Raw genomic sequence first — 72,089 nt, forward strand, 5'->3', positions numbered from 1 at the left:
CACTCTGGCAAAGCCATGCCTCTCTTAACTGGGAAAATGAGTCGTGGGTCTTCTGAGCTGGCACAGAAAGGCCAGCTTGTTTTGAGGTGTCAGGTCTGAGACTGCTTAGGAAGCCTGAGGACAAAATATCTGAACCTGGCTGGAGACAGTCTAATGAGGCTGATAAACTGTCACGATTTACAATCCCAGATCCAGTAGAAGAGAGGCCATTAAAGTTATATTACAAATATTATTTTAACATCTAACCTGGTAGTGTTGTTTACACTAGGCGAGAGATTTGGCTGAGGTAGCTGCAGCATGTTTAATTAAATGCCAAATTGTCAACAAATGTTTTTCCTTTTGATTCTGCAACACAAACACACACAACATAATAATTTTGCTTTTTCAACCTTCCAGCAAGATACCCTGTAAGTGGAGAGTTTTTCGTAACAGCAAGTCATATGTTAATAGAGAAAACACATCAGAATAGCTAATGAAAAAATATTAATATTTTTAGTTAAAAAAATATATGTTAAAACCCAAACTATATACATCATACATGTTCAGTGTGAGACTGCAGACAGAAAAATCCTGCAATACTTTGTAACTTGTTCAAACAAGCAGTAGAAGAAAGCCACCTTTTGAGTAAACCACCTAAAGAAAGCAATCAGCAGAGCTTTGCTAAGAGTGATTCTTGTTGCAGATATGTCATATCTGTCAGATATCACTAGCTGATACCTCAGTTAAAATAAATCCACTTTGTTTCCACTGCTGGAGAGTTTTTGTTATACCAAAACCTTTCCATAAACTGCATGATATTGTATACAAGGTATAGAAAGCATTCGTGTTGGGGTTACTGGATTCCCAAACAATAGATTGTTTCTTTTTCTTAGATATAGCTGGTTTGCTTTGAAAAAAAGAACTTAAACATTGATTATAAGGGAGTGATTATCAAGCCTCCTGGGGCAGACCTGATCAAAAATCATTTAGGAATTGCAAAACCAGAAAGCCTCCTAGTGCTCTGGGAGAGGTGAGAGGTTGAGGTTCAAATCCTTATTCTAAAATCAGGAAAAAGAGGGATGTAAGCCTGGTGTTAAATGTCCTGGGCATGCACTCAGGCTATACAACTGACAAATCCCTCTTCTTTGTTTGTTTTCCTGATAGGACCGATCTCAGAGAATGCCCACCAGGTAGGATGGACTCCAGGAAAAGGAACACAACCTCAGCTCCTGCAAAGTTCAGCCTGCACGTATGAAATTGGGCATTTAGCCATATGGGCAATTCAGAAGTCTCAAGGGTTAGATTGCAGCTGTAGAAGGCATGGCAGGTTTAAATTTTGGATGTAGGCACCTGAAAATGAAACGATTTTCTAACACTTATCCAGCCTGTGCAGTGATGACAGATGGAGTAATGGTTTTCAAATATATTCCCCACTAATTGTAATCCCACTACCTGGCTGAAGAAAGGTGTTTGAATACTGTGTTCTTACACATTTCTGCCCACGAGACTAACATAACCTTTTCTGCAAACTACCACCTCTCTTCCTTCTGGTTTCTTTATTAGTAACTATTGTTGAAACAAAAAATTATAAAACACCATTCTCTCAGTTTTAGAAGATCTGAGTAAAGACTGCAGGAAACCTGTCACAGACTTGGTGCCAGATGTAGAAGTACAGATAGCTGTGGTGTTCACCTGAAAGCAAGACAATTTTGGGAACACACAGTGTGCCTAAGGCAATACTGCTGTAGGAATATAGCACTTCCTTACTTTCTGATATTTACGGGGCAATCCCAATATTGCTATAGTTTGGGGGATTTTTAACACACAGATTAAGTCTTTCCTGAAAGTGAAACTCCAAGGGTAAGCTAGCAGAGGGGTGCTAGCAGAGCACCAGTGGTTTGGGATTCACCATGGGCTGTGCACACCTACTGGGAGCACCCAGGCCTTCCTGGGATTCTTCATCTGCACCAAGTCCTGTGACATAGCATCCTCATTGCTACTTATATCTTTATGAGGTAGCTTGAGGCTATTTACTAAAACTTTTAGGGGCAGATTAGGAGAATGTAAAGAATAGGCTTAAGGCCCTAATTTTTCAGTGAACTTTATACCTTTTCCATTTATAAGTTTGACAGATACATCTGGAAGCACCATGTGGGAGGATCTTGAAAGCAGGTCTGTGTTTGGAAGCTCCTGACTAAGACAACAGCCACATTTCTAGTTCCATATTCCAGGCCATTTGACAGCATCAAGACACACAAGCCACCTATAGTGCTTGGAACAACTATGCACTGGAAATTGTTATCCTCATTTTAGATCAGTCTAGCAATAATAAATTGATTCTTAAGGTCCCTGGCAGGCTGCCCCAACATGAGAAGCCTTCTATCCCTTGTTGAAACACAGGATCATTCAGCCAGACTTCTCTAGCTCGGGGAGATTTGGACTGCAGTGACTTCTTGCTCTCAGCCATCTCCACATTATGTTATTTATTTGTAGCATTTTGTATAAGATCTCCTGTGCAAATTAGAGCTTGGAAGCTTTGTCCAGCGCATAGCAAGAGCTGCAGTGTGCTGTTCCCCCAGTGGCAAATCTTCTTCCCTGTCACTTAATAAATCACCATTCCAAACACAAGAGAAAAAATATAAATATGTTGGAAATTTAAAATTGGATCTTTTCTGTCATTCTTCTCTCATCACAAATAAACCAAAAAGAAAAGAAATATGCTTGTGGTACTAGAAGCCTTTGGATTGTCATAAATACTAACCAAAACCTCCAATAAGCTGCCAACCAGACTACTTCCCTCAAGTTTATTATTCCATTTCTGTTTCTGCCATGTAACTCCTCAACTGTAATATTTCCATGCAAACAGCATGGTGTGTCCAAAATATCTTATCTTACATTAGAGAGAAAACAAATTTTTTTCAGGGAGAACGCTATCTTTTCCCCATATGGCAACAGCTATGCAAATCCAAAATGGTTTCTCTCTTGGCAGGCAGACGGGATACCTAATGAGCCAATACACAGAAAACAGATAAAATTAAGAGACAAACAGCAGAGCATGTTTCATCCTCTTTCTTTTCCCATCATGTTTTGTCCAGGTTTTATGTTCCAGTTATTACCACTAATACCAACAATTCAAAAATTACATTTCAACCAATGTCATTGGCCAGTGTGCCCCATGCACTGATGCAACTCTAATACTTCCCCCCCAATATTTGTGGCTATCTGGAATTTTTATCTTGTCTATATCTTTGTTCTAATTTCTTCCTAACTTTGTCTGGTATTCTTTGCCTAGTTTTTGATTCTTTTTATTTTTGATTCTTCTTATCTGACAGCTTCTTTTCTCTCTTTTTCATAACATGCTCTTTGTTGTTTCACACTGCCCCTTGTACTTTGCTCAGGCTCCTCCTCCCTTTGCCTTCTCCCGTTTCTTTAGAAATCCCTTTCAAACACTCTTCTGGATAGAGGCTTCTCCCCTGACTTCCCTTCACATCCTTATCTTTACTCCCTTATATGGGTCCATAATAATTCCTCAGTTTGAGAACAATACAGACGGAAAGACCCACAGGAGGAAAACACTGCATCTCAAATTCCCTGCTGCTCCAGCAGCAGTGACGTTGAGTTGATGGCTCCTGCATCACGGATATTTAACTAATGGATGGATGCCACTCACCTAGATGGAGCCTGCCAGCTGATGGATATCCCCTTATATCCTCTTTTCTTTTCTCACAAGTGCAGCACCAACAGAGAGAGGGAAAGGGAGGGCTGTGTTTTCTCTCTCCGTGGGACCAACTCAGAAGCTGTAGGGGAAGTGAAGATAAAGAGAACATGGTGGGGTACTGGAATATGTGGCCTTAAACTAACACCACATATATCTCTTTGTGGCTCCCTCTGCCTACACATACACTCAGTCCTGCTGAGTCTGGCTCTATTCAAGAGCAAAGCATATACACCATAGCTTATTAATAATGTTTAATATCTAATTTTTCCCTTTTTTTCACCCCAGGAAAACACTTAGTATTTTATCAGCTTTCAGTTCTGTTGACTTCTAACAAGATTTTTAGGGGGATTTTTTTTCCTTGAGCTGGTTTTGGTGGCAAGTAGGAGTGAAGAAAGAAATTCAATAAGCCTGCAGGCAATTGCTGCATTGGCAGTGTGTATTGCTTTTCATTTTGGAATTGGCATGAAGGCCCTCCAAGTAACATAAGCTCTCTTTTTTGAGAGAATTGACAGATAAATTATATACACAAGATGCAGTTGGATAATTTTTGGGGGGATGAGGATTGAGTGAAGTCAAAATGGAAAGTTCATTTCACATGAGGGGTGTTCCTTCACTGTACTATTGACACAAAGCACCTTGGATCCAAAAGGCTCCTGTAGCACTCCACTAAACATAGCCAAAATTTGAAATGATGTTGCTGTCTAAATTAAGTTCCTCAATCTAGAGTTGGCTATACCAGTAACAACTCAATAATCACAAGTGTTTGACCTCTCATAAATTCTGTTTACTTGGCAGGGACACTGCAAATTATTAGTGCCTTTAAGGCTTGTAATTATAGTTTAAACTCTACATTTGTTGAAAACACTCACTGAATTTGTCCAGGAAACTAATATCTAACCTTGTTGAAAGCCAAAATAGATGAGTGTTCTTGTTACTTTTAACCTAATATGAACCTCCTGGAGACTCACAGAAATTATCTGACATTTCCCATTCTGGGTAACATTTGCTTTATGTTCAAATTATACAAAATATTGGATTATATTTTTCCTACTAATAATTTCCAATAAGTGTTTTCAAAGCTTTGGAAGCTGACTGCCTTGAGTGAGTTTCAGATCTTTCATGGAGATTTATAAGGCAATATGAAGTGTGGAATGGGGAAGAAATGAAGTTGAAATAAGCGTCTCCCAACGTATGCAGTAAGAAAGGCACAGCACCAAAAAATAGTATTAGTTAGGTCAAAAATAAACCTATGGAAAAGAAATAAACAGGTTGTTCTCTGTTCCTTACACTGAGCAAACTATAAAATTTTCTGTATTGCAAACAAAATTTCTTCATTTAAATTCATTAGGAAAAGGGGTTTTTACATCAAGGAAATCATACAACACAAGGTTTGTATAAGTGAGAAGGAGGAACTGCAGCTTGATGCAGGAAAAACTATCTAAATGTTATCACCTTTTGTCTCTTCAAAAATACATCAATCTGACATTATGGGAGGAAAAATGCACCTTAAAGCAGAAGAAATAGGGAAAAAAGCACCCAAATTATGAGTTATGCAAACAATTATTATCAAATATCACAATGTGTTTCTGTGTGCCTTACTGTAAAATATGAAAACATACAGAAATAATTAACACCTCAAAACTCCAAAGAAGTACTTTGACTTCTAATTCCTAAGAGGGGACATAAAGCATACATTTCTTTGCCATGAGATTAAACAAGAAATCTCTGTCCATATGTAGAATCTTGATCCTTCTACAGGCAGCCTCACTGTTCAGTCACAAGGTGAATACTTCTACATGTTCAGTGAATGGCTCTTTGGCACAGCACAGTATTTCCATAAATACCATCACTCCTGATCTCTGCAGGAACACAATTTAGTCTTCTCAATATGGGTGTAAAAAATAATTGCTGTAAACAATTGCTTCTACATGCCCTGCCCTGGGTCCTTATAAGAGAAATACCATCTGCATGTTCCCAACTCTTACAAACTCACACAATGCAGCTTCCAGCCTGTGGCCACTTCAGCCAAGGCAGCTGGAGCTGAGCAGCATGGCCAGCACCTTTCCAGATGCTACTGCAGTGTGTGCAAGCTCTCACAAGCACCTCATTTTTTTAAGGCAAATTTTTGCATTCACAGTAGACGTCCACTGCAACAAGAAGTTCAACCTACTGAAACAAGCTTAAACTTTTATGTTCTTTGCATTAAAATTTCTCCTAATTGCCAATTTAGCATATTCAGGGTTGGTTTACCAGGAAGATGAGATCCAACATGACAATAATCTAATTCATACACCTTTAAATGCCTTAAGCTGTGGAATGAATATACTGCATTATGATTTCACCTCTTGCTAAAGCTCAGCTTTGCTCAGTGGCCACAGTGCACATATGAACACAAATCCTCACACTGAAGATACTTTGGGACACAGGGGATGGAGAGGTTTAGACTTTTCTACTGGCACAGGGCAGATGGGTGAGGCCTGCCATGCCTGGTCTAGTCTGCTACCATGCAAAGTACTTTTTTACAAGAGGAGATATGGATTATTCATACCCTCCATTCAAAATATCCTCCTATCACTGAGGATGCACTGAGCAAGAAACAAATAGACTACTTCTGAAGTTGTGTGTGCTGTGAAGTCAAGGAAGATGTGGTTATGTGGCCTATTCCTTTGCCCAGGCTGCTCAGAAACCATAGGCATCCTCTGTGTGAACAATTAATGGAGAGCTGTATTTTTGGACAGCTGTACATCAGTGGTGGTTTTGCTCTTGGCAAAACATTACTCATTCTCACACAAAATGAAAGTATTAATTAAGAGGGTTGCAGATTTGCATGTTCACATTTTTAAATTACACTTTATTTAGCCAGGGTTGCATGACACAAGTAACCAGCCGGCTACTCATACATGGCAAGGAACTTATTTCACAATTTGGCTTCCATCACCAGTTGCCATCCTTTCTAAGGACACTCCTGTTCATGAATCCAGCTGCAGGGAGCTCACATGCACCTCACATAGTTCCTGGGTAGCCAGTTCTTGGTACTAATCACCTTACTGTGCTGTTACCCACAGGCCTCAGAAGTCTTGCTCTACAGAGCAAGGCACCTACTTGTTGCTATCCTGTTTATTTACAAAGATAGCTCGTACACCAAATCCTCTGCTGAGTTACAAAATGATCAAGGAAAGCCAAGTCCACTTTTCAGCCCCTCTGTGCTCTTGGCATTTTCTGTTGATCTCCTACATTTGCTCATTCCCCATTCTGACTCACAACAATTCCTGCAGTCAGTGCTCTTTGTTGGCACAACAGAGTCTTAGGCTATAAAACCTAGTGACAACTTGGAGTAGAAAATATGTCTGCCTTTCCAAGCCACAGGTGGGATTTAGTTAAAACTTTTATTTTAATGTACAGCTTACAGTCATCTGATTTTGCTTCCCTCCTGGACATCACAGGTTACATAAACAATTGCAGGGAAGAGTGGAAGTCCCTCACACAGTTCTTGCACTCTCACATGCTATAAAAGGAACTCTACCAGAAGCAGCACTGTTGCCTTACTACAACCCTCCTGTTAAAGATCCTTGAATGGCTTTTGCAGGCTTAATTTCTGATGGTATTTCTACAATGGGAATTGAGAAGACATTTATTGAAACTATTAAAATTTTATTAAAATAATTGCAAACATGACAACACATCTTCTCTAAATAGGACAGATTAAATATTTTAGCCCCCAGACAATCATAGTTTTTACATGTTACAGTTGCTTAAAGGGAAAACAACAATCTTTATATTCTCCAAAAGAGGGAAAATTTGATATTATAACATTGTATCTGCTGAACAAGTTTATGGAAAAAATAAAAAAAACCCTTAATTTTAAAACAATCCTTGGAGCAGAAGTACAATATTTCTCTATCTTTCACCCTTCATCATTCCAAAAACTAAAGGAAAGAGAAGGAAGTCTTAAAACAGTCTTTCTCTCCCCTTTCCAAGTTTTCTTTTAGCAGTTACTACAAATATTTTTTTGTAAAAGCAAAGCCAAAACAAGAGACACAAAGTAGACCTTATCTTCATGTAATTTAGATAACAACTATTCTTGGATGTTTATAAAATATTGCTACTAATGAGATTGCTAAAGCTTAGTCAATGGAAAGTTATGACAGAATTTACAATTGTCATGCTTGAAGAAAGCTTCATCTACCGCCAACCTACTGCAAACTCACACTCTGGCCAGCATCACCCTCTGCCTGAGAATAAACTTTGCCTTCCCCCTTCTGCTCTCCCCTGCCTGTGTAATTCAATCATAACTCCGTTATTTGTGAAGGTGTCGCAATCTGCGACAGGGAAGGCAGCACATGCCCCACAACCACGGGGACAGTCCCAGCCAAGCACACGTTCAGCCACACGGAAAAGCCCTTGGGTGACTGCTGGCAGAGCCAAGGGCTGTTGCAGCACCAGCAGGAGAGCCCATGACAGGGCTTGTTCTTGGGGATTGAGATTCAACCAAGCTTTCCTCTCTGAACAGCAGCATTGGGACATAGGAATTCAGACTGCTGGGTTTTTTCTCTACGGGGCTGCCGAAAGCACAGCAGATTTACTTCACCAAGAGGTAGCTGGAACTAAAGTCCTTCATAACAACATTTTGAATGAAGCATTTCCCTTTCAGTCATTGAAATCAGGTGATATCTATCAATTTACAAGAATTATTTTTATAAACATTATTTCATATGTGCAGCAGCAGGTGTGCTTCAGAACACATGCACCACTCTCCAACTATACAACCACCCTTCTGTTTCTTTGTTTTAAACAGCGACAAGAACATTTTTTAAACTTCTAAGCAGAGATGAGGGGTACTGACAGAAGTACTAAAAATAAATCATTTGCTTAAAACCTTTCATCTAAAATTACAATTTCAGAAAATGAGAAGCATTACATACAATACAATTACATCTACCTGAGATGCCACCAGTGAATATAGTTTGCTCTGAATCTTACATCCACTACATGATTTCTATTTTAGTAAACTGACTAGCAAATGTCTCTTCTGGAAATCAGTATGAATTATTTTGAATTCCTGTCCTGAAACCCATCTGTATTCATATAATCATCAGTGATGACAGCACCAGGATTTAAATGCCAGTGCAAAACCAAGAAAATCCTAGCCTGCCACCCCCCTTAAAAAAAAACAAAACATAGAATCAACTCACAAAGCAGTGGTTTTACATCCACCTGTATTCATATAATCATCAGTGATGACAGCACCAGGATTTAAATGCCAGTGCAAAACCAAGAAAATCCTAGCCTGCCACCCTCCTTAAAAAAAACCCAAAACATAGAATCAACCCACAAAGCAGTGGTTTTACATCCAGAAGCTGAATAAACTCCACCCTTTGAGCTTCCTAAGGACCAAATAAAAGAGTAACAATTGTTTCTTTAGTGAATACGAGTCATAAAAGTGTTGGGGTTTGTGAGCTGGACTGAAATCTTTAATGGGAGACCCTCTGACAGATACAGAATCATGGTGGTGCAAGAATTAAGGGTAGAGATGACAGAAAGACATTTTGTTGCTCAATACTTTTACAGAAGGTACTGTTATCATTTTGAATGGAAGATTTCCTTTAAGGCTTTCACAGTTACAGAACATTCTCAAGCCTAAAGACTTCATGGAACTGGCATGACACAAAGTTACCAAGTATTTCAGTAGCGCTACAATCTGCATGCACCTTTTCTGTGCCGGAAGGTCCAAAACACAGAGAACCAAAAACTATGATAACATAATATCTCATTCCTGGGATGAGATTGTTGTAAATCTGTACTTTTAAGTAAATTCTTCCAGTCCAAGGGAAAAGCTGCATGTGAGCCCTTTCCCTGCTGTTTACAAAGAAACATTCCTATTTTATCTCATTTAAAAATTCTTTAATTATTACACAACTGCACTTCTATGATTGTGTTAACAGGGAACATGGCTATTACACAATCTGGATTGTTCTAAAGTGACTGCTTTGGGGCTGTAACAATATAGAGTGAATCTACAGATTGCAATTTAATCAATCCCTTGATAGAAAACTTGGGGAATAAGGAACTTGGCATACAGTATGCTCAGCCTTATGAAACTGCTCTCCCAACAACAACTTGTTAACTTCAGCTGTGTTTCACTCTTCATCGCCATCCTAGGAACTAATCCTATACATAAAGTGAATCCTTGTGCTGTAGACCAGGAAACTGCTCTCCCAACAAGCAACTTGTTAACTTCAGCTGTGTTTCACTCTTCATCCCCATCCTAGGATGAATCCTTGTGCTGTAGACCATCTTTCTTGAACCATGGTTACAGACCAGCAGCAATTTACTTTTAACTGCTTATTGCTACCACTTTTTAAATTCCAGTTGCTCAGCCAAGGAAGGGACCTTTGAAGGCCAGAGTTCAACTCCCTCCTCAAAGCAGGTTTAGGTCTATCAGGGTGCTGAGGTACTTAGTAAATCCAAAGGTGGAGATTGCATATCCTTTCTGGGTGGCTGCTTCTAGTGCCTAATGATCTTTTAGGTAATAAAACAAAATATTGTTATTCCCAGTTACATCTAACTGGATTTTTCCCATGTTTTGTGTCCACTTCCAATGATCCTGTCTCCTTGCTGCTTGAAGACTTGTCTTGTTGTGAATCTTCCCAGTAACACAACAGTAAAACTCGTCTTAGCCTTAAGACTGAACATCACTAAACTGTTTCTCCTTTCCCAGGTAACATATAATTCCAGACAGTAAGCAGGAGTGTTGGCAAGCTGAAACAATTTTACACACATAGATGAATCCCAGAACTTGAGTTAAGAGGGAAGAAGGCAGACAGTTGGAACAAGCTAAAAGTGAGCCACTGGCATTTCCCTCAACCTTAAACACAAAACTGTATGTAGTGATAATGCCTCTTCCTTTCCAACATCCACACTCACCTCAGTGACCAGCCACTATACCTGAGAGAACTCAGAAAAAGGATCTGTGATTTTCTCTTAAAGATACTAAGGCGTATTCTGCAGTGCAAAGGTGCTAAGGAAATCCAAGCAAGTGTGAAACATTAGTTGAAAACCCCAGAAACTTACAAACCCTCTCCAAAATCCAACAGCTGAACTAGTTTTGTTCCTTGATGTTGAATGTTTGCATCATTCATCTTAAGAACTTGAAATTTCAGAATGAAAGTTTTAAACCATATGCAGCTCACTTGTCAGGCCTTTTGTAATCCTCCCTCCCAACCAAAAATACTCCAGAAAGCTTACAACACAGGGCAAGATTAAAAATTATTTCAAACAGGAGAAATTCTGAAGCATGAACACAAGAAGTCTAGTCAAATTATTCTACATGTAGACTATGTTGGGTTTCACAGAAGATACTGGCTGCAAGTGCCTTCACTCTTCCATGCTTCCTCATGGAAGCACAGAAGGTGATTTTGGCTGACCACATGTTCAAACGTAGTCTATTTGTTTGTTCCACACACTTCTAATTTTTTTAACATGCAACATTTGCAATAGGTACTAAAAACCTATAAATCCCTGCTTCCAAACTCAGACAGCCCTGTGAGCAAAAGCATCCCCTGGTACAAACAGACCTAACACACTGACATCCTAAATTTTGCAAAATGTGATCAAAAATGCTGTAGAATACTATGATGTTAAAAAGTCCTTATAAGAATCTATTTAAATCAAACACACACAGACCAATAAAAGTAGCCAATTTTATTTGAATAACATAAGCCCTAACACATAATTACTTTTCTCAAAAAGATTACGTATTTATGTGCTTTTTAGTCAAATAAATTTGTCCCCATGGTAGAAGTGTTTCAATAGAATCCAGAGTCTTGAGTAGCCCAGTTGGGTGCCTAGAAAATGAATAAAGATTAGAAGAAATTACTATATACCTAACACTTAATGAAATTTATAACACATTAATTTAAACAGTGGGAATGCTGTTAATAATAAAGGATACCCAATAAGAATAAAGATTAAAGACACACATACTACAATCGAGTTGTACAGCTAGAGTCCTCCAAGCTAGTAGTTTCAAAAAGAAGTTCTAGAAGATGCCAGTATAAATATAGGAATAATTTTTCAGCTGTATTTTTAAAAGAAAGTAACGACACACAAGTTTCATACAACTTCCCATTAACAGAATAGTGCACTGCCTGTCCAAGTTCCACCAGTATTTCAGCCAAGCACTGAGGAAGCACAATAAAACTTATAATGCTTAAGCTCTTTTACTGTGTGGCTTGTTCAGATTTTTTTTGTTAGTTTTAAAGAGGTATGGCTGAGCCTGAGAACCATCCCTATTACAGTGCTGTTCTGCCTCACAGAGCTTCTCACACTGTAATGTGGAGGAAAGCAAAACCAGATCATCTAGCCAACTTTCTCATTTTCACTGGCTCTACTTAAACCTTTCAATGACTTAACTAAATTTTCTAGAATTTCACTTAAAAGATTTAACAGGGTTTTGCACAATTCCTCCTCCATATTCTAATCTTAAGCACCACTCATTCTCCTTTCAATACCACATAAGCACCTACAATACTTTTGAGTACAACTCACTTGGAAAAGTATTATAACTACTTTCGTGTCACACTTCATAATCTGCCCTTTCCTGGTGGTGAAGGAGACCATTTAAAAGAAGCAGAGCAGCAAATGACAGAAATAGTTATGCAACAGCATAAAATGTAATGATGAAGAGAAAGGCCAAAAGAAAGCAAGAACCACTGTCTTAATTCTCCCCATGACAAAGTCTTTTCCAACATAATTCCTAGTATTAGAACTAGGAGTAAGCACATCTGGTGAATTAAGGCATAGGTTAAGAATTATACTTAAATTTATCTCTCTATAAAAGACAGCAAGAATTCAGAAAAACAAAACTTATACCGACCTCAGATCTACCACTCTGATTCAGTTTCTTCTCAATGTTCATAGCCAACATTTGACTACGAAAAGACAGGCTTTTGGTCTTCTCAATCACTTGTTGATAAGGTGAGACTGCATTGTTGCCCATCACTACATGTCCCTAGAACCCAGCAAAAACAGAACAAATATAACAATTGCTCAGCATGCAAGGATCTTTAATGTAATACTCTGCTTTCAGAACTTTCACAGGACTTACAGACAAGCACAAAACACAAAAAATGAAATCTACCACAGTTTATCCAGGAACAGAAAGTTTTGATTTCTATTGTTTTTCTTTGCCCATGAAGTAAAATAAATTTAATGAAAAAGTCAACAAATTCACTTGGATCCATCTGGCTTTAAAATGAAAGAGAGCGGGTTTAGACTAGATTACTATGAGGATAGAACAGGCTGTCCAGAAAAAAAAAACTGTGGGTGCTGCATCCCTGGAAGTGCTCAAGGCCAGGCTGCATGAGGCTCTGAGCAACCTGGTATAGTGGGAGGCGTCCCTGCAGGGGGGTTGTAACTAGACAGTCTTTAGGGTCCTTCAACAAAAGCCACTCCATGATTCTATGTACAGTCTTACCAGCTTGGAATCCAATTTGGCATCCAATCGCGCATTTCGGATCAGATTGACAATCCATCTTTCCGCTTCTTCAGGAGTCATATTCAGTTTATCTGCCAACATACTGAAAGATAAACAACTTATTAAATGGCAAAACAATCTCTCTGATGCTGATAAACGTAACAAGGGACTATGGAACACAAGTTCATATTCCAACACAAAATATGGCACAGTCCAAGATTCAATAAATGCTGCATAGCTGGGAAGCTTACTGTAATTGGACTGAAATGGTTTTACATGCTCTCCTACACATCTCCTACCCCCACTGCAAATAAGGAATCCGTATCCCAAAGCATATACCTATTCATTCTGAACTACACCATACTGCTTTTAAATCTTGACCTGCACCATTTTCCTATGTTTCTATTAAACCTTGTCTACACAAACATTCTTGGAAAAACTGTCATATAAGTAATTTCACTATTAACATAAAACCAGCACCACTATCATAAAACAAACAAAAAAAACCCCAAAAAAAAAACCAAACAAACAAACAAACAAACAAAAAAAAAAAAAAAAAACCAACCAAACTGCTTTTATTCTTACTTAAATGGAATCAGCAGTCAAGAAAGTATGGATTACCTAGTCAAAAAAAATGTCTAGCAAGAAAACTTCATTCCAAAGTTCAGAACAAGACCCTTGAGACAGAGCTTGGTATAGAAGATATGACAGATGCACTATGTTAAAACTTGTGCAACTTCAAGGAAGGAAGGTGGGGGAGAACAGAGAAAGGAAAATTCTTAATCAAACAAGCACTCTTGTCCAGGAATAATTCCTCCTAATAGTACTTCCTGTGGTTTTCCAGCTAACTCCCTCAGCTTCCTGCTGGCAGTTGGCTCATACAGGGCATTAGTAACGCTCATTCTTCCATCAGCTTGCAGACTAAGGTAACAAACATGAGGTAAAGGCCACAGGCATGACTAAAAAGCCAGCTGGCTACACTGAGTTGCACAAGGGTCAATTTCTCACCATTTTACAGAATCTTGCCTAAACATCTTTTTCTCCACCTGAAAAAGTGATTTTCTTCTTTATTTGCATCAAGTAAATACTTCATGGACTATCAAGTGTTAGCTCATCTACCTGACTGGACTTCTACATACACCTCTTTATACAGCTGTCTCTCCTATATGGTCTTGAGCTCTTACCTTTCTCCCAACTATAAAGACAAATTCCATTTTTTTCCACAGATAAACATGAAGTGAATAGAAAAAACCCCAAAATAACTTAAAATATGGGATTTACACTGACTAATTTAAGCAAAATAACACAGCAAATGGGTAAGAAGTGTTTGAATGAGCAATTGTAAAGGCAGAAGAGAGCAGAAGACACTAGGGATGGAAATTTTTGTGGAATTATCAGTCACCTGGACAGAATATGAGATACTTTAATACAAAAAAAGTACAATAATTTTATTACCCCCAACCAGTGATGTTAAGCATTGGACTTGAAACTAAAGACATTTTAAACTGGAAGTACATGGGGGTGCGTATAATTCTCACATTTCTCTTTTAGAAACCTTAGTAAGACTTAAATAAAGTAAATTCCCTTCCAGATGACCACAAGAAAGGCTATTGCCACTACACTGGGGATTAAGCAACCCAGAGCTTTGGGATTACTGTGTGGAACCTCCATGGAGATAGGAGGATTTACTTGTGGATTCCTGAGTAAGCAGCATAATAGAATACTGCTGTGGGACCTGCTCAGAGCTGGAATTGGGTTCACAGGATTAAACAGACGAGTTCCAATCTACAGCACCTACACTTCCCTTTTTCCTTAACAAAGTCCTCATGTAGTAAGAGGGCACAGATTTCTAGAGAATCATTCAAAGCCAGAAACTATGAAGTATTTTGCATTTGTTACTAGCAAATAATTTTACCTTTTTCTATTATATCTACATTTTACTACTAGCTCAGCTGCTTCAGAAGTGGCTTTTTTTAACTAAAAAGTGTTTTTTCAACAAACAAAATATTTATCTAGCAACATAACAGAAGTAACCCAAGTATTATTTTCCTGCACATATGTCTCGAAAACTTAAAAATCAACGAATGAAAATGACAGAGTAAAAAGTATGTAAAATCTGTTTTATCTCACCTTGTAGCTTTGAGACTTAAACAATTTTAAAATTTTAGTACATAACTGATGTTATCAGGTACCAACTATCTTTCAGTAAATAAAGAGTAAATCTGTTAAAAAATCTAGAACTTGAACACATCTTTGACACAAGTGATGACCTTCCTCCAGCACTTGTGGCAACTGGATTCCCTCTTCAGAGTCTCCTTGCAGCCTCCCCTGAAGCAACCAGGACCGCCCAAAGTGAATGGATGCATAACATAGAGGTATTTTCCTGGCAAAGTAACACACATGGCCAAAAAAGCATACTCTGTCTTTCCAGAGCAAATACACAGATGATCTATCCAGGTTATAATTCTGTAACAAACACCACTATTCTCCTATCACAGTAAGGACGTATTTAAAACTATTGAGGTAGAAAACGCAGCTTAGCATCACTGAAGTTTGACAGCTGAAGTAACAGTGCCACGTTTAGATTTACAAACACATATTAACATCATTAACATTAAGGAAAGAATGCAACAGAATTTGTATTATAGGCTACCACTGTTTATAAAGATTCCTGATACAATTCAATAAAAATTAAGTCAATTATAATGAAATACTATTAAAATTTAAAGAATTCACCATTAGTTACAGTTAATTTCAAATGGCAGATTTTAAAATCATTTCTGTCCCCTAGTTTTATAAGGAAATTCACTTATTTGGGTGAATAACTGCTAGTGTTATTTAAGTTTTCATTTATTTAAAAGGCAAACTAACTGAATTCCTCACATGCTCATATATGAACAAGCCTATCTTATATAAAGTTTTCTTGTATGTCCAGCACAAAAGAAGAATGAATCCTATCCAGCTCTCCAGTTAAATATAGGCATATCAAACTAATTAAAATAGAATTAGTTTCATCTATCACTCCCATTAAACACGAAATTTCAAACAGCAAACCAATCACAGGATGATCTGGGATGTGCAAACTTGTAAGTTACAACTGATAAAGCAAATATAAGGAATGGCAAGTTTCCTACTGTTTTCCAATTCATTCTGAATAGCTAAGCAGTTCTCATCAAGCACTGTGTTACAACCATCTAGGTTTTTGCTCCAAGATTAGTAGTGGAAATCACTTGCAAACAAAGAAATGCATGAACTATGTCTCAGCCAAACATTCATTTCAACTCGCTAATTTCTTCAAAAGCAACTCTGAAATACACTAAAGAATACTTATGTAACTAAATTAATCAGCCCAAATATAATGATTGTTCCAAGTTGCAAAGAAATTTAAGGCTGATATCCATCATTAAAAACACAATGACCTACTGAGAACCACCTCATTACTAATGACTGACTCCATGTACAATTAACTTAGGGGTACATGGTAGAAATATCCATGTCACTCTGAGATAAACATCTCAACTCCACATCTATCACTTCCCTCAGAACACACTATAATGCTTACAAAGAAAGGACACTTTACCTATATTTAGGAACCACTCACACATAACAAGGACAGCCAACTACAACATTTTATCATACCTAAAGCTGAAATACCAAACACAGCACAAAAAATATGAACTATTACTCTAAGTAATAAAAACCAAATAAATGGCAATTACCTGACACAAAATTTGATAAAGCTTGCTATTTTTGCCATAATGAATCATTGGTATGTTGACCACAACTTATCAATATCTTTTGATGCAAGACTTGAAAAATCTTAATGTACACATTGTGGAGTCTTTGCCCATTGACTGGAGTCAGGTAAGAGGAGACTTCTTAGAAAGACATCTAGTCTCTAGTTAAAAAAGCTTAAACATCTAGTTTCATTGACAGCTTGTGCTTGAATATGTGCAGTATCCACAAAAAGAATTTGTAAGAAAGAGCAAGACACTATTGGGCTTTACATTCCACAGAAACTCATCCTTAAGAGCACTGTATGTACAGGGTTTCTTTTTTCCCAAATACTTCCTCAAACCTCCTTTATGCCTAAGCATCCAGTACTTCTGCTTAAAGTGATTTTAAACAAAGAATTAGCCCTCTTATAAAAACAAACATTAAGTACGGAAAAGCTTTGCTCACAGTATGTAGTTCCATTTCCTATTAGGACTATATGCTTAAAGCCAATACACCACAGCTGACTAAAATGCTCAAATTCACTGTTTCCCTTTTACATCAAAGCCACTGACTATTTTAAGCTGTTACAGAGGATTAAAAAATTTCCAAACGCAATGAAGACAAATGTCACCCAGCGACGAAAGATTAAAAGTAGTAAGAATCAGTCCTTTTTCCAACCTTAACTATCCATAAAAAAAGCAATCCTTCCAAGAAGTTTGCAATATTAAGACAATTTTCTCTCAAATACTTTCCTTTGAAATTGGGCAGCATTAAATCCTTTCCTCAGAGGACCAGATGCACTTATTTGCTCTGGATACAAGCTAGTAACAAGACTCCATTGAACTTGATCGATTCAACAGCCTTCATTTCTCTTATCTCAAGGATCTCTGCACTGCTCTCTGTCAGTGAGATTTTTATAGCATTCAGAGTTTTCACTTCTTTTTAATTTAAGGATGTGGAAGTATGGGAAATGTGGGCAAATGGAAAGAGATCTCAAGAATACATAATATCTTCCCATTTAGTTTTCTTAAAAATATATATACAAGAGGCATCAGAGCTCATCCATTTGAAAAGCCTGCATTTATAAAATAAATCTGAACCAACAAACATATTTGCTAATAACAATTCCTACAGCTGAATCACTTTGTGTCACAGGAAATAAAATCCACCATTTTCTATTTAATTAATGAAAAAGGCAATGTGACTCAATAAATTTCAAAGAACATACCTATAAGAGAGATATGGGTATCTGTATCTACCAAATAAAAATAAATTTAAGTAATTATTGTATTTGCAGTTTGCATTGACTTAATATTAACACTCTACCTCAACATGTGAATTGAGGCCCAAATGAGGCCCAACTGAGGTACTGTCACCAGGATTTTTGTTACACTAGGTATGAAAGTTCCTATTAAATCCAGCAGAAATCCCTCTTAAAACCGTAGCAGTTTTAGCTTGAAAGTACTGCTTGTTTTGGGGGGGGGGAGGGAGGCCTAGGGTTGGTAGAGAGATGTTGTTTTGAAGTTACACACAATAAATAAATTCTGAAATATAATTCAAGTAAATCACATCAGAGTTATAAAACTAGAAAGAATACAATGCAAATGAGATTTCAGTTAGGATTTTACCTAACAACTGAATATTTCCTGAAGTTTGCACTGTTTGTCAAACTGCCTTCCATGACTGATTTTCTGAACTGAGGAACAAAGATATTCTCTTACCCAATGCTGATGCACTGATGGATGCGACAGAAAGTCTCAAATATAAAGAGACGGGCATTCTCAATGAAGTCCTCAAGGCACGCCACTAAGAAGAAATCATTCACAAGCACCTGCAAGCATCAGCAGAAAGGGAACATGAGAGCAAACGTGTCAGTAGAAACCTACTGGGAGACACTGCCAGTAAATAACGCCAATAACTTAGAGGAGGCTACAGTATACCTACAAACATTATTGCTATGTTCAAAGATATGGCAAAAAAGCTACAGATGAACAACATTTTTCATGGTTCAGCATCTTACTAAATTTAAATTGCATGCTAACATGATCACTGAGGTCTGACTCCAGAAGGCTGTAGCAACTCTACTGAAGGTCAAACTCTACTGCTGCCCTAACCACTGAAGATCCCTTCAACACAAAATTTGACCCCCCACTCGTCTTTCACAACAAAAGGCAAATCTGAGCTTTTCTTCAAGCATTTCTCAGACTTTAATGGAACACCTGAAGCTCAGCCAAATGCACGATTACCTATTTGCTGCTTTTTCTAGAACTCCCTAATTATAACATTAAAGCTATATCCTTAACAGTAAGTCATGTGTTAAGTGTTACAAAATGAGTTGCCATAAAACTCAACACCACCCAACCATGAATTTATCAGAAAACACCGGCAATGTAATCAAACATCACTTCAAACAAATTAGCAGTCCATTGTGAATTTTAGAATTCTTTAGCTAAAGGAAAAGGAGTCTTATAAATATTTTAAGTCTTACTGTTTCACACTCTCTCAGCTTCTTCTGCGCTCCATCAAAATCAAAGTTAACATACAAGCATTCCACAAACTCTGTGATAGGGTCCCTGTATGTGTAGGACTCCTATAAAAAAAAATTAGGAACAACATCAGAAATCAAGGCCACATGGTCACTCAAGTACTCCTTATAGTCTTAAAAAAATTAATAGTGGAAACAAGTCAATATACCACCTTAAAAAAGCTGAACTTCCAAATTCCTCTTATAAAAGTTACAAAAATGTGCTTCCTCCCAGCAGTCTGGTAAAACAACCAGAGGTGCAGTTTCACCTTCAGCGTTTATTGCTGCAATCCTTGGGCTAGGAAACTGTCAAGAGACTAGAGCTGTCTCTGTATCAAACCTCCAAATTTCATAAAATAAGATAGAACAGTCTTCCTAAATTCTCATTTCAAAGACGACTTCAACACGAAATCCTTCATACTTGAAACTGAATGATTAATTGATTTTCATAGAAAACACAGCTAACAAAAATGCTACTTTCTATACACAAACTACTTCAGTTTATGTTGGCATTACAGAAGTTACTCAACTTTCTCAATTACCAGGCAGAGACAACACTACATCTATATACAATTGTGTAAATTCAGGTGTAACAAACATGTCTTTAAGTGTTCCTAATGCATATTACAAGACAGCTTAAATCAGTATGAATCAGTATCTGCTTTAGCATACAGTAAAAATCAACAGACTAAGGGAATTCCTAGGAGATATTTTTATTTATGGACCAGTTATTTCCTTCTCCAAAGAACTGTACTTACAATCTCATTATTTAGGTTTAAAATTCAGTTCTATACATCTTTTTCACATCAGAATTGCACTTGTTAACCATTATTTGCAAAATGGTCTTAAGAATGAGCATCTTTCAATTTCAATAAACAGACTGCCTACCTATCAGTTCAATACTTGCAAAGATGTTGCAAGTATAAACAATCTTTTACTGCTACTAAAGCAGAACTACAAGTTATTTCAAATCTATAAAACCTCTACCACATCATTTAATATCATGAATCATACATAGTTAGAAGAGTACTAAGAAATCCGATAGGTGATTTCAAAACCAAAGCCCAAGCTGGTATTTTCAAAATGAATACCCTAATGGTGTGCATGATTAAACAAAAGCAAGAAGTTCTAACATGTTACTTACTTCAAGTATTAGAAATTCATATTATATTAGAAGCTCAATGTAACAATCAGATTTTAGATAAAAGCTGAGTCACAACACCACTGATTTATTGCTTATGATACTTTTTGTGAACACTAATGCTTCAAAACAAATTAAGTTGTAGCTAAAATGTGATCTTTGCATTGACTGTGCTTTGCACAGTTTCCCAAATGATTGAAGTGGTTATAACTGACTGCTAGCCTATAATAACTGTACTGTCATATATATATATATATATATATACAGAGATACAATGTTTATTACTCACAACATTATCAAGTATTTGAAGTGCATTGGTTTGTATACAAGTTGTTTGGTGATTTCAGATAAAAATCTGGGCCTTAAACCCCTGCTGATTGCTACCAAGCAATTCTTTTATTGCTCTTCTCTGTATCTCCATCCTCATGTCACTGTGACAACAGAACCATTTTCAAGAGAATGCATGTGAATTCAAATCAACACACACAATTCAGTGGTGTTGAAATGTACGAAAGAACTCTTATTCATACAACAATTTACTGTACAGATAGCTGAAAAAGAAAAATTGGGTCCAAAGCCATTTCACATCTCACTGAATTTTTAGCATGTAATAATACAGGAAGTAAGAACAGCGTGCATACTCTACTGCATGTATGTGTACATACACTGCTCATGTATATGAAAGGAGAAAAATAATTATTCCATCGTCCCACTGACTGATATTCATTTTACTTCAGTAAAAACTTTCATTGACAAAAATCAAGTATCAAAGTACCTGAAATCTTAACCCAGATATATTACTAGAAGAATGTTATAATGAAGTCTCCTTAAAAAGGAGGCAAAAAATAACAGATACTGCAGTCCTTACCTGCTGAATAACCTTGACTAGATCTTTCAGCACTTGTCTACGTTTACGAACATCCTTATTTGTTATGACTGCAGTAGTCAAATATCTGAGGATATGTGGGCACATTGTCTGAATTGCATTGAGATACCTGCAAAGAAAAAACATAGGTAAGATTCAGAACTCAAAGGTGTATGGCAATTTGCTGATGACACTAAAATGGGAGGAGCTCTTAACTCCTCAAAGGCACAGAGGCCCTGCAGAGAGATCCTGACAAAAATCAGAGGGCTGGACAATCACCAACTGCATTAAGTATAACAAGGGCAAGTGTCAGATTCTGCATCTGGAACAGGGCAACACTGGATCTGTGTACAGACTGGGGAATCAGAAGCTGGAGAGCAGAAAGGGATCTGGGGCTCCTGGTCAACAAAAGGTGAATGTGAGTGACAGTGTGTCCTGGCAGGCAAGAGGGCCAACTGTGTCTTGGTGGACATCAGGCACAGAATCACCAGCCAGGTAAGGGAGGGGATTTCCTGTTCTGTTCTGCACTGGGGTAGCTTCACCTGGGTATTGGGTGAAGTTTTGGGTGCCACAGCGTAAGAAAAGTATCAAGCTATCAGAGAGCATTCATTCAAAGGAGAGCAACAAAGACTGCTATATCTACACGTAATTCAATTCTCTCACAAATAGATAGTGCTTCAGTTGTCATTTTTATTCTGGGATTTCCCAAGAATCTTTTAAAATAGTTTTCTACAATCAGAATAGAACAATACCTTCACCCTGCAGCCCTAAGCTCAGGAAGCTTTTTATCATTCGCCATCAATTTGATTTAAAGACCCCCCAAATGGTACAACACAACTTACTGTGGCTGATACAGAAAAAGGTCAATGATGTTGTCTCTCCCTTTAGGATGATTAAAAAACACAAACAAAGACCAGTGGATGAGCCATGTTCTTTGCTGAAGAGATTGCAGTGGAGAGCTGACAGACTAGGAGAAAATGTAACATCGGTTCAAGTCAAACACAACACAAAGTTTGCTTGAATACTAATCCATGGAAACCTGTAATTCCCCAAAATTTTGTGATCGTGCATCAGCTCTTTATAACTGTCATCACTGTCAGGCTGAGTTTGACCTCCAGCTTTTTTGTCATCTCAATGATAAATCTACTGAAAGTTATAAGCAAGATAAATTTTCCAATATTATATTCCAAACTGTTTCCTGAAATTCACATTTTTATGGCAACCGACCTAAGTTATTTCCCATCTTAATTCTGAATTCCTTGTATTCCCTCTTCAGATGTGATCTGAGTAACTACTTGGCTTTTTCACTTTTTCTTTTTTACTTCATTTCTAAATCTTCACAAGACTTTTTTTTTGCCACAGACCTTCAGACAATGATGAAACTCTATAATCACTTTCAGCCAAAAAAATACTTATTATCTTCATTTAAACCTGATGATAATGGACAAACAAGGGTTCAGCTCCAAGTACCTGCACTAGCTTCAAATTTCAACAGCACTTCAAACAAGACTGCAAAACAACACACTGGGGATGAATTGACATGGCAAGTAATCCTCACTCTGAAGAGTGTGACAACAAACTGCTCTGATTCAATCTTAAAAAAATCTTGGGAGTTTAATAAATAAGTCAAATAGTCTATTATAACCATACAGAATCATAAAGACAACAAAATTGCAGAAGAAAATTTGTTAACACTAATAATCTGCCATATAGACAAAGAACAACTGGGGGACAGAAAAAACCTGTTTTCTCAAGATTCTGGTTCAGGAGAGTGAAACTGTCACATCTTTGACATGGCCAGGGAAGCTCCACAAGCAAAGAGGAAGACTGAGAGGTCCCTAATCTCATCAGTTGCTCTGAATTAGTACTGCAGCCCCACTCACCCTTTCAGTTCTTGGTACTCATCTGAACTCAGGAGAGTTTTGTTAAGAAAGCTGCACTAGCTGAAAACTGTTTCCAAATACAAGCTGATTGCAATTTCTGTCAAAAACACTGTCTTCATCAGATAATCTGGTTTATTCACATGCGTTCTATTCTTTCCAGAAGACGAATAGTATAAGTATTCGAAATTTAAACAGCAGTTTCACACAATGATACCTTGCCCTCAAACACATCCTTAACATTTTTTTGTTTGTTGGAAATATATTTGAAAACATAGATGAGAATCTAAGGTGTTAAGAGGCAAGCAATTTGAAAAAGAATGTTTCATTATTTCTTCACTAGCACCCTTTGACTTTCCCACTGCCAATAAGAAAGTATCAAGTGAAAAGGTGGTAACCTATTCCCAAATAAGATCGGAAGTGATTTATAATAAAACTTCAGTACTAACACCTCTAACCTTTCACCCTGCTAAGATGACCAAGATTTTACTTACATTATTATCTATTGTCTCCTTTAGTCTTGTGAGATCTTCCATGGCTGCATCCCAATTCTGCATCAGGATTTCAGATGCCAGTTTTCCCCAAAGAGAACTCAAAGCATTTCTGTCTGTTGCTGGAACCTATGTTCAACAATAGCAACGAAGTCAGACTCTTAGTATTCTGTCAAAAATTATTATTTACTTTTAAAATTACAAACGATATTTTCTAGCAGTATTTTTCATTTACAAGATATCAATTTTGCATAATTCTAACTCTCCAAATTCAGTGAGTTTTTCTTTCAGAAAAACAGTTCAGACACAGGAAAAAAACCCAGTAGTAAATGTTTTCAAAATAGAAACTAGGAAAGACAAAAATCTATGCTGCTGCAGTTTAAGTTAAAAAAAAATGGCTGAGCACCAGATGACATACTGGTTCCAAATTTATATTGGGGTTTTTTTTTTGTTCCACCATAAAAAAATGCTTCTGAACTAGTAAAACAAGGTCATTACAAGGCAGGTTCCTAAAGAACTTGTAACCTTATGATTACTCATAAGGTAATCACCTTCAAAAAGCTAGCATTCCAAACTCTTCCTGCTAATGCCTTGCCCAGAAGTGTACTCGATACAGCAATGTCCAGTGGAACTGCAACTCGGCAGCAGTGAACCTGCTGCCTGGAAGGGCAGTCCTAAGGTCAAGCTGCTGGTTTTACACGGGAATGACTTGCACTGTGCCATTCACAATATAAAATTCTGTTCTCAGACTGGTTACAATAGTTCTTTCACAGACTATGTTTCATCACACAGAGCTTTTAAACAAATCTTCTCCCTTGAGAATTAATAACAAAAGTTTTATACTAAGCTATTACCAGCACAAAATCAGTACTTCATTTTTTGAGGTTACTGGAGATACAAGAACATAATGCTATGCCCTGAAAAAAGGCATGAAGAATTAAGGGCAGTTACCCACAAACATACATATGTAACATTCACTTCCTGCTGGCACATTAAAAGAACCTGTAACACTGAAAGTCAGCTTTAGCATCAAAATTTAGACTAATAACTCAACTCGTCCGTAATTTAAGCCCTGTTCTTCCGATCAAAGATACATTTCCCAATTTTTCTTCTTTAATTACAGCCAATTACAGAAAATTTTGTGGTTTACTCTAGCAGTATTTCAGAAAGTTAAGATTACTTTTAGATGGGAATACAAACAAGCAAGGAAAAAGCATCAAGGTATGAACCACACTACATGTTTTCAACAACTACTGCACAAATCTATGAGATACTGAATTATGAGCAGTGCATCTTCCAGGCAACCCAGGTGCCAGTTTAGCAGATACCGAGTTGAGAAGGTTCACATGCTCTGTGCTATTCCAAGTCACTTTAATTACAGGTAGCTGTTCACAATAATTGCTTTTAGGTACTGCAGCTGTTCCAGCTACATTATCTGGCAGTTACCTTAAATTTCCATTTGTTAGTAAAGCAGCACATTCACTGACCACCAACAATAAATTTACTGTGCTGAGATTCTTACAAGACATCAAATCTTTATTCTCAAAATTCACTCCCACCAGTAACAAATGACATGAATTACAACAAGATGAAAATTGTTGCTTCAGAGACGATGGATCTGGTTATACATTTATCATCTGAGCTGCCTACATTTCATAGGGAGATGACTTATACTCTTAAATCCATCACAGAATTCAAGAGAGAACAGATCAGAGTTCAGATAAGAAGCTAGCAGTTCATCATTACCAGTAATTACATTCAATCCACCTGCAAGTTTTCCACTGCTGTTGACTACATCAGTGCAAAAAATGAAGTATTCTTAAACACAAGTATTTACTTCATTGTATTATATAATTAAATGTTACAAGACATACAAATTCAAAGAACTATTCTGAGTTCTACTTGAAAATAACAGAATTGCTGAACCATAGTAACGATTACTAATCATTACTGTAAACTTTAGCATACAGTAATTGCCTCAAAAAGCTACAAAGTATTATATGCTAAGAATGAATATAGACAATTTACTGGTTTAAGTATCTCACTGAAAATAACACCAAGTAAACAAACCAAAAAACAAAATGCCAAACCAACAACCAATCAAACTTACCAGAACCCTAAAGAAGTAGAGATATTCTGCAGCTCCTGAGTAGTTACCACATTCATACTGGAATTTTGCATACCTGTAGAGTGTATCTAGGTACTCTTGCCTAAACTGAAAAGGAATACAATAAAAGCTTTTATTTCCTAGGAAAAAAACCACACTGTCACAAGTGTGATTTTAATGGAAGAGTAAGATTTGAAATCTGTAGCTTTTCAAAAGACATTGTACATAGGAAAAGACAATAGAAAACTATTATATTCTCAAGCCATGCCACAGAATTAAAGTTTATACCAACACCAAAAAAAGGTAAAATCTTGCATTACAAAGTAAACCATACCTAAGTTACACAGGTGCAGCCAGCATTAACTTTCAGCTCTTTTTTTGTTATAAAAATTAGAAGTTCAAAGGCTTAAATATGTTAGTATTAGGAATTCTACCTACTAGCTACTTGGACAGGAGACAGGCCAAAATGCTAGGCCATACTTGGTCAAAATGCTGTCAGGTGTGAGGGAGGCTGGGTGGACACACTTAGAACAGAATTCCAGCAGCTGCAACACTTACCCCGTGCTTCTCAGCTAAATAGTCAAACAGCATCCTACCATCCCTATAATAAAAGGATAGAAAGCACTTGTTTTACAAAATAAATTGGTAGCCACCATGCAATACTACACAATGCAACACAATTTTAAAGGTAAAAGAGAAAACAACTGAGCATGAATTTGAAGTAAAATTCTCCCACTTGTTCAAAAGCAGCTGCAGCTATTACTATGTCATGTAGTTTCAAAAATCTTAAAATCATTCTAATTTTAAGTAATGAATGCCACCTGCAACAATAACTACATTTAAGAAAGAGTGGAAAGTTGTTTTAACTTTGGTAGCATCCTTAGCTTTCAATATGAAAGTTAAATTCTGAATTAGAGCTATTCCCACTCTCATGCTCTAATTCCAGAGCAGTTACTCCGGACAACCTTGATTTTAACAGGAGATGGGAAAAAAATGGCAAAGACTAAAGTAAACAGAAGTAGAAAGGAAACTTATCCTACTGTTAGCACTGAGACAGAGTGGGTCACAAGAATATCTCTACCACAGCCAGTATGTGCAGAACACAGAACCATAAAACATAATCATACTACTAAGTTCTTAACTTCTATGATCATGTGATCACATCTCTGAAGACTGGGTTTTTATTTAATATTAATACTAAAAGAACAAGCATTATTACCTATATCAAAGAGAAGTTTAAGCCTCCAGGAGGCAAACTGTAAACTCCCTGAGACAAAGATACAGTAAAAATGGTATGCGAGTATTTTCCCATTTACTCTGAAATCAACTGACTGCAAAGATAGGAGTTTGTCTGACTAGAACTTATAGCTCAAGATTCTACAGGGAAATGGCAAATTGCCAAGTGAACCAAGAATGACAATCCTCAGTCATACCTCTGAAAACAACTAAATCATCTCATGGATTTGTTCCAGTAAAACATACTTTGAGGATGAGGAACACTATCACTGTAATTTTTAAGTCAACATCCTCCAACAGTTGCTTAGAGTAGTGAAATGTTTTCGTTTATTCTTGAAAGAACTTCTACCTGCAAAATCTCCTTTACTTATCTCCCAGAGCTGGATATTCCCAACACTGCCATCATGGACCAAAAGTCATGATCTGAAGTCCTGATTATATGCAGCTATCTCAATTTGATAGAGATTTAAAATCACCTGCAGTAATTCCCAAAATAATCAAAACTTGTTTCTACTATCTACAGCACACTACTCAGGTCTAGACAGATGGGACATATTTCAGCCCAATTCTATTACTATCTAACCCAAATAATCTGGATTAGAACTACTCCTGAGCCAATAACCAAAACCAGAACTTCTGAGCTGTGAGGTTTCCAGATATTTACAAACACAAATCACATACCAGGTCAAGACCAAAACTTGCTGCAGATGAGTAGTAGGGCTAATATTCTGTAGCATTAGGCAAGTTATACTCCATGCATTTATTGACTGTATTGTCGCTCTTGCTCCCACACAAGGCATCTCCAATTTGAAGTACATACTATTGAACAACTTTTGTGAATCTAAAGTCAAGTAACAGAGCATATTCCCCAAGAAATGCTGGTATTTTAGTAACATTTTTCTAGGCTAATTATCATTAAAAAAACTGGCTAAAGGCAAAGCAAGAATTGGACAAGACCTCTGTATGTTCAATTAGATATGAAGTTTTAAGACAGGCTCAATTGCCACAGTAACTTTCACTTTCAAAGCTACACCTATAAAAGCAAGTGACTCCTGGCTTTGCATAATCACAAGTCATAAACAAATGCAATTCCCTTTTCTTCATGTAATTGCCTTACATGAACATCCGTTCTGAAATCAGATGCAAAGACAGTTTACTCAGATAAAAAATGGTTTTACAGCAGAAGCTTACATACATTCTGGTGGTATCAGGACAGAAAACAAACTTCTCCCGATGTGCTGTAAAGCTAACAGATTTCATGATTCCTACTGACATCTTGTTCCATGTGTGCATTGAGACATAATACACTGAACCTCAATTTCTGCACTGACCAAGATCTAAATTGATCTATAACAAATTGTGAAAACAACACAAAGAGTGGAACAAAGAACAGAGGCAAGAAAAAAAGAATGACAATGCGTATTCAAAATACAGTAAATTTTAATCAAGTTCTTCTCCCTTGAGGGACACATTCTTCAGGGAATTTGTTCACAAAAAAAGGTATATTCATACAGACGATTTCTAGATTTCTACAGACTAGAAAGAAGAGTTTGTATATTCAATGCTTTTCTAAGAAATTCCAGAAGCAATGTTACAGCCTTCCTAATGTTACAGTATCAGTGGATGCACAAAGCTTGCCAACAATAAATCCAAGTACAGGCTTCACCTTCAAATTCAAGTTAAGCCATAGGTTCTCTGCCTGATACAGCATGCTCTATTTAAAATTTATGGGCAGGCAAGGCTGAAGAAGGGATCAAATTATTATTCCAGTTTGTCAGACACATTTACAACAGCAGTAACAGTGATTCTTATCTAAAGGAAACAAGGAGTAATTTATGCCAAACAAATACCTGCCCACCTTTCTGCTGAAGGGGCAGTTACTCCTCAGCAACTACAGCTGAACTCTTTCCTACAGAGCCCAATTCAAACTTAACCATGGTGAAACTGTGATAGATCTTAGGTACAATGTGCAGACAAACTTTAATTACTCCCATAAGAAAATTTAAAAGAAATTGGATACATCTTGAAAAGACTATTATGAGCACAACCTTACACCAACAAGTTGGAACAGTTTGGGGGTGGATAGAGTAAGTGGGAAGGACAGAACACCGTGAAGAAATATGTGCTCTGAGGATGAAAGGATGCTCATCCATCAGGCCTCCCTGACTAATATGACACTCCATAACCTTTTTTGGAAGGCAGGAAAGAAAATATGAACTGTTTCAGCCTGTATCTTCCCTCAAAAAACTCTAAACCCAATCAAAGCCAAACAAAAAAGCGCCTGTGACTGGACTGCACTGGATGATGACTGTCGCTTGTATCAAGCTCATTCACAAACATTAAAAACAACAGATGTCTTTTGCACAACAGGGAAAAGCACTGAGAAGAGCAAACTGTGTCCAGCAATTTCAATCACCTGATCACAAGCACTACTTAAATACCACAAGCACTATTTAAAAATGAAAATAAAAATGTCTTTCTTGCATTTCCTACACAGAAAGCATTCCCAGCAGCACCAACCAACAAGCCATCCTGACAAATTATGTTAGAAATTACCTAGTGGACTGCATTTGCCTCGTAGTCTCAGGATCCTCAAACATCTTGACAATAGGCTCTGTTTCAGCTTGAAGCTGCTTCAGCTGTGCAACAACAGTTGTTCTTTTCTCACGCAAAGCTGAACACAAACAAAAAGACTTTAAAACAATCTTTAAGTTTTTACATGAACCAAGCTGTAATTACATGGTGCTGACACTTGAACGCTTCCCAATTCCTACCTCACCCGTCCTCTCAGTCAAGCCTCAAATCCAGCTGTGTATAACAATTCTGTAACTCAGTAAAAACTTCTATTAGACAAGGTACTTTCAGGCTTCCACTAAGGGAGAAACAACCTTTAACTAAGTTCACTTATTCCAAATAAACTTGCAAAAAACTAAACAATCTAATGATACCACGAAGATTGATTTTCTTCTGACTGATGTTCAGGTTCTGAAAGACCATTTAGAGCATACTTAACTAAGAATTGACAGTAAAAATTTCAAGCAGCTCAACCTGCAAAATCATGATTTTGAACACTCTGTGCTTAATTGCAACATTAAGCCCTTTAGGAAAACCTGTTAGGAAATTCAACTAAGAGTTTTATGGTCATTATTTTACACAGACCCCAAATTCCTCACCAAGTGCTAGAATGCAATAAAATGAAGACTTAAAATTTAGAAAAGTGTGTATGTTTAAAAAAAAACAAGAAAAATCACCCTGACATTAGCTATGTGAAACACATGGGATCAGAGAAGCCAAGACTAAATCCCAGGAGATAAATGCAGGAAACTGAAAGTGAGCCACACACCAGAACACTCAATGCCACGGTGAACAGAGTCGACATTTCTTTCATGATTTGACAACACAGATATTTGAAAAGGACATCCAAAGTGGCTAACACCATAATGGAGACCCAACCTAAATATGAGAACGACTTGCCTGACAGGAAGTGTTCCAATAAGGAGAAATTATCTCCACCTTCAGTTGACTCTTGAAATTATAAGAGTAAGAAGAAACAGGTGAAAGAAAAAACATTCAGCAGACTTACTAAGAATATGAAAATGTTTTCCTGCGACATCTCCTGGGTGTGTAATTGTAAGGTGATCTCATGGAAGACAAGACAAAAGCAACTATAAATTGTGCAGGGACATTTCTAATTATAACTATCTAAGTGAACTTAGTTTTGAGTACTTTACACAGTGAAGTCTTAAAAAAGGGCAGTGTAAACTTCTAAGGATGCCAGCAATTCCACAAGAACCACCTGTCCATACACACATTCTGGTAAGAGCTGATACAAGAAGATGACGCAGACCAGAAAGATCTCAGAAGTTAAGGCCTTTGCATAGGAAACTGTGCAAGCAAGCACCCTGAAAAATGCGTGAAAGAACTAGCTCTGCTTATGTTAACTGAATAAAAGCCACACATCAAACAACAGTAAATCATCATTAAAAGAAAAAAACCCTGCCAAACTGATGATTTAAAATCTTAAGAGATGTAGTGTTTTTCTTGTACTATTTTCAAACAAGTGTGGAAATTTCTGTTCTTTCATGAAGGCAAAGCTCTCCAAGGGAAAAAATTAATTTAACTTTCTTACAGCTGTGACCTTATAAAGTTATACTCTAAGGCAATCTGCTTAAGTGACTGGCTACAATCAGAATTCTGAAGACATTTGGAGTAGTTACTCTGTGGAAGTCTGGTAGAATTGCTATTTCTTGTCTTGCTTACTTCTTTAGTATTTTACTCCTTAATTACCACTGATAACAGTAATATTCAACAGTTTAAAAAGACTGAAGCAGGGAAAGAAAGAGGAGCACCTATTCAGCTTTGAGATTTTTTTTTATAGCCTTGATACAGCCTGACTTTTTTAATCAGTAGAACTGTTAAGTAGCCTAAAGGTGAAGCTATTATTACAACTGTTTCTTAGATTACAGAAGTGAACCCTCTGGTTCTCATTACATGTTACCAGTCCCATGTGTCGTGGTACACATGCCCATAACAATTCCCACCCAACGCTAGCACAGACTTGGTCAAAGCATTGGCTCCTATGTCCATAAACCTATCAATTCTCTTCTTCCAAAGAGATGAGTGGCCATCTCTGCAGAGTCAAGAGCCTGTAAAGAGCAAGACCCAGAGGAAGAATGCAACAGCACCCAAGTCTCTTCCTCCTAAGATGCAGGCAAAATAGACTGCAGTCCCAATAGCTAAGAAAAAGGTGAGGAATTCATCAACATGAAAAAAAGATGGAGAAATAGGAAGACAGTGGATATTGAAAGACTAGATCAGGAAGAAACCAACAAAATGAAACACACAACCCATAAAAAAAAGAACTGGGAGAAAACCCTTAAAATGAAAATACCCATGAAGAATGGAAATTAGACAAAGCTATATAATCTATTTTCTTTCCATTCCCAAATGCTCCTCAAGATGACAGAAATTGAAGTAGTAAACAGAGAAGTTATCAAAATCTGGACAAAACAGTAAGAAATCACATTAATTATAATATTAATATTAAATTGCTGCTTCCTAGAGAACCAGCAATTCTTATATTGCCAAAACTGAAGAAAACACACATTTAAAAAAAAAATCTCTCAAAGTCTAAAAATCAGCCACAGACAGACAAATCAATAGAATTACTTACAATGCAACTCTAATCATAACACACTGGATGCTTTAAAGAAAAAGTCACCAAATAACACCAAATCATTGTGCAAGTGTTTAATTTGACAGGTTAAAAGCTACTGCAACTCCATTAGTTGCAGTGCAACACCTTCAAAGTGCTTGAAATTACCAAATCAGCATTGAAATATTTAAGAGCTCACTCAAAGGTTAAGTTCCTGACAGATCAACAACCCAAACTTCCCAGGATTAGGGCATTCTGTTAGTCTCAGTACTGCACATCCTCTTGGTAACACCCAAATTAAACAGTACTCCAGTTTTTGAACACAACAAGCAATTTTCACTAGTAATTTATTACGTCAGACAGAAAAGTTGAAAAACAAGATTTACATCTAATGAGCAGCTTACCATGAGGAATTTCATCGGAATAAAGATTTTTGTACACATCCATAGCAAAATCCACCATGTTGGTATCACTAAGGAGATCCAGTTTTCCTTGGAGCAGCTCTTTTTCATTGTATATCTGAAACAGGAATTATTAACAGATTCATCTGAATAGTGTTGAGTAGTTTCAATTCATATTATGTATTACTTTTATGGCACAGCTTATGGACTTCTGTACAAGTGAATTGTTTTAAGTATCAAATCTCACTGCTCTATCATTAAGAGTAATTGCTATAAAGCCTTTCTGCATTTTCTTGACAAAATATCAAATATTTTCTGCTATCTATGAAAGCAGGTAATTCAAAAGCTAACTAGAAGTCAAGTAACTATTACTAGGCTCTTAACAGGAATAGTAATTCCTATTGCAAAATTACATACGTATTAAAAATTAAAAAACTTAATCATACTTTTTTTTTTCAAAGTACTGAATACTTTCCACAAAATAAAATGCTGAACAGTGAGGACTAGTTAAATTATTTAAAGTGGATTTCAGAAGAGCTGCACAAGATTAAATTCACAATTTAGTTGTAATTGAATGATATACTTTTAAACTTTTCAAATTGTTTCTAAGAGTTCACACTCCATAATTTATCAGTGAGTTGCAAACTGCTGTTAGATGTTGAAGATGTAGGCAAGGGCCAAATCCAGTACATTCCTCAAAAACGTATTTGCACAAGAGCTGTATTACAACTCACTACACCACACCTGTGGACATCTCAGATAAAGAATCTGTAGAAGCTTAATTCAGCTCTGAACATTGTGTTGTCAAAACTAACACCACAAAATTAACTGTCGAATTGACTTCAGGTGACATAAAAATGCTAATGTATAAATGCCCCCAAGATGAGAGGCATGAGGCAAACTCCACACGCTAGAGATGACAGCTGGCTAGGTCAAGTTGTCCCAATGCACGCATGGTTCAGCAGTTCCTTTCTGAAGGGTAAAATAACACCCACTTTAAATTCAAAACTTACGTAACTTTACACATTTCGCTCCCATTTTAAAACAGCTTAGACTGATGAGTTTAGTCTAAAGTACCTGAAGCACTCATCTAAGGTACCTCCAGCATTACCATGGTCTTTGTAGGAATAGAACTTAAAAATATACATAAGGAGACCAAAAAGGGAAAACTCCAGAAAGGACTTGTATTTGTTTCCAACACAAATTCGTGATGACACGGGTTTCAAATTAAAATTAATTAGTAGCATTGGCGTGACCCCACAGACCGCCCTGAGCTCCGGCTGTGGCACAGCCCGAGCACCAAGAGCCGCAGGACTACCGAGGGTGAACCACGCCGTGGGACTGCGGCTGCAAGGGAGAGCTTTGACTTCTCCTGTCTTCAAATACAGGTGAGGAAAAGATACTACGCCAAATCCGAGGAAAGAGGAAGCGCAGGAAGTCTGCGCTGCCTCGCCAGCGAGGGGCCGAGGAGCTGCGCGGCCTGATCACGGAGCAGCTCCCTCAGGCCTCCTCTCGGCTCTGCTGCCGTCCCTCCCCGGGCAGCCCCACACGCTTCGCCCCTCGACTCACGCGGCACAGGAGCCTCGAGCTCCTCCCTCCGGAGGCTCGGAATCCCCCACGGGCCGCGCCCGGCCCGCGCAGCGCCCAGGCCCACGGGAGGAAGCCCCGGCCGCGGCGCACCAAGGCCCACGGGAAGCACCGGCAGCTGGCAGCACGGCCTACGACTTTCCCACTCCCACAGCCCGCTTTCCCACCCTTAGGAGAGACACGCACCTCCTTGACAGAGAGGAATTCCAGCAGCGGGAAGACCAAATGCCGGTCCAAGAAGTGCGCGATCCTGGTGGTCAGGTCGTACTCCGCCATCTTGGAGCCGGGAGAGAGGAAAGGCGAAGGCGCGACGCGGCTCTTGTGGGCGCTGCGCCTGCGCGGCCGCGGCCACGCCCCCCCAGCGGCGAGGAGCTGGCGCCTGCGCACTGAGGGCTCCGGCGAGCAGCCAGGGGTTGGTGTCAGCTTTGAGACTTTTCTTTCTCTCCCCTTTCTCTCCCCTACTGTCCCCGCGCCGCTCCGGGGCCGCTCCGAGTGCGCGGTGCGGGGCTGCGGCACGGCCCTGTTCGCGCCTTGCGTGCGGTGAAGGAGCGTGAGCCAATGCTGGGCGACAGTTCGGGCACCCTGGGGCAGAGTGGGATTTCTGGAGAGGTGGGCATCTCCCGAAAGCAGCTGTGAGCTGTGAGTCCAGCCCCCACGCTTTGTGCACCGTGTGGGAGCTTGACTTGATCTAATGTGGTAAAGAGAATCTGAAAAGGGGCCTAAGCTGTCCTTGGCAGCCAGTGAAAAGTTTGTTAAGGGTTGGTACGTGTTGACCATGTTTCCAAGCTCTCCGTGGGGAGGCTGTGCCAGATGAGATGGAAGAAGGCTGGGGAGCTGCTGGACAATGGCTTACACAGGGAAATCCAAGCAAGTGCAGAAATGCATTGCTGAGTTGAGCCGCAGAAATGGAAGAATCAGTAATACTGCTGATAACTTCCATATTGTAGCCATGGTAAAGAAGCATTGGTACTGGCTGCCCAGGGAGTTCCCATCCCTGCAGGTATTTAGAAAATGTCTGGCACTTAGGGACACGGTTTAATGGCGGACTAGATCTTAGAGGTCTTTTCCAACCTAAGTGATTCTGTGATTCACCCTGTTAACTCACCAGAAAGATAAAAGGTTTCTTTTCCTGTTCATAAGTTTTCTAGTGATTTTTGTCAGGACACACAATTGAGTTCAGTAAGCCTCATCTCTTCTCATAAAGCATGACTAAAACCTTTGTCATGAGGAAACTTTTCCTTTCATGAGCAGAGGTATAATAATTTGTTTAGTGAGTCACATAACTACAGACTATGGTAGCTGTTCATGTGGAATAGCAAGTTAGTATAGTTGTAGTACAGGCTAAGTTTAGACTTGGATAGTCTGTTTTAAGTGTAAATGGGAGGTGAGGAATAAGAAGATCATAACACTTATTAAGCCATTATTCACCCCACCTTAACAGAAAGATGTAAAGGCTATAGAATTAAGGATGTGACAGGCTGGTTTTTAGAGGTAAGACTTCATTGCATCTTAATGATGCCCTGTAAGGGAAAAAAAGTATGCAGCATGAATTAATTCTTCACATCACACTGAACTGTTAACACTTTCGTGTAAGTCTGTGATATGAATAATTTTGTATTAGTAATACTCAGAGCATCAGCTATGAGAAAGAATTCCTTTTTATCAGCAAGACAGCCTAGGATTTTTCATAGCAGTTGTAGATACTGTTTACTTTGATACCTACATATCACTGATGGCATAGATAATCTCTAATGGTGAAAACTATCCTCCTGTATTATTTTTCCCATAATAACAGTGTGGGTTTCACCAAGGCCTGTTCAAACTTGGTTTCTCCTCATGACAGTCAGATTACAGAGCTGTCAGTGGAAGACCCTCAGCACTACAAAATGCTAAAGCATCCAAGGTCCCGTACAGTGCTTGGTTTTAGCTGATGAATTACTGTCTGCAAGAAACAGGTACAGTAATGAGTGAAAAGGTGTCAAGAATAGCTGGGGAGAGCCTTTTAGAGAAAGACTGTAAGATGTAAAACAATACTGTGCCAAGGCAAAATATCAAGAAAACTGTTTTAAATTCCCTCAGTGAAACATGCACTGTGTTGATGATGACTGTTTTAAGAGGAGGGTGTTTAACTGCTTTGTCTGTATCATCTAGTGAGATATTCACCCTCTTGGTAATTTTTTTCTAAAATACATTTAAGCTTTCATGGCAAAACAGTCTTAGCCAGTCTTAACTGAAAAACAGGAAATGTGAGTTTATTTTGAACTCTTGCACAGACACCTGACTGAGGAATTATACAAAGCATAGTACCTCTAGGTCAAATTTCATTTTTGACAAAGAACAGGCTTGAGGCTGAAGTCCTCTAACCTAGTGAAGTTCTTCCCTTCTGAAAATTCTGTACTTAAGATTCTTAGCACCAGTGCCCTTAAGATTGCTAGTTTGGTTAATGAAATTAAAGCCATTTGGCTAGAATTATCTAGAAGATTATCCTAAATAAATCAACAGGAATGTATCTTGCTTGGGCTAAGTCTTTTGATTTCGTAATTCCTAAATAGTGAAGAAATTTTATCTGAAGGATTCTGTTTACATAATTGGTTGTCTTTTATCCTATTGTTAACATGACAGTGGAATCCAACATTCTTTGAATTGTTAGAAGTAAATAATCACTAGGAAATCGTAGTAAAGTATTTTTCTGTCTCACATTATCAAAGGGAAATTGAATCTATTAACTTCTTCCACATCCTTTGTTATGATTCAAACCTTATGTAACTTGTCTTGGGCTTTTTTAAAATTTATTTGTAATTGAGAAATTATACTTCTATCTTTTTTCTTTTGACTTTGAAAACAATTTTTAAATCCTGCATTCCATAAATATTTTTACACTGCTTAAAACAGAAATATTTCTAAAATCAAGAATGTATCATCTAGAGGAATTCAGTGCTGGTAACTATTTCTGGATAGCATTCAAATTTACAAAAATGGTATCTCATAATTCAGCTGAATCATCATCAAAACCATGATTATGTTGATGTGCTATTCAAATTATCTGGAAAAAAAAAATGAGGAAACACAAGAGTCCAAAATGCAAGTTGTGGGATGTGGTCCAATGGAGAAGGACCTGGGGGTGCTGGTCAACAGCAGCTGACCATGATGCAGCCTGTGGCCAGGAGGCCAGTGACAGCTGGCCTGTGTCAGCAGTAGTGTGGCCAGCAGGACGGGGCAGGGACTGTCCTCCTGTGCTCAGCACTGGTGAGGCCTCACCTTGGTGCCGTATCCAGTGCTGGGCCCTCAGTTCAGGAAGGACACTGAGGTGCTGGAGTGGGGCCAGAGAAGGGCTATGGAGGGGAGGAAGGGCCTGGAATACGAGTGCTGTGAGGAGAGGCCGAGAGAGCTGGAGGGATCTGATCACTCTGTACAGCTCCCTGAAAGGAGGGTGGAGCCAAGTGTGGTTTGGGCTCTTCTCCCAGGTAACAAAGGACAGGACAAGAGGACAGAGTCTAAAGTTGTGCCTGGAAAGGTTTAGGTTTAGGTTGAATATTGTAATATCTGAAGAATTGAATTATAATATCAAGAATTTCTTCACAGAAAGGGCGATCCCTGGTGGAAATATTTAAGGAAAGACTGGATTTGACACTCAGTGCCATGGTCTAGTTGACACCATGGTGTTCAGTCATAGGTTGGACTCAGTGATCTTGGAGGTCATTTCAAACCTAATTCATTCTGTGATTCTGTACCACATTATAACTTTATAATTATTTGATACATTTTTTTTCTGGTTTAAGAATATTGAAGAACTTGTGTAATGTAATTATAATTAACTTAGTGGAGTCACTCTGCATTTTTCTAGCGGAACTAGGATAAGCAGGTTTTCCTCACCTGAAACTGTGAATATATTAAAAAGCCAAGGGCAGAAATGCTTACCTGATAGTACTTTACCAATGGGCTCTAGACTGTGTTAGCCTCTATCCTCAACTTTCAGTGTGATGTTTTCTGTCTTTTTTGAATTATTTCTCTTATAAAACACCCAAACAATTTATAAAGCTATTGTGTTACAGGGTTCACTGATAATTTGAATCCAGTGAAGTCAGTCAATCAGTTCTAATATATTCTCTGTCAAGGTTCCAACGAACTTAAGTTTTTTTAAAACAGGTAAATAAAATGCTTTCCCTTTTCCTCCACAAAGGGGATTGGGAAGAACAAGACAAAGTGAAAAGATAGTTATTTCATAGGGAAAGGGGATTTATGTTCATATTCCGCTTGTAAGGAAAAATATTCCCTTTCTCATGACTTATACTTCCAAGATGCCTGTTGGAATAAAAGTTTTAAGAGATGAATCTCCTACAAATGCAGATGTCTCTGCTGACTAATACCCTCTTAAAGGTTACATCAGGTATAATATACTGATACATGACAGGGTTAAAATGATAATTGTTAAAAACTGTATAAAATGGGCTTGCTCTTGGTCTATTACCTTGATTGTTTTAGAGAATATAGTAATATGAAAGGAATGGAGAGGGGAACCTTTTACACAGGAATAGTCCCTTCCTTTCCACCCTATGGTACAATTATGTTCAGCATGGTAACAAGAAAAGATAGAAGGAAGTATAATTTTGCATGAAAATAACATATGCATCTCAAGTATTACCAGCTTGTCTAATTCTGTGCTTTCAAGAGAGACTTTAAATGCTTGTTGTAAGGCAGAACTATGCCTGGGAATTACAGAATACCTCAGTGAGCTTCACTGGATTGCTAAGGAATAAATGCATTTGGCTCTGTAAGTATGACATAGTGTACTTTAAATATACAAAACAAGGCAAAGGAAATTGTAAGTAAAGCTTTTTATCCCAGAGTATTGGAATCAACAAGGAAGGGCATAATTTAATCTCAGATCTTTATTATTGGTGATGATGGAAGAGCATGAAATAAACCAGTTTTGCTTTCCCATCCCAAGTTGTTCACAGGAGAGAGATTTGAAGAAAAACCATTGCAGTTCAAGTATACTTGAGCTGGAGATCAGAGAAAAAAATGAGGCTTTTCAAAATAAGCATGCTCTAAAGTTATTTTTCAAAATAGCTTTATACATTAAGAAGTACAATAAGGCATGCATTAAGTAACTGGGAATTGTTCCCTCTTTTGATTTGTTAAATAAAAAAGAAGAAAAGGCAAATAAAAAGGAAGGGGAAAAGTGAAATTTCCCAGTGGGAAATATCTTTAAATGTTGTATCCCCGGGATATTTGGGAAAAATAATAGGCTATTATGAAAAAACTTCAATATAATGAATGTGCAACAACTTGAAGTGAATATTATTTTCACAGAATTACAGAAAAAGCTGAGCTGGAGGGAACCCTCAAGGATCAAGTCCAACACCTGGCCCTGCACAGGACCATACCTGAGAGTCACGCCAGGTGCCCAAGAGTATTGTCCAAATGCTGCTTGAACTCTGTTCAGGCTGGTGCTGTGACCACTTCCCAGGGGAGCCTGTTCCAGTGCCCAACCAGCCTCCACGTGAAGAACCTTTCCCCAATATTCAGGCTAAACCTCTCTTGACACAACTTCAGGCCATTCCCTTGGATCCTGGTAGCTTCACATCTGAAAAGGACTACATGCCAGTGAACAGTGAGCAGGGCTTACTGTATATTTTTTTTCTATCCTTGGCTGTTGGATCAGTTTAGGTTCAATTATGAAATATTAAGCAGTTATAGAATAATTGTACAGAAAAATCTGAGTTGAAGGTGATATATATATATCAATATACTTTTCGAAACTATAATTTGTAAACCATCTGAAGTTGATATAAATCTGGTTATAGGCATGAGTTTCATGACCTCTGTTTCAGATACAGTGTCTGTCTTTGGATTTAAATACTTGCTTCCATTTTCAGTGTTCAGGAAATGAAGCTTGAAACTATCTTAAGACATTTAACTCCAAGTTTCAATATTTTAAAATCTTTTTAGGACCTTTTTAATTCATAGAAAATTGAGAGGATTTTTTTTCATGAGGACTTTGGTAAAAGGGTTGTAAACCTTAAGCTTTATGTAGCAAGTGTACATTTCTTGAAATGTAAGATATTCTCTGAGCTTTTTCTGAGTAAGGGAGGGTAAAATAATTTTTTGTCACATTCATGTATGTGAGGCAGGACCTGCAGAAGTTTACCAGTTTCTGTGGAATTAATTTTCATTATGTTTTCATCTTTTATTATATTGTAAACTTTTTATTACTGCTTTATTTGCTAGTGCATTTGTTTTTATTTTCTTACTGTGTTTTTGGTCATCTTCCTTTCAGTAATTATGACACTTCATGTGTACTATATTGGTCTAATAAGGGCTGCAAATGTGTAACATTCACAATCCTAAATTTGACTCCTAAGTAAAAGATTCTAAGGTACCTAAGCAAAAGTAATACCCAAGTTCAACCATTGTATGCTCTGCTTGCCCTATAGGTTCATTAGGATCTGGTCAGCTCTAACCCAGAAGTCCACAGCTCTTAGCACAAGCATGACACAACCTTCTTAGAAGCCCTGCTAACTGGAACACAAATAGATAGACCAATCCCACAGTAAATGAATGCTCAAGTAAGCTGTATAAAGAGCTTAGGGGGAGAAACAAGGAGGAACAGGGAAAGAGAGATGTATAATGCTTCATACATGTTCTGTCTTTTTTAGGTTCAGAATCCATAGCTCTGTAATCAGGTGGTGGACCTGGCCAAAAACTTCACATCAGAAAACAGTTCAGAGTCAGAAAAAGGTGGAAGGGAGCTGTATTTCTTCTACTTACTATTTTTCTACGTACAATTTTTTAAAAAAACCAGCCCTACACCCTGGCTTAGGTTGCCAAATACATAATTTCGTCTGCATGGGGTAGCATTCTCATGTAGCAGGGCTGAATTTTAAGAGAAGAGAGACTTAGGGTTGTTATTCAGGAAAGTGGACAGGGCATATGAGCATATGGACTGGACATTCATTTCAGGTAACTTAGGAAGAGCTTACAATTAAAACCAGAGGCAGTCTTTATGTTTCCTGGCAGCTGCATATTTAGCTGCATTTACTGAAGGAAGAATTTGTTATTTCAGAATTGTTGTCTGCTGTCAGCCTTCTCAATTTATTGGAGGCTAAGCTGGCCCTGGGAGCATGGAGGATGGGGTGTCAGAGTCAGAGCCCCATGTCCATTCTCCAGTTCTGTTGTAGGGCTGCCAGGCCATTTTCTGCCTGCCTGTAGTAGTTTCACAGAAATGAGTAGCTTGGAAAGGGGTGGTGGTGAATATTTGCAGGCAGTGCTAAGTGCCTTCCTGTGGGAGTCTCTGGACTATATAAAATGGGTTACAGGGCAATCTGGAGATGTCAGCTGAGCATGCTGTATAAATACAGGCAGTATATTTCACAGGTGGGTGAGGGTTGTACCTTACTGTACCTGTCTTCATGAGGTCATAATGGTCACAGTCACCATAGCAAATCCTACAAAAAAGCTGTATTCACAATAGTCTAATACATCCACAGCCTTGTGCATTAGTGTCAGACAGCATTTGTTCAGAAAGGATGGGACTGTGCAACAGGATACATGACAGAATACTACCCTGTAATGTTCATGGGCAAGGCAGTGCAACCAACAGCCAGAGTGGATCTGGTTACTTGGGTTCATTCAAGAACCAACAAGATGAGTGTTTCCATTCTATTAGATTATCTCACATGGACGTGCTCACCCCCAGCATTTCCCAGCTGAGAAGGGAAGCCATAGTCTTGGCCTCCCTTCCCAGCAGAGAGGTCATGGCTGGTCCAGGAATGCTGGAGCCAAAGCCATGTTGGATCTTTGTGTGCCACTGCTCGAGGCTGCTGGTCTCAGTCATTACAGACCAAGGTCCCTGAGCACCCCCTGGCAGTTGTTTCCACACATACCCCCTGACCCCTGAGATCTTTACTCCAGCTGAGATTTTCACTGCCTTCTTTCCAGGCCTTTTTTTTGTTTGTTTTTTGGTTTTTTTTGTTTTTTTTCTCCAAAGCCATGTCTTTTTTTTTTTTTTTTTTTTTTTTTTTCCCAACCGCCTTTTTTTTTTTTTTTTTTTTTTTTTTAAACCTTCTTTGAGGCCCCTAGTCTCCCATTTTCTCAAGTAGTCTGTGTATAAACACAATGCATGATCAGCCTCCTAATTGGGGGTTCTGTCTCTGTATTAATTGGAGGAGTTGGGATGTGCTGCTGTTCAGTCACAATGTTATCAAAATTTATATCCAGGTTGTACTGGTTGCCAGTGGAAACTAGCAGTCTTCCTGAGGGTATAAAGTTCAGTTTCAGATATTCACGCTGGTATAGACACATTCATCACCTGCTTGCTATTGCTTAATTTTTTTTTTTTCCTGCAACAGCAATGCACCAAAGATGCCTGAAAATACAAAAAGAAACCCTGCCTGTTCTCGGGCTTTGTCCATGGGAAGTGGACTGAGTCACCATGCTAACCACAAGAAAAACATTCCAATCTTACAGTGTTCCCTGTACTCATCTCAAATTAACTTCTCCAGGAGGAATAACATTTTAGGCGCATTTGTTGAGGAGGAAAATTGAAGCAGGGAGATGATAAAGACTTACTGAGAGCTAGCACAATAGCTTGGTGGCAGGACCAGGAAAAGAGGAAGAGATCTGACCTCACTCTGGTCTCTTGGAGTACTTAATTGTTGTAGGGGCCTCCAGTCGGTAATGAGTCTAAGACAGTGGAAAGCACAATTTCTCACGGGGGCGGGGGTTGTGGTGAAGATGTTCATTTCTCTCCTTTTGTTTGAGAGCTGTCTTTGAAGGCATTGTTCTTCCACAGCTGCAGTAGCCTACATTCATTGTGATAATTGTGGGACAATACACAGAATGGATGATTGATACATGAGATAAAGTTGTGTAAGAATATTACTAGACAATCATATGGAGATAATAAATTACACAAAGAAATAAGCTAAGGACAATTTTAGTGGGGTACAGTGTGGGAGATGGCACAGCAGATCCAAATAGGGATAAAAATGAGTAAGAGAAACAGCAACTAAAACATTTGCTAGAACAAGTCATATAACAGGACAGGAGTTAAAGTATTAAAGATAGGTGAGTAGCTCATGGGCAGAAAAGGAAATAAATTCTCTGTGCTCATGAAGAGCTCTGTACTGGCTATGTACCTTGTCATCTTTTTTTTTTCCATATAAGAAGGAGGTATAAGTGCACTTTCTTTTGGTAGGAAATCCAGGTTTAGTTATGGGTGTGGATATTTAGGAGGTTGAGTCCAAGAGTCACCGCAAAGCTTGCAGACCAGTCTGGACATATTCAAAGAGTCAATAAGGTGCCATAGTAAAAAGATTGCTGCCTTACAAAAGGTAAGGTGAACTCAATACTTTCGAAGTAGAACACGTACTGGTGTTCCTGTCAGAAGGGTGTAAGATATAGAAAGCAAAGAACAGGCAAAGTTTGGTTTGGATTTTATTTTATTTTATTTTGTTTTTAATTTTTTTTTGAGGCACCCTTTGTAAATTTGTTGCCAGTTCCACGTTAAGATGTTTGAGAGACAGGCTTTCTTACATTTTCCAACTCTTCTAAATTCTCAGTATTTATCAATCATACTGTATGGTCTTGACAGTTTGATCTCTCAGTGAATGTAGTCTTAAGAACACCTTGAAAATTTTTGTAATGAAAGAGTAGATTAAAAAGGGAAGATGCAATTGTTACTACTAAAGGAGTGTCTGAAATAAAGATACTCACTTATTATTAACATTCCTCTACTGAGTCCACCACTTAAGTTTTTTAGCAGATATGTAATAAACATGGCTGCTTCAGGAGAATGCAGTGGGAGAAGAAATGGTTTAGGCATTTCTGTTAATTGATCACCCTGTGGTTGTGGGCTTCTCTTCCATCTGAGAACAATAGCTACTCCATAATGCTGTGATTGCCTCTGTGAGGTTGCTCAGAATCCCTGCTCTGAATGCAGCCTCAGCCAGGAAGGTGAAGGGGAAGCTGACTTTCTTGTCTCACTGTAGAACTTCTAATACAAATGTTGTATATAATATGTATTACAGCTTTCAGTCAACAGACTATGATGTCTTAGATCTCAATAATTACGCCCTCCTGCCTAACAAGACTGGTATTTCTAAATGTCTGGTATATCCCATAGACAGGTTGTCTATGGCATGATATAATCTTAAGGAGTTTGATCCAAACTTGTTGAAGGCAGTGGGATTTGTCTGTTGACTTCAGTGGTTTTTAAGGGGTCTGAAACAGATAGAGGATTTGGACCAGAGCATAAGTTTAACAGCTAATACTGCCTGCAGCAGCACAGCATTTTCACCACTATGTTAAATCACCTTAAGACATTTAAAGAGGTCAAATTTTTCTTCCCCTCCTAAAATACTGAAAACATTTCAGTAGCCTATGCTAATCTTTTTTCAGTATTCTTATTTCTGAAATATCATGAGCATCATGAGCTGCATTGAGGCACAGGATGTTGTGAAACTTACGTGTTTTAAATTTTGAAGGCAGGTTTATTCATGACATCATGTGCTAAGTTTCGTCCCTGAAGGAAGGTGCATGTGTGGTTTTTGTTTTGCTTCTTTTGGTTGGTTATTTTTTTCAAACTGAGTTATTAGGCCCTGAAAAATGGAAGTGCTGATATAATCTGAAACAGTATTTCCTGAAGGGCCCTGTTAGCACAATAGTCTAAAAGTCTAATAAGTCCCATTGTGAGAGTCATTTGTCATTTTATCCCTACAGGCAAATTTTTAAAGGTTAGTGAGGGCTATTTGTCAAAGTTAAATGCTGCTTTAGGTTTTGTTTCCAAAAACCAGGCATTTTGTAAATATTCCTAGTTGTCTTCTTCATATTATCTTGGTAAAAAAAAGTTTGAAATAGGATAGATGGGGAAGAAAGTGTCTGAAGCAAATTGTTTATGCACTTACTTAATTCTGAAGAACAAATTTGCTGTATAAAAAGTTTCAACTGAGCCTGCACAGTTTTGGTCTCTGTGTAAAACCTCCCTATGCCAATAGCCGATACATGGAAAAATGTATTTTAAATAGGATTGGTTTAAAAGGGGAAACTACTGCATTAGTGGCTAAATGTATAGGAATCTTGTTGCTTATTCTTCTCTAGATGTGAATGCTATTTTGAAATTCCAAAATGTTGTTAGGATAGTTTCAAGTGTTTATACTTGTTGATAGAAATTAAGCTTCCAGTCTAGTGAATTCCTTCTACTTAACTCTGATAGGATTTAACAAAGTTTTGACATACAAAGTATTTACAGTAGTAGGAAAAAAGATACAAGAACGCTGCCTGTAAAGTAGCAAAATGATTTGTGGTTATTGCTTTTTAACATGTTCTTTAAAGCATAATGGTATGAAAATGCTTATAAATGAAAATTGTATTCCATTTCACTATGGCATTGGCATTTTACAGGGAGGTGGGTAAGAACCTTTCTCCTTTTAATTAGAGCAGTCTAGTGGGGATTTTGTATTTTTCATCAAGTTACTCATTATTTTGTCTGACAGTGCAAAACTGGAGAGTTGAGATAGCTGAATTTATAGTAAATATGTTGTAGACTTCTAGGATCTGATTTAAAGTAGTCCATAGAGAAGTGGTAGTCCTTCTGTGTACCTTGATAACCAGACACCCCAATAGATAAAACAAATACTGAAACAAAAAAGGGAGTACTTATTTTTCCTGATTTTTTTAATGAGCAAACTCTTCCCTAAAGATGGATCAAATCCTCTTATTTAATTTATTTGGCATAAATGAATTAAATTGAGACCTGATTAGCCCACAGTCAGGAGAATCTCTCTGCAATGACTTGGAACACTTGCTAGGGATTAACGCCAAATCCCAATTCTTCTTCACTGCCTGTTCTAGTAGCATCATTTGTTCATGGTAAGATACTTTAGAGTCCTCCTTTCAGAGGTTACTGAAATACTTACATGCCTTTAACCTTTTACCATATAAGCATTTTTAAATGCTTATGATTAGACTCAATTCAAGAATTTTCTGAGAATCTGTCTGTGATTCAGTATTTGTGAAGTTGAATGCATGAATTGCACTGGAGTATTATTTAACTCTAAGCAGTAGAATTGCTGTGATTGTAAAGTAGTAATTCTATTAGCTTGCTGTCAAAGCTATGGATGCGTTTTTTCTGCTAAAGACAAAAGCCCTTGTGAAAGTTCTTGCTCATTATCCTGAAATAATAGGGTAACACTATGCAATTCAGTATGAAAAATTTTATTCTTACATCAACAATATGTTAATTATAAGCATAACATTCACCTGTTGACAGACTGATTTCTTCAGAACAATCATTACATATCTAATATTTTTAGAAATTTTACAAAGAAGTTGTATTTTTAAGGCCAGATCATAGCCAAAAGGTGGCAGTATTCTATTCAATATTCATTTACAAAACAGTATAAAAATGTGTGTATTTATTGACACTTTGCTTCTAATATCAGATCAAAATGGATAATTGTATCCTAAAAATAGTGTCCATTTATGTAAAGGACTAATTTGGACTGAATGTAGAAATTAAATTTCTTGCTTATACCTTAAAGTTTCCAAAAAAGAATCTAGTTTGGAAGTAAGTTTTAATTATTAGGTGTTTAGTGTTTCACATGATACCTACATTGTCACCAAAAGAGAACTTTGTGGCCTGGGGGTTTTTATGGACTGCATAAGAACATTAGAACTTTTTCTGTAAGTGTTGGCAGAGTTAACTGATTTTACCTTCAAAAAGAAAGAAATTAATCTCCACATGCTTTTAATATGAGCCAAAACTGCTGCATTAAAACCAATTTGTTTTATACACCCTAGAGATTGGTAATATTTTTCATTAAGTAAGTATGGGCTTTTTTGTGCTGAGACAACAATAACTTGAAGAATTGTTGAAATATTGCTTTTCCTGCCTGCCAAGTTGTTTAGCTGTACATCAGTGGTTTGTGTCAGAATAGACTGAGATTAAAGTTTGACTATTAGTAGGAGAGAATGCTTGCAAGTGTAATTATGTTCGAGCAAATATTTCCATGTAAATTTTGATCCATAGTTACATCAGATGTGAATATGAATTTACTGTAGTTATAGAGTAAGTTTAAGTCAAATAAAATAAATAAATATTCTATTTTAATGTATGAAATACTTTTAAAAATCACTTCTTATCACAGTCTTTTAGAAATATTTAAGAATGAAGGATCTATTCTCCAAATATTGGCCACTCCAGTTTCCTGTTAATATTTTTCATCTTTTTTTTCAGTGTTGAAAAGTTTTGATAAATGTTATATGTGAAATGGAAAAAAAACTTGATTCAGTGGGCAGGACATGGGAAATCTAGTTGAAATGGTAGTGCTTTTTAATATACTTGGTATTCACCTCCAGTAAAATCTAATTCACACCTATCAATCTTTTGTAATGTCAAGCAAAACATGGTACAGTTCCCAAGGGAACTGGAATTAATAAGTCTTTTGATACATCACTGACTTCTCTGGTTTGCCACTTAATTTTCTCCAATAGCCCACTCATTGAATCTTTGAAGGCAGTTTCTTTTTCCAGAAAAAAAAGGCACATTTTTATTCAAGAATCATTTTGGTGTTCTCACATGGACAGGAAGGTGATGTGAAATTTAATTCTTTATATAATCAAATAAGGCAGAGCATTCTATCAGTAGCACAAACTCTGGAAACATCATGAAGGTAAGAATTGAAGGTGTTGGACAAGTATAGTTGGATGCCACAGATATGACTAAGACATTGCTCAGAAATGGACCAAAATGGATGATGTTATTTTTTTACCAACAAATCATCAGTTTTAAATAAAAAGTCTTAAGGAGGAGCAAGTGTGCAATTGCTGACTTTGCTAATAATCTGTTTCCTGCTGGGCTCCAGTGTTTGTGATCCATCTGCTTCTAGAAGTTTATTCCCAGAGAGTATTTTAGAAAAGCTTACTTGTATAGAATGGCCTAGAAATTTCCTGAAACTATTCTGGGAACAAATCCAGATAGTGAAACTGTGGGATGTATTCTTGTATATGGATATTGAAAAGAACCATTGCTTATGGCAGTGTGTTCCCAAGATATTGAATATATATCCCTAGAGGAGTGGAGGAAAATCTTGTCAGTGATGCGTCACAGCTTAAGCAAATTTGGTCAGGAAGCACAGCACAACTACAGCAATAATATTTTTTTACATTACTCTTCAAATGATATGAGCACATCTCCATCTAAAAGCAACAGCATATGCTTTCAGCAAAGTGTAATTGTCCTAGCAGTCCCCATGTTGGAGAATATGCTTTATGCATGTGTAGTTGTGTAGGAGAGCAAATGATGTTTTCTTCTTGTAATTACACTGGGGTGGGGGGGATTCATTGGGGTATTAATCTTAAGGGTAAACTTCTTTGTGGTAGTATGTAAATAGAGCTCTAGGTTTATGTTTTGTTTGCTAAGAGAAGGATGAGCTCCCTGAACGAAACAGGACAATGAGTGGAAGGATTTGGAAGGATTTTGTGTTCATGCACAGGAAGAAGTTTTGCATCTGCTGAATGCAGGTGTGCTCTATACCATATATTTGCTGCTGTGGATGACCAGTGCCTATGCACTTGTTTCTAGGGGCTGCTTGTTCTGTACTCTAGAGAGGCCATGGTTTCCTGTTGAACTTCTGCCTTTGCCAACACCCTGTTTTGTCCTGATGCCAAATGCAGCAATAGGTGGAATGGGAGAGACTGCACATGGATGGCCGCTCCTGTGCCATCCATGCGTGTGTTGCATCACGTATTGCTCATCGTGACTTAGACTATCCCTAAGGCTTGCTGACATTTGAGTAAAATTATAACTGACTTGAAAATTTTTGTCCTCTGTGTTCCTCCAAGAAAAGCCTGTGATGTGCAATAAATTAGCAGTTATTACAAAACTGTGTTGGTGTTCCTTTACTAGACCTTTTAGGAGATAGATTCCCAGCAATGTTTCCAAGCTTCGGTTCTGATCAAACACACTTGTTTAACTTTAATAGATTTAATTGGTGAGCAAAATTTGTCAAAATCTAGTTTATTACAGTTGTATCCCTCTACTCAGGATTGCTTTTGGGGAATGAATGCAGGGCAGGACATAGGTTCTAGGAAATATTGTGCCTCTTAGGAGATTTGATATTATTTAACTTGGGCAATAAAATGCAAATCAGTCTGCAAGAGAAATATAATTCATATGAAACAATGTCCAGCTCTCTTGGAAGTTACAGGGAGACTTCTCAGGGACTGAAATGGAGTTGGATATGCTGCACCTCCTCTGAATATACTATTAACAATGTCATTGCTAAAGAACTTACAGACTGTGTCACTGGTCCTGTGCTGTTTGTGTGCTCTGAAGTTGCTGTGAAATAGTAAAAACTCCAGTTTTTTCCTGACATTTTTCTCAGGTCACACATTTTGGAGAAATACATTTGGCGAATGTCATCATGCACTTAATATATATTTTTCTCTAGAGGATTTGGGGCTTTGTTTTGAGGGCTGCTTTTAATTATGCTGTATGCTTAATTACAGTATTTTAAATTTCCATTTTTCTACCTAAAATTTGAATGTTTTCAAGACATTTTTCTATTTTTTGAGAAATTTCCAGTTTTCCAATTTCAGTTGCGCTGTACAAGGGATGTGTCTTGTTTAATTCATCACATTTTCCCTCAGGTATGTGTAGGAGAGACTTGAAAGAGGATTGTTTCTTGCTGGAGCTTTAAACTGGCAGTCCATAGTGGAACCTTTTGAGGTGGGCTTTGCTGGCTTTAGAGAATTTAAAATAGTAGAAATAGTAAGATACTAAGATAGGATTGTTAAAATTTTTGCCTCCTATGAGCATGATCTGGTAAATCTTTAGTGCAAATGCTCATATGGACAGCTGCTCTTGCATGCAACAGCCTTTATATCATATGTAGTAATTTCTGAGATCACGTGTGAGTCAGTTTTTAAGCTGGCTCACTAAAGAAGCAAGGCTTCTGCTGTCATGCCACAGGGACCCCTGTTCATCCCTTTGTAACCTGCAGGTCGAATCAGTTTAAAAGTGGGGTAGAGATACCAGAAGGGAAAATCTTCTGCAGTAATTCCAGGGACTGAAGACAACCCCTGCACTTACTTGTTCATCTGCCAGAGAATGAGAGACTTGATTTTCCGCAGGCTTTCCTGCAGCCAAGTAGAGCTGCCCTTAGATCATCGGGCAGGTAACTAGTGACAAAAATGTAGAGCAATACAAGAGTCTCTTACCTAACAGAAAACAAAGACAAGTAGATAGGGAGGACTTGAAGATAGGATTTCAAAAAGCGTTTACGTTAAGAGGCAGGAGGAACTGTTGATGTTCAACCCTGAGTAGCAAAGACAAAATCAGCTTTTCCTGTTCAAGAAATATTTGATTGCAGCTAATCAAGTGCAACAAACTTTCAATTCTTATTGTTAATTGGTATCTAATGTATCTACAGTTGACAATGTGCTCCTCTACTCAGCACTAGTGAGGCTGCATCTTGAATATTGTGTCCAGTTCTGGGTTCCTCATTAGAGGAGAGACATGGAGGTCCTGGAGCTGGTCCAGAAGAGGGCTACAAAGATTAAGAATCTGGAGCTCTTATGAGGAAAGTCTTAAATACAGGGGCCTATTCAGCCTTGAGAAGAGGTGACTGAGAGGGGACATCATAAATGTCTACAAGTATCTGAAGGGAGGATATCCAAGGGTAGATCCAGGCTCTTCCCAGTGGAGTCAAGCAATAGGACAAGAGGCAGTGGGCAGAAACTGATGCACAGGAAGTTCTACCTGAACATGAGGAAGAACTTTACTGTGCAGGTGACCACATACTGAAACAGATTTGTCCTCTCGCCAACAGAGAGATTGTGGAGTTTCCCTCAAGAACCATCTGGACATAATCCTGTGCCATGTGCTCTTAGATGACCCTGCTTGAGGTGGGAGGTTGTACCACATGACCCACTAGGTTCCCTTCCAACCATACCCATTCTTTGAATATATAGCCACACAAGGTAAAGGAATTTAACATCCAAGAACCTAGCACTCTTGGAAAATTACTGTCAGTTTTGTGGACTTCTGTGCTGAGTCTCAGTCATCCTAAATTTATCTGAAATTATTAAAAAATCTAAATAGTAGAACTTTAAAATGTTGAAAATCCTCATGGAAAAATACATCCTCTAAAAAGACAAGGCACATCCATATGGTCGATGAAGTTTAAAATACCTTACTTGATCTTTCTGGCAACCAGCCTATAATCAGTCTGCAACAAGACCTTTCTATGTATCAGACTTTAGGAACTGCTGAACTCACAAGAAATATAAAAGTAGAAGTGAACTTGTTCATATTTCTTTTCCCATAGTGGTGAAGTAATGATCTAATTCATGACTGAGAGGAAAGGTATGGGCAGTGCTGCTTGAAATCATGACCCCAAGGGCCTTGCTCTTTTGGGTTTAGGTCAAAGCTATAGCAAAGGTGGTTTTCTATTCCCTTAAAAGGATGTCTGTGTTGCTAACACAGGCCCTTGAGGCATGATTAGTTACTCAGAAGAAAATGCTTGTCCTCCGATTGGCAAAATGTGTGTAGAAATCCCAGCTGTTACTACAAATAAAATAACAATGCACTCAATAGCTGTAAACTCTTGAGTTTGGACAAAAACTGTCTGGCTCTAGCTATTGCTGTTCTGCAAATTAAAATGTCTTTTCAACTACGTGTTGCTTTGTCCTACCTAAGGACAAAAGGGTATAGATTTTGAAACATTGGACTGTTTATATAGGTAAAATATTTAATGATATCCCTTAATGGAAATGTTTGAGCTGATTGACTTAAATGTTGACATAAATGGGAGCAATGTCTGATTTTCATAGAAAAGCCAGTAGACTGGCTGCCTGCTTGAGAACAGAAACTCACGTGAAACCGCCCAAAGCAGAACACTTTGCAGACAGTGGTTCCAGAGTGTACAATACACCTTAGCTGACAGACTAGAAAACACCAATAGGATGCCTTACAAGGTGTCTTCATATTTGCATGTGTGCTACTAGCTATTCTGTCCCTCCATAAATCAGTATACTTCTAAAGCTTACAAAAGAACTGGTTAGGCAGTTTCATGCAAGCTTGAAAAGAAGGGATGGTTCCACAGGCTGCCTAATAAGCAACAAGTCTTCTCAGTTCACTAAAAATTCTCTTTTCCAGGTTTTAATCATCAGAGTAGTTTAGAATGCAATTCAGTGTATTTGTGTTTTGGTTTCATTGCTCATAGCTCATATGTCATCCTATTTATATTAGCTATGCTGAAATTAAAAGAGTTGTAAAATCTGGATCAAGATATTATCTGCCTCATTAATTGTAATAGAACTAGTCACTGAACAAGTGTGAACAAGACAGATTAATGCACATTTAAGTCCATGGGCTCAAGTGTAACAGTTTTCATTGACAAAGAACATTATACAAAGGAAAGTCCTGTTCCTGCAGCTCTTTGTATCAAAGAATAGCTAACTTCAGGATATGTTAGTTAAGGATTAAAATGATCCTGATGTATCTCATGTAAAACAAAGGAATTGTCTCTTAAGTTGAGAGAAGGGAGTGCAAAATGAAATTAATACAGGAAATACGTTTTGGCCCTGATCATGCTAGAAGTGTAATTCTGTGGCCATACTTTTTTCATCATTTGATTGATCAACTTTTCCTTTAAAGTTCCTTAAATTTGATTTTGCCACTGAAAGCAAACATAATAAATAGAAATGCAGTGTGACAAATACAGATCAATTATAACAATCCAAAATGTTGATTTAGAAATTCACAGTTCTCCTTGTAGAGCAACAGAAATATTTTGTATAGGAAGCACTTGCCAGTATTGCAGAAAGCCTTTCAGAGCTCAGAGTTAATACAATAGATCTAGATTATAGGAGCATCAGGGATATAAGAATCTTGTCTTCTAGAGAATTCCAGGTGTTTAGCACAAGGCAGATATCTTACAGAACCATCCTGAAGCATACTAGTAGAAAAAAAGCATCTTTCAGATTTATTTGTCCTCTAATTGTAAAGCTCCTTGTCCTAACTTGGCACATATGTTCAGAGATGCCGTATTTCTTCTTTTCAGGTCAGTATATATCTTGGTATATGCTAATCTTCTCCAAAGCCAAATCTGAACCTGCCCTCTCATCTGTGATTGTGGGAATGTGACTTTGAACTTAGGGCAAATTGCAAAACTTCTCTTGTGTGCTTCAAGTACAATGTAGATACAACTTACTATGGAAGTATGGAAGAGCAGTCAGATCAGGTTTCATCCATTCCTTCTGAGTTTTAAATGTTCTAATCACCTTGGTGATTAATAAGGTTGTTGGCACAATCACCATGGTGGGTCTTAGCAACAAAAGGACACCAAATGACTGAATTTCAATGAAACCTCAGGACCTAAGCTTGGGAAGTAGTGGCCATCTCTGAAACCCTGTCACAGCATTCTGAGTTTGACACCATAAGTGTAACTCCTCTCAAAAAGAGAGAGATTTTTAGACATCCCTTTTCTGATAATATCATTGAGCAAGGAGGAGAAAAATTTCACTGCAGGTGTATTACTGTTAAACCAACTTGAGCTGTAGCTTTGGGAATTTTTTCAGTAGGACAAAAAGTCAAGTGACTGATTAGCTGCCCCCATTGACTAGTCTGTCAAATCTTCCTGCATGCCAATCAGAATTTTGCCTTTAAACTGGAGGAAGTTCTTAGGACCTTAGTTTTAGAATTATTCATGTTACAGAATGGTAACCAAATAATTAGTAGGCTGAGTAATCTAATTCACTGACGTGCAGAGAATGCATGTAAAAATTGTTTTAATCATTACTAAAGATGTGGAATATGTGGCTGAAATGGCAGCTTTTAATACTTTTTTTTCTGCTATCATCCTTATCACATACCTGTGGCTTGGTACTGCAGGTCTTGATTATTGAATGTTCCTCGTGTCAGTGCATCCATGCAGGACTGTAATTGGAAAGAGGAAAATCTGTGATGCTGCTGTGAGTTTTTCCTAAAGGAAGAGTTGCAAAACCAAGCAGTTCTCTGTGGTCTTAGACTGCAAGTCCCATAATGCAGCATGCCAAATGTACATAGCAAAATTGCAGACTTTGGTGAATTTTCATCATCTGCACTGAAAAAATAAATATTTTTAGTGGACCTGTAGGCAGTATGGATGGGAAGATTCATTAACATGTACTGTAACCAAGTCCCCATATTCCCTAACCTTTTCTTTAAGTGGGTAGTTAAACATTGTTGTCACAAGCCTGGCACAGTTCACGAGCAGGATTCCTTCTGTCATCCATTGATCAGTTGATAGCTCTTATGAGGGGCTGTCAGGAGAGAAGGAAATCACTTACTGTCTGTACAAAAGCATGTAAAAGGCCCTGGTGCCTGGCCCATGCAGGCAGACCTGGGAAAAGTGTGCCTGTACTGGGGTGGAGCCTTTCTGTCACCTTCTCAGTGACAGTTTCTGTGTTTGCACACAGCTTTCTGTCAAGTTTTAAAATCAAACCAACTTTTTGGAATTCCGAGCAAGCTCTGAGTTCCAAAAAGTTGGTTTGATTTTAAAGCTTGACAGAAAGATATGGCTCCAATCACTCATGAAGCCTCTTTTAACCTGCTGGTGAAAGCTTGACCATGTTCCCATCAATGGGAAGTTTGAAGGCTGGAGGTTACAACTGACTTGACCAGGATTAGACTTTTGCCTTGTGGATCTGTGTGTGGCTTATATGTAAATTTCCAATTCTTTTTAAAGATGCTGAAAATGTGTGGTGCCCATTGATTTTCTGTAGGACCTTCATAGGATGTTCACGTTTCAAAAGACAAACTTTTTTATCTACTAACTTCAGATAAGAATTTAAGAGCAATTTTAGACTTTTAAATTTGATCTTTTAGCTACTCCATTAATTTAAGGAAGTCAGTAGTACCTGTCCTACATGTAGCTACTACTAAGGTGAGCATATAGAAACCCCACAACCTTGCACTGCAATTTAGCAATTTGCTGAAAGTGCAGATGTTCTTACTTGTTTACCAGTCAGCTGTCGGCTGGCATTTCCTTTATTCTGCTGTATTATTGCCTGCTTTCTCTTTTTGCTCTTGATGTCAATAAAAAGCTCAATATAAAAATAAAATTGTGAAAATCAGAACTGGTGTGTGAATATGACATTCAAGAGCTTTTTTTTTGCCTTTCTTTTTAAAGAGAGGCAATATTTGCTGAACGTAAGCAGTATGTATGGCTCTGTGGGTGTGCATACCAGTGCATGTTTCTGAGTCTTTTTGCAATAAACGACATGATCATACTTTAGCTTTTTTTGATCCCAGAATCTTAACACCACCTTCCAGCCAGTGACCCTATAATGAATGTTGCATTTACATTACCAAATCTCATCACCATATGTCCGTGAGTGCTGTGGGGCTCAGATCAGTTGAAGACTGCTGAAGTTAGGTCTGTGAAATAAAATACAACTCTTATTCTTAGGTGAGGTATTTCTGCAAAGTTTGTGTTTAACAATATGGATGCCAAGGAGAAACTAATTTGAACTGGGTTTTTCATGAGGAAAATAGTTTGTTAAATACTGACAGAGAGACTAAGTGAACTGCCTGAGGTTTAGTTTGTAAATGTACATACAGCAAACACAGGAAAATAGCTGTACTAGTTAAGAGATTGTTACTAACTGCCAGGATGCATTTTTTTCAATAAAGTTATCCATATGCTTTGAGGAGATAGTTAAGTTTGTTTTTCCTTAGGATGATTGATGACAAAGGGCATAGAGCAGACACCCAGGCTGAATTTGAGGATGAGTCATTCAGACACGAGTACCAAATAAATCCAATTATTTTCATTGTACTCGTCTGAAATGATGGTTTAGTATATAGCCCAGCTGGGACAGATTTTTGGACTAGCATACATAGTGTCATTTTTAATGCCTTATGGGTTTCCTTTCTGATTTAGTGATATTTTTTATATCATAAGAAGACTTAGTGAAGATTTAAATTTAAAAACAGTTTCATACTTTTATAAATTTCTGTATGTTACATATGAATATATATTTGCTCACATGAAGAAAGGTATGACAAAGAACCATTTTTGTATATAGTTTATCAATTCTACTGAAAATACTTAATTATTCATTGTTAAAAAGCTTTTTCTACAGGGTAATTTATTATTTATTTACAAAAATTTTGACAAATGAAGTTTGAAAGGTTTCAGAGGATGACATTTCTACCATCATCTTTGGAAGACTTGATAAACACAGAGGAACATCAGTATGAACTTTTTCCTTGATTCACAGCCTACTTTCAATGTGCCCCTTTTATTTCAATCTCTGTAAGGAAAGAAATTACTTGATTCTAATGCTCTTTAGTTCCTCTATCCATTCTTGTGCTTGTCTAACAGTCCTCTAATAATTTCTGAACTGGCAGCCAATTTTAACCAAATTTGACTGAGGATTAAAGGTCCCAAAACTATTAAGGTCTTACACACTTCATGAAAATTGATACTAAAGGAGAGAGACTCAAGTCAGTGCCCCACTGAGCAAAGCTCACTCACAGCTTGCCACAGGGAATCTGCTTAACTGATTGCAAGTTCTTGCTGGTAAAGTTAAACAAATGTACATATACTGGCTATATCAAGCCTTAATTTTGTAGTGAACAAGAGTACTGAGTTTTAAAGATTTTGTAACAAAAGTTTTTCTTGTGTTTTTTGCATTTGACCCTCCCTTGACTTTTCATCTTGGCAACTGATTTTTTGCTTCTTCACCAGGAAGCTGCAAACGGCTTTTTAAAAGTGCACTTGAATCAATGTCTACTGAATTTGAGATGCTTTCAAAGTAGCAGCCTGTATGTCAAGCTCACAGCTCACGTGTTACTAGCAGCTCATATTCTGTGAGTCATTACAAGGAATCCTGAGAAGTTATGGCTTGGTTCACTTCCATCTTAGATTGATCATAAAAATTTTTTTTGGATGACTGATACGATTTGTTTCAGAGAGATTAATGAAATCCCTTCTGGTAATGTAATAGAGTAATTAAGGTTTGTTACTAGGATAAAATGTTTTGCTTTAGATATTTTCAACAAGTTCAATTTCTTTTCTTGCCAAAAAACACTCTTATTTTCACAGCATCTTTCACTTTTAATCTGTAAAAGTGCATGGCAGTGTAGTTTGGAGGACATCCTTACTCAGGCTGAAGTTCCATTCATATAGGATTAAAATTTTATTCTTAATTATAATGGGTTTAATCTAGATTAGTCCTTAGTGGAAATACAGACATAGACATTTAATTTAATCTCTTTACTAGACCATTTATTCTGTCAAAGTTGAAATATGTAAGAGATCACACAAAAGGCACCAGTTAAACATGATGGGTGCAAGCTTCCTGAGGGCCATGGGAATGCAGTACTTCTCACTCTGTACTCACAGGCTTCCAGGCTGGCACCCTGGTACCACAGGTGAAAATTTATAGCCACCTGGCACTGGAATCACTGTCCTGCCATGCTTGGCTTTCTAGACTTCGACACATCCCCTCTCCATAGGAGACCTATATAGGAGTTCCTCTTTATAGTCTTCCAGGTCAAGGGGCTACAGAAACGGTCCATTGACAATTATCTCTCTTGCTTCTCTGGGAAGCTGTGCTACCATTTCTGGAAGTGACTCCGCTGTCTGTTCTTTTCACTGGTGCACTTGGGGATATTACCACCAAACACTTTTCACTTCTCTCCACTGACATCGCAGATCCAAGAAGGGCGTAGTCTATCAAGCTCTCCTCACTTAACTTCTATCCAGGAGTTTCCTGTAAAGAAACTAAAATTCACCCAGTACATTCGTGCAAAATGTGTCTGCTGAAGTCTGTGATGCCTGGCCCACAGACCATCTGGTGCAGGATGGTAGCATCCATGTTTTACAGGGCTACTGTCCTCTGAAACTGACTGGTCATGTTCATAGTGCATGAGTTTTCTGAGCTTCACAGGGTGGCCTTACAAGCTGCTATTTTTTATGTGTTTTTCTGATCAAAGTGTAACATGTGGGTTGTATTTCAGTCTTCTAGAGTGGAGATTTCATTATATGAATCTTAAGGTATATGCTGCAGGCTGAGGGGTACGACAGAAAGGAATGTGGGTTTATTTGCAATGGTGTTGGAGGACTACACTGAGCAGGACCCACAGAGTGTAGGCTGGTCCGTGCTGTCTTTTGGGAAGAGTTGCTAGTGAGCTATCCACAGAGCTGCCCTCCTGCTTTGATGTGAACAGAGCTAGCTAATTTCCTTCAAAGGAAAACTGGAGAGTAAGGTAGACAGGTGACCTCTACCTGGGAGATTGTCAAGGAGCTAAGCATAATGTGGACATGTCCACTGAGGTGCTGGTGGGATGCAGTTCACCTGCTAAAAGATATGATATCATACTGGGGTATTGCAGGATACAAACCAGAATACCCAGCTCCTACAGGAGTTTCCTGGAGTTGTTAGTGCTTCCAATGTAAATCAACAGGTTTCACCAGGTCTGGAAAGTATAACTTTTGCTGTTTTCATGGTCTTGATCATGACCCTACCCACAAGGAAAATAAGGCTTAGGACCGCACAAGAAACTTAAAGAACATTTTCCTTAGCTTGCTATAACTTTTAAAAACTGTTACTTTGCTTTATAATTATCACTTTGGGTCATTTCACACTTCTTCCAATTTTGTGATTTGTAATATTGTACTGAACAGCCTTCACTGTTGATTTAAAACAAAACTCAGTTCATGTTTCTCACCATTGTTGAATGAAACTATTGTTTTGGGTGGTAAAAATAGGACTCATTTGGTATTTGGATGCTTCTGGATACTAAAATGTTTTTGGTCGTCTCCAAGCACATGACAAAGCTTCATACCAGGGTCTGAGTCATAAAGGACTATAAGTAATGTCTGAATTCATATGCACTTCTTCGGGTTCATTTCCAAAATTTTCCAAAATTTTTTCTTGAAGCTTTCTCAGTGCATTAATCTGTCCTTGCCATGGAAGCAGTGAGAACTGTGTGCTTTTCCAGGGCATATTCTTTTACTTTAAGAATACAGAAGGCATAGTTTATGAGCTTAAGTTATCTTTCCTCTCCTTCACAGCATGTGCCAATGTCGGTATTTCAGTGCAAATAAGGATTGCACTTGAAAACAACACTCCCAATTGTCCCTGACTGTTCTTTGCTTCTCTTGTGGGATGGTTTTGGCACACGTGCTAGATGCCTTTGGGTGAAACTAAATTGGAGTGTGGACTCCCAGAGCTCATCTAGTGGACTCCAGCCACAATAGGACTTTTAGTCTGTGGGGCCAATCTAGAGTTAGTCTAGAAGTCTCTGAAACAACAGTCAAGACAAAAGCAAGAAAAAAAATCCTTTAAATGTGAGTACTGTGGGTTTCAAGTATTTCACTCTGAGTGTTCTGCTCTACCAATGCTATCCTCTTGGTCTTCTGTGGATGTGGAAACCATGACACACAATGCAGATGTTAGGTGCTTTTGAAGAAGAGAATGTCTTGGAGTTATGAGAAGAGCTTCCTGATTTTTACAGAAGAATGTATGGGCACTCTACTATCTGGTGTTTAGTATCCGGCACTGTACCTTGTCTAGACACATAGTTGCATGTTGCCCTTCATAACTAATTAAAGTCCTCCTAATTAAAAACCTCTTTGTGTAGGGGGAGGATGGGAAAAGCAGAGCAGTTTTCAGATGTATGTTAATTTGTTTTTTACATTGATTTTACCTTTTTTTTCAGAGGAGTTATTTTAAAGTTGCATTGTTTTAACAATGGAAAAATTAAGGGCTATGACTTGCCATCCCTATTTTATTTATGTGCCCAAAAATACCTTGGAGCTTATTCAAATAAATGCACTCCATTCCAATTACTTGACTGTCTGATGGCTTAATCATGCAAATAAATGTGAGGATGATATTTATTTGACTGTCACGGTGTTTCTTTGACTGGACAGTAAAGCATACTTTCTTTTTCCCCAAAGAAAAAAATTAAATTAAATGCGTAAAAACCCACCCCATGTTGTAATGCAACAGTTCAGATTTTAAACACACATAAGTCAGGACATTCAGAGTTATGACTCCCTAGAGCTTGTAGCTCAGCCATGTTGTACATGTGGTGTAGATTAAAACAGTGATTTCCTCTCCTTTCTGTAGTCCTTTCTCTTCTGGGTCTTTTCCTCTTTTACCTTTTTTATGGTGTCTGTGCTGGGCTCTTCCATGGGATGGGTGATCCAGCAAAGGCCCTGGATGACAGGCATGAGAGCAAATCCCATGCATGAAAGACCGGTACTGCTCGCAGCAGTAGAGGAGCACAGCAAGGAAAAGAGGGAGCCCAAGGACCACTTCTGGGGAGGCCAGCACTTCCCTTCGTGGGGATGGTCCTGCCTACACTTCATGCTCATCTCACATATGCTATTCTGTGCTGTCCATATTGCAGCATTTTCCAAATATTTCTCTCTTCTCCCAGGCAATTAGCAACAAGAGGAGAAATCCTCAAGCAGTGCCAGGGAACATTCAGGCTGGACATCAGGAAGGATTTTCTCACAGAAAAGGCTGTCAAGCATTGAAACAGCCTGCACAAGGATGTATTGGGGCCACCATCCCTGGAGGGGTTCAAGAAACAGCTAGTCATGGCACTGAGTCTATGGTCTAGTTGACAAAGTGGTGACTGGTCAAAGGTTGGAATCATAGAATCACAGAATAAGTTGGAAGGCAGTCACAAGGATCATCAAGTTTGACTCCCTGCACAGCACCATCCACAAGAGTCACACCTTGTGCCCAAGAACATTCTCCAAACTTTCCTTTAATTCTGTCAGGCTGGTGCTGTGACCACTTCCCTGGGGATCCTGTTCCAGTGCCCCAACCACTCTCTGGCTGAAGAACTTTTTTCTAATATCCAACCTAAACCTCCCCTGACACAGCTTCAGCCATTCCCTCGGGTCCTGTCTTGGCTGATCCCAGAGAAGAGATCAGTGTCTGCCCCTCCTCCTCTCCTCACAAGGAAGTTGTAACTGCAATGAGGTCTCCCCTCTTCTCCAGGCTGAACAGACCAAGTGACCTTAGACGCTCCCCACAGACCTTCTCCTCAAGGCCCTTCACCACCTTTGTTGACCTCCTTTGGCCACTCTCTGGTAGTTTTCTGTCTTTTATTATGGCACCCAAAACTGCCCCCAGCACTCAAGGTGAGGCTGCCCAGTGCAGAACAGAGCAGGACAATCCCCTCCCTTGCCTGGCTGGTGATGCTGTGCCTGATGCCCCCAGGACATTCTTGGCCCTCCTGGCTGGGCACTGCTGGCTCATGTTCAACTTGCCATTGACCAGGACCCCCAGGTCCCTTCACATGACACTGCTTTTCAGCCTCATTCCTCAGTCTGTAGGTACACACTTGAAGGTCTTGTTCAGCCTAAATGATTCTATGAAATAACACATCTTTTTTTTTTCCTTTTTTTTTTTTTTCCAACAAATGTGCACTTGTCTTGAACCTCTTCCTCAACGTGCTTTATTCATGCTGTTATGGGGGGTGGCAGGGAGGGGGATGTAGTAACTTAAGAACAAACCTTTAGGTTCTCATTCTATGCATGTCACAGATATTCTGTGAATAAGAGAACTACACAATGTGATAACATTTCTCCAGAGCCATATGTAGTCTATCTTGACAGACAATGAAGGATGGATGCTTCTCAGAATTCATATTGGTAAAAATTATCTGAAAAGAGAATGTGGGTTCCCACAATACTTATTTTCTGCATCTTGCTCTTTTTCTCTGTTACTTTTTATATTCTGTATTCCTATATAACTGAGTAAAATATTATATACTCTTTCATGTGGTTACTGTTTCTTTGCTGGTCTCATAAATAACTTGCAGTGTTTTCTGACTTGGCATAGTAAAATTCCCAAATTTCCTCAATAGTATAAATTTCTGGAGACCAATAGGTGTAAATTGCCCTGAAGAGAATGCTGATTTGTTTACTCTTCTCTCTGCCAAATCCTATAATGGAAGAGTTCATCTGTCCAACTGCTTTCTTTTTTACAAGTGCATATCATTATATCAGTCTCTGTATTTTCCAAAGAAAAAATACAAGTATTTGAGACTGTCATTATTAGTAGTTCCTGCTTTTTCAATTCTATAAACATTGAGATAATTAAAATATTATTCGAAATCCTTTAGAAATAATAGTTTTGGTTTGGTTATTGTGTGTTAAGCACTTACTGTAGTAAAAATAAACACATTTCTATTTCAACTTATACAAGCAGGATATTATTTCCAAGGTCCTTAGGGCAGGGATTGTACTTTTCCTTGTATCTGCAAATTATTTATTGGAAGAGGGGCCCTATCCTCCTTACGGCTTCAGCATTAATACTAAGTGATGATCTTCATATGGAAAATATTGAATCTGAATACACAGAATTTTGTAAATACCAGCAACCTATTGTACAATCATGACAGCACTTTTCTTTTTCAGCTGCTCGTATTTCTCTCCTTGGTTTTTCTACATCTCTTTGTTTAACTGACCAGAGGAGAACAAAGCAGAAAAACAAGAGCCTAAAGTTAATATCTGAAATGCAGTTGCTTGGAGAGATCTTTTTTTGGTTTTCTATGAGGTGGCTAAAGGATTTATGTCCTGGTATGTTGAGTGTGATGAGTACATGCACTGCTGACTTTAGGAGGAATTCTGTCTCAGGTCTAAATCTTCCCTCTGCTTCACAGACCAGCCCCTCAATGTGCCTGCTGTGATCACCCATCTTCCCTTGGGAACAATATTCCATTGTTGTGGGGCTGCCATGCTTGTGGCAGAGCTGGTTTTTGGCTGCCCCTTTTCAGCCAGCCACGTGCACAGAGACCAGTCATGGTTAGCTCTGGAGCTGGTACACCTCCTTCTCGTGGCTTCAGGTTACTGGGTTCAGCTTTACCTCCTTTCCAAAGGCACATAAGGAAAGCTCACCCAGACACCAAGTCCGTAACATTCTGCTTCTCAACTGTGATTGTGTGACAGCATCAGGAATAGACTGGCTACTAGTTAGGGATACCAGTCAAAAAATAACTCTGGAGGTAAACTGTGATTTGTGTGCTGGAGCTGTCTGTACACAGGGACTTTGTGTTGGTGCTGTGCTAAGAACATTCCTGATGAACTCTGCCTCTTCCTGCCGGTTGGTAGCTTCATCCTTCACAAAATTCTTGCTTGGTACATGGAGCTGAAATCTGAGGAAGGTTGAAGAAGTCCAAGAAATGAAAGCAGATGCAAAGGAATTGGTTTGGATATGTGGTTTTAGTGAGTGTTGCCAGCTTAGTTTCTATTTTACAACATGCTTAACATTGGATATATGTTGTATTTTTAGAAAAAGAAAATACGTGCTAGTACAAAGGAAAGTATTCCAAGATTCAGTAGGAATTATACTACCTTTTCTTCCTTGGTCTGAAGAAAGAAATAAACTTAAGTGATTCAGGCCTGTTTTTGATAATATAAGAGAAGAAATTCAGGGCAATCACAAAATGGGAGAAAGTAACAGACATTATGAAAAAGTATTGGAAAGAGCAGCAGTCATTGCCAGCACTATACTATAATTGAGTGTACTAGGTTATTTGGTTTGTTTTTAATGAAATGCTGTAAAACCCAGTACCTTTTGTCCCTGGTTAAATATTTACAGATTATATTTGGAAGCTGCTATCAGAGTTAAATTAAAAGATCATACTATTTTGTATCTCGTATGTTTGCATAGACCATATCAGTTCACATTTAATAAGATTTGCTATCAAGAGAACCACAAACTGTTTAAATTCTTAACATCTGCAGCTTTGTCAGGTTTTCAGGGGTTACATGTCTGAGTAGACTTGTTTAACTCAAATAAGGAATTATGGAAACAATTAAATTTCTTCCATATTTTCATTTCAGTGACAGGCTTCCAGTCCAGCTTTACAATATGGTATTTCTTTGCATACAGCCAAAACAAGACATTCCACGGGAACAGAAAAATTGCCGTTTTTCTTATCACCACAAGCATATGATATCTGCCATCAGCAGTTGGGAAAGTTTCCATTAAAATAAATATCAGAGAAATAATATTTCAAAACACTTATAAACTAAGTCCCAGTAGGTGTATATTGCATGAGCACACACTAGTGTAACTTGGGATTTTATTGATTTTCATTTTTTTTATTCATTGTGGTAAGCCTGCATTAGATTGTTTGTTTAAATATGTTCATATATTTACATGAAACTGCTCCACTTATGTACAACATGCCTGCCATTAAAACTTAAATGTTGGATTCATATTGGCTTATGAAAGACAAAATAAAAGCAACACATTTCAACCTGCAAATTGCTGTCAATGATGCATTTTTAAAGGGTTCCCATGCACTGTGTCTTTATTGAAAGAAGATTATATTCTCTGAACTATTATAAAATGTGAGGTTATTATAAATGTGAGGCTGCTGTCCCACAGTAAGGATCTAGCTGGCAACCTAGGCTGTTTTCAAAAGCAGTAAAAGACATGCATGATAAAATAAACTACTTAATAGTTCACCATGTCCTTCCAGCTTCTAATGAAAATTGTCCAATATCATGTTTTTTCTGTTACTTTGCCCTGTCCACTTTTTAATGACCCATGGGATATGGTCCTCTGTAGTTTCCTGATGAAGTCTACTCTTCTGCGCATCTAGTTGCTACAGTATTTTGTAAGTCTGTAAATCCTCCTACAAGAATCTCTCTTCTCTCTGTTATGTGCTCTTGTAGTGCCCTTCACAACTTTTCCCAGTGGTAGAGATTCTGAGCACTTGCCACTGTCATGACATAAGAAGAATTTACACTGCTCTAATTTGCCAAAGAGGAACTAGGTCTTTGTAGGCTGCATAGGATCCAGATGGAACCAGTTAAACTTTTTTAGAGCTTCATTTTTAAAGGCAGATCAGATCAGCTAGGGAAAAGGGAATGCTTACCCTGTTTATCATCTCATTAGCACATTGCAGCATATTTGAAATGTATCAGACAAAGCAAGAATATTAAAACTCTTTTCTCTATTATAGCTTTACCCTAATCATTGTCCTTCTACCTGTCAGCCTCTATGGAAAAAATGCACTATCCATTGTCTTGGTCCACTTGAGAGAATTGCACTGCCTGAGCAGTGAAGAGAAAAACTGGAAATGAGAACTAGATTTGATTTGGGGCAAGTTGTCAATATTTTTAATACTGGCATATTGTTACTGTGTGTTGTAAAAATGCACATTTCCAGAGCCAGTCAGCTTTTGGATATGGGATTTACAGCAATGTGTGGAATGACAAAAATGTATTCCTGTGCACACCTGTCTTGCACATTGAATGGCTGACTTGGACATTCATTATAAAATTAATTCCTTCCAGTACATTTCTCCAGCTGTCCCTGTCCTTCAGAACTAGTCTAAAAGAATATAGGACTATTGGTTATAAAGTAACACATATGACTAATCTGTAAGATAACGTAATTCAGAGGTTGTAAGTGATTCCATACTACTAGGAGCCACCATGCCTGGTCAGACTCCAAACCTGTCCAATCTACTTACTCTTTAACTTCAACACCACTGTCTTAGAATTAATGTGAACATCCATCTCAGCCTTTAGAGAGTCATGGAATCACCTGGATTGGAAGGGATCTCAAAGACCACCTAGTTCCACCCCCTTCTGTGGGCATGGACATCTTTCACTAGGCCAGGTTTCTCAGAGCTCCATCCAGTCTCATCTTGAATGATTCCAGGGATGGGCCATCCACAGCTTCTCTGAGCAACCTGTTCCAGTGCCTCATCACCATCACAGTGGAGACTTTTCCCCTCATATCTAATCTAAACACACTCTCAGTTTGAAGCCATTCCCCTTGTTCTGTCACTACATGCTCTTGTAAAAACTAACTCTCCAACCTTCTTGTAGGATCCCTTCATGTACTGGAAGACCGCAAGTAGGCCACCCCAAAGCCTTTTCTTTTCCAGGCTGAACAAGCACAATGCTCTCAGCCTTTCCTCGTAGGAGAGATGCTCCATCCCTCTAATCAACTTGGTGGCCTCCTCTGGACTTGATCTGACAGGTCCATGTCTTTCTTATGTTGAGGTACCAGACCTGGATGCAGTTCTACTGGTGGGTTCTCCATGTGGAAGGACAGAGTAGAGGAGCAGAATCCCCTCCCTTGCCCTGTTGGCCACTGCTTTTATTGCAGCCCAACAGCAGAGGCTATGTTTGGCTTTCTGGGCTGCAAGGGCAGGTGGTTGGGTCATGTCCAGCCTCTCATCCACCAGCACCCCAGATCCTTCTCAGCAGGGCTGCTCTCTGTCCGTTCATCCCTCACCCTGGACTGACACCAGGGGTTGCCCCAACCCTGATGCAGCACCAGCACCTGGTGTTGTTAAACCTCATGAGATTCCCATGGGCCACTTCTCAAACTTATCCAGGTCCCTCTGGATGGATCCCATCATTCAGGTGTGTCACCCACACCACTCAGAATGACTTGGTGTCATCTGCAAATTTGCTGAGGGTGCACTCCATCCTTTATATCATTAATGAAGATATTTAATAACACTTGTTCTAATATGGAACCCTGAAGGACACCATTAGACACTTGATTCCACTGGGACTCCAAAACATTGACCACTGCCTCCAGATGTGACTGTACAACAATTTATTCATCTAACAGTTTACTAATCAAATCCATCTCTCTCCAATTTAGAGAGAATGTTGAGGGGGTTTACAAAAGTCCAGATAAATGCCTTGTGGGTGGCATGAAAATTTAAGAACCATCAAAATACAAGGGTAGCTGCCTATCCAGTTTTTTCACTGGCTTGAAAACTACTGATAATCCTAAAATAAGTTAAAGTTTGCTCAGTAACCTCAGACAGTGGGAGGTTATTATTCTATATGCTTGAGAACATGCTAGTTTGAGCATTTTTTGAAGATGGAGAAACTCAAAAGGTCTCATCCCTTTGTCCCTGCTGTTGAACCTGACATGCATGATCCAGCACTAGGAAACACCTGGAGAGCTTTAGGGTTGGGTCATTCCTCTGCTTTGGCCTGGAAACACACAGAGGCACATGTCCTCCTTCAAGCTGTCAAGTGAGAGTTTTGCTCCAGAGGGAAATATTTCTGAATTAAAACATACTTGTTCCCACCTGAACAACATTTTTTTTTCCAAGTGGAGCTTATTCTATCCCCCTGGGTAATTCTCTGTCAATCCTTCTTTGTGCCAAGTGGAGGGCAGAGTTGAAATACAGTCTGCTGCTAGCAGCAGAGCTGAAGAATTTTGCCTGTGTAGCTGAAACAAAGTGTCAGCTCTGGAGACACTGGTATAATAACAATGGCTATCACATATCCTTGATGTGAAGGACTTTGCCATCATCCAGACAGGCTGTGGAGGAGTTGCTGCAGCCAACTGCAAGGACCTTCTGTGCAGCCTCTGCAGCAGAATGACTGCACACTGTCAAGGCATTAGGGCTTCTCCCAGTCCTCAGCAGCAACTGAGAACAGGTTAAAAGAGCTTTGTATCCCATTTTTAACCTAAAATATTTTTTCTGCTTGTTTTTCTCAGAATTTCTTCTGAAATTCAGCAGTTTTGGGTGTCCCCACAGTGCCTCCTCCCAGCCACAAAGCTGCCTTGAGTGGAGCTGCATCTCAGACTCCTTTGTCTGCTTCAGCAATTGAGAGCTGTTGCTTTGCTTCAGCATGATGGAGTGGGGTTTTGTAATGAAACCAGCCCTGGTGGGTCAGAGGAACATTTGGCACATATTCCCTATTTCTAAGTTTTCCACTCCTTTTGTCCACAATTAAGTGATGATCAAAATCAAAACTAATTTAGTAATGTTTAAGATAAGTTGCTCCAAACCCAATTACAATTAAGGGGAGTTTTCTATTGATTTTGTTAATTTATATTCTTCTGCAGCTCAGATCAAAGTGGCAGATAGGAGAATATATATCTGCTGTTTTTTCTGAAGTCCTGGTGAAGGAGGGAGCCAGTATGTCTGTGCAGAGTATTCAAGCCTCTCACAGCACACAGTTCCCTCACTGTCCCTTCAAATTAAATTTGCTTCCTGCCTCTTGCCTTAGGTTTCCAGGTGTAGGTGGGCTTGGGACTCAAAGCAACAGCAGAAGGGCCAAACCTTAACATGATTGATATTTTCTCCACTAACAGAAAGCAGACTTCCTAACTTTTTTTTTTTTAAAGCCCTTTATCAGGCCAAAATTCAGAGGCGGCATTTATCAACATGCATAACAATAAATTAAGAGGAATAGAGTTCATCTGTGGTCCTTAATCAGATTATCTCTTATAGCAATATGTTTCCCAGACTAATTACCAGATGTGGGAAGGAGTCATTCTCTTTCTACATGCAAATTTAACTCAAAAAAACTTCATGGAGCTGAGAAGAAAGGTGCAGAAAAACACAGTTTCCATCATTCTGCAGTAACATTAAGAGTCAGAGAAATTTGTAGTGGTCTTTAAACTATTTAACTTCAGGAGGAATTAAATTTCCAGGAAGTGGGGTTTGGGGCCGGGGCAGGGGTGGTGGAGCAGAAGTTTTAAATGAGAAAAATAACATAAATAATTGGTTATATATAAAAAACTCTTTTATTATATAATAATGAGTAATAGATGGATTTTTTTAGCACATGTAGTACTGTTATAGGTATATACTTGTAAGACAAATTTCCTTTTTTTTTTCAATTGAAAAAGCTGCCTTCACTTCGTTTTGTTTCAACCTTTCTTCTCCTTCATCTATGTTCCTGTCTGGCATACCTGTTGCCTACAGAATTTCCACTTTAGGGTTCTGCAGTTATCAGGAGTTGATATTAGAAACAAATTATTATTATATTGGCAGCATTTATGTGATTTTTTAGAAGACCTAAAGAAATTAGAAAGAGCTCCTAATAAAATTGGTAAGGATTTTTGTTGTTGTTCTTGTTTGTTTGTTTCTCCAACAAATATGACCCAAAGAAACAAAGTGATGTATTTCTGTAAATGAGGATTTTGTATATGATAGACCTAGAAATGAGGTAAGGCTTTCAGCTTGACAACTGCATTGAGTTATTCCTGTCAATTCATCTACCTAATCCATTACAATCTTTTTCTTGAATTTAAAACACTGGAAATTGAATTTAAGTTGCTGTGGCCACATGCTTCTCATTACAAAGACACGGTCTTGAAGCAGAACCTTACCCCTGTATATGACTGTCCAGGATCCAGACCAGGACAGTGTGGCTCATCTTGCCTCAGGAGGGATTCAGAACTGTCTTTTTGATTTTCCTTCTAGTGATGTAGGGACTAGAGTGGGAGGTGAGCCTTTAGTGCAGCCCTGGATGCCAGCACACACACACTATGGTCTTGTTTTGATGGTTTGTTCTCAAGGCTTAATTGAGAGATGGCAGCACAGAACTTGTATTTCTCTGAAGAAAGCTTTAATTGTACTACTATCAGGAACTGGGTGTTCTTTGAAATATCTCCCAACCCTGAAAAAGTTACGTTTTTCTGTCTTTGTCTTTTTTTTTTTTTTTTTTTTTTAAACAGGACATTTCCCTCTGATATCTGAAGAAAAAGTGATGACTACAATAAGAGAAATTTAAGAGGCTTTCCCTATTTAGGGTCAGTGGTGACATTCCCATAAATCATGGATAACTCTAACAGAGTCTTAAAGAGCCTTAGTTGTCATACATAGGCACAACTGTTCCCATCATATTTATCTTTCACTCCACAGCTTATAGAAACCAAATATCTGTCATCAACAATTATTAATCATCCATTTACCCTGCTGAGGTATCTAATAAAGCATGAAACACAAAGTTTGAACACTTGAGAGAAGGAGAGAAAATGTAATCCAAATTTTCAAAAGTAAAGGAAAGAAAAATCTCATGTAACATCTGCCCACCACATGTGCATAAATTACAGTGGGCCTGTGAACACTTTTTCTCTCATCTATATGTCATACAGATTTAATAGTTCATCATTTCACGAAAACAACATTATTATGTGCCATGTTTAAAAGAAGGTGTGATCATCTCTCCAGCAGCTCTGCTGCAAGCAGCTCCACTGAGGATGAGCTGCTGTGCTTCAGCACCTCGTGGTGCCTCAGTATTTGCATGCAAAGCCCCTTCTTCCTGGCAAGACTGAGGGGAAGCACCTGAACTGCACCTCAGGAGGCTGGGCCCAAGTGTGATAATCTGTGACTCTCCAAGGAAATTAATCATTTTTGCTTAGACCACCAAAAAAATGCTGTTGGAATGTGGGAGCTTGCTCAGAAACACATCTCACACAGAACACACCTTTCCACCAGCAGTGCATTAGAGAAGAGGGCTTTTTTCACTTGAATGAAAAAAAATGAAGAAAATGCTACACATTCGAGGTATTCTACAAGTTTTTACCCAAAGCTGTATTGCAGGTGTTAACCTAAATATGTGTGCTTCTGTCTACTGAACTGAGGCAGGCCAATGATGTACAAAGGAATATGCAGAGAACCAGGTTTGCTCCTGCCTTTTATTTCTGGTGAAATGCATCCATCTCTGCATTAAATCTATGTGCATCATTAAATCCCAGCTTTTGGGCTGACTCCGCACATCCACAAGAAAAATCCAAGTATTTTGTCTTGTAAACATTCATTTCAAGTTGTGGAGGTTTAGATGCAGAGCTGGAAACATAAGAGTGCGAGAGAGAAACAAGTCTGTATATTATCTCCCATTCTTAAAATAACATGATCCCCACCAAAAACTTTGAACATCTTAAAGAAGAGGTAGAACCTAAAATATGCAAGGGTTTTCCCCACATAGATATGGTTAAGTAGCAATAAAGTATATGGAGACTACAAGCATTTCAGGAGTAGTGTGCAAAGCACACTGGTAAGTTTGACTCCTTACAACCCAAAATATTTTGTGGTATTCACACGCCCTCTGAACTGAGAGAAGCTGTGAGAGAAGCAGAGAAAAGCATGATCAAAACTATTCCTATCTCATCTGCTGCTCCTGTGTTTGTGGAGCATGCTCCTGGAACATGTGGAATGTGTTGGAAGAATATTTACCTGAAGGAATTTGGTAATTGGATTCTGCTGAGGATTGTTTTGTTTCCTTGGCCAGTCACAAAAAGCTGTGTCCTGACTGTCGGGAGACAGTCATGAGCTTTCTTTAGTATTTTTCAGTAGTTAGTGATAGTTCTTGTTAGTGTAATATTCTGTAATATTCTGTAATACAGTTATAGTATAATATAGTATAATAAAGTAATTAATTAGCCTTCTGATATGGAGTTCTGTACATCATCATTCCCAGATGTTGGGGTCGCTTGCAATTACAATAATATTTAAACCTAACTTAGTTGTAATATACAACTTCAGAATCATGTTCAAGAAAAATCTAGTTTTGAAACACTTTTCAGCTTGAGAAATTTCCATAATTTCTCTTTTTTTTCTGCAGATGATTGTTCTGATTTAGGAAACTACATAAAAGGTGCAAACCCAATTTAAAGCATTTCGGACTGTTATCCCAAAGAGAGCACAAAGGCACTGTCTTCCTCTGCTTAAGTCTACATTTAACAAAGTGCTTAAGCACAAACTTTAGAATAATTTAAGCAGAAGTTGTGTCAAATTTGGTAGGCATTTTTGTTGCAGTTATCCAGTCCTAGCAGGGGATTGATTTCTATGTAATCAAATTACTTCATTAGATCACAGCCTCGTATTTCTCTTCTGAACTCCTGAGGCAGCTAGTGAATTTAAGAAAAGGCCATTAGCACAGCGCAGGGCAGGCGGTGCCTTGCTGGCACAAAGATGACTCTCCTGGCTGACTTCTCCAAAGGTTCTGAACTTGCCAGGGAATTTAACTGGATATTGCATACAATGAACTGTCAAAGCAAG

At 38.3% G+C, this 72,089-nt stretch overlaps 1 protein-coding gene across 1 annotated transcript; it reads right to left on the minus strand.

Annotated features, from left to right (window-relative positions):
* Nucleotides 1–11,383: 11,383 nt before the first annotated feature.
* Nucleotides 11,384–34,620, minus strand: EIF3E (eukaryotic translation initiation factor 3 subunit E). Its single transcript, XM_041412534.1, has 13 exons — nt 34,463–34,620; nt 32,693–32,807; nt 29,690–29,807; nt 26,456–26,498; nt 25,901–26,005; nt 23,794–23,919; nt 22,262–22,386; nt 21,423–21,549; nt 19,378–19,479; nt 18,611–18,720; nt 13,173–13,275; nt 12,573–12,707; nt 11,384–11,541 (listed from the first exon to the last, which is right to left on the minus strand). The coding sequence occupies exons 1-13, from the start codon at nt 34,550–34,552 to the stop codon at nt 11,503–11,505; spliced, it is 1,338 nt and encodes a 445-aa protein (XP_041268468.1). The 5' UTR covers nt 34,553–34,620; the 3' UTR covers nt 11,384–11,502.
* Between the last annotated feature and the right edge of the window lie 37,469 nt (nt 34,621–72,089).

Source organism: Onychostruthus taczanowskii, unplaced genomic scaffold (assembly GCF_017590055.1).
Source record: "Onychostruthus taczanowskii isolate IOZ18803 unplaced genomic scaffold, ASM1759005v1 scaffold4, whole genome shotgun sequence".
Lineage (NCBI taxonomy): Eukaryota > Metazoa > Chordata > Aves > Passeriformes > Passeridae > Onychostruthus > Onychostruthus taczanowskii.

Bases quoted from the DNA above. Each gene is read 5' to 3' on its own strand.
- EIF3E (XM_041412534.1), bottom strand. From the start codon at position 34,552: ATGGCGGAGTACGACCTGACCACCAGGATCGCGCACTTCTTGGACCGG. The intron at 29,808-32,692 runs GTAAGCTGCTCA...GTTTGTGTTCAG, and splicing joins TTCCGATGAAATTCCTCATG to CTTTGCGTGAGAAAAGAACA. The intron at 26,499-29,689 runs GTAATTTCTAAC...CTTTTATTATAG, and splicing joins AGGCAAATGCAGTCCACTAG to GGATGGTAGGATGCTGTTTG.